This window comes from Argiope bruennichi, chromosome 6, assembly GCF_947563725.1.
Source record: "Argiope bruennichi chromosome 6, qqArgBrue1.1, whole genome shotgun sequence".
NCBI lineage: Eukaryota > Metazoa > Arthropoda > Arachnida > Araneae > Araneidae > Argiope > Argiope bruennichi.
The window spans coordinates 86,069,405-86,141,493 of record NC_079156.1 but is presented as its reverse complement, the minus strand read 5'-3'; the positions used below and the strand labels follow the sequence as shown (position 1 = coordinate 86,141,493).

The following is a 72,089-nucleotide window of genomic DNA, read 5'->3' as shown; positions in this document are numbered from 1 at the left end:
TGAAAATAATTAATAATTAGTCAACCTATTAAGACGTATTATTTCTTTCATTAATAAACTTCGAATGTTTAATCAAATTTGTTATGTGCATTTTCCACAAACTGCACATTTCATTAAGAGAAAAGGAATTCTATGGATTTACTAGTCTATTCCGTTATGGACCAGTTTAATTTACTTAGATTGGAAATATCCGTCGTTCTTTTGAATTTTTTTAACAATTTCAAAATCTAATTTGCTGACATCTTCCTTTAATATGCACAGCTTCAATATACATTGTTGCTATATCTATTAAAGCAGTTATAAAACATTATATTTTTTTGAACATAGTAATTTGATAAAAGTTAGTAAAATTAAAAATTTCAAGGATGTTGAGCTAATTACTCTTAACAACTTTACTCTTTGATAAACGTACTTTAAACAGGCGTATTACTGTCACGATTTTCAGATGCAAAATTTATTGAACAATTCTTCTCTATTAGTATTCTGCTCCTCACTCTAAGAAATGACCTTGATTAAGTAACATTTTTTCAGGGTCATCAGGATTTTTTTCAGACAGGTTTACACCCGATGTTTATCTTCATTTTTCACGAGGACTCAATTCTAACAGAGTTAATTCTGACAGAATTAATCAAAACGTAATAGGAATTATATAACATCATACGCGATCATATGCGTGGGTTTATCTGAAATGTAGGATTCAAATTTCGGCTGAATAAACGACGTGTCTCAAGACACTTTGCCGAAGGGGTTCCTTTAAGTAGTATCACGCCACCTAACACGTTCAATTCGTTTTATATAAAGATAATATTCTTTCTGTTAAGAGTATTTAAATGATTTTTGCTAAAATACGTATTGTTGTATCAGTAAACTGTTTTGAAAATTCTGTTGATGGAATCTGGTTTTATTTAAAATATATATTATAAGTGAAATTGTTCGTAATTTTTTTTGGAATTAAATAGGTAAAATTAAATTCACATTTCATTACAATATTATACAAAGTTCATTTTAGAGATTATATCATATGTGTAATCGAATCAAAAATTATCGTCTGTTGGATGTCTATAAAAATAATCGAAAACCATCATTGGAGTGAGTCGTCTGTCATGGAAATATTTTTTTCGTAGCTTAATTATATTTTCACATAGTGTTTTCAAACAACACTAGGTCTTTTTTCCTTACTAAAATTGTAATTTTGAGCCATGATCAGATAATAAAGACAACAACCGAATTGGCAGACTGTTTTCGAAACTTTCATGTGGCACAAAGTTGTATTACTCATATCAGATTTAATGTCTGCCAAGTTCTGATGCACTGCGGCTCTTTAATACAATCGAGTTTCGAACATTGATTTCTTACTCTAAAGCTAATGCTCCAGTTCTTGACCGTTGCGACCACCTGCAACAATTATGTGATATAAATAAATAATTAAGCATTTGTATATATAAAGCATATAAATAATAAAATGTATACAGTGAGAGTCAAGAAAAAAAAGTAAAAGTGAATGTTAATTTTTCATACGTCGAACATTTTACTACAGATATATTATTGATTTGTAGTACACAGCAACATTATATGACTAAACAATTGTCAATAAAGTATTTATTCTTTATAAATATTAATTAGAATTATTATAAAAGTAAATAATACATATAATCAAAAATATATCCATGTTTGCACAAAAAAGTAAACTCTAAAATCTTTTTTCAGTTTGGAAAATATCATTGTTTTTATCTTACCACGTCTTTAAAAAAAGTGAATTCTAAAGTTCAAAACTTTCTTGTATTAATATTTAGAATTATTTTGAGGAAAACATGAGAGAATTTGCCAGGAAAAACAAACGTACTGAGAAAAACGAGCAAAATGATAATAAATAGGAAGGGAAACGGAAAGATACGTCAAGAAGCAAGCGCAGATATTCAAAATCATTGTCACATACGCCAAATATAAACAGATGCAAAATTTTGAAATAACAGGAAGATCAGGGCAAATTTATTAATTTGGGAGTAAGAACTGTAGCACGAGAGAATCAAGCCAAATGCAGTGCAAAAATGGCACAGAAATATCACAAAACCTCTTGCAAACATCAGGGAAAACAGAAAAAGCAAGTTCAATATTCACAGTGGAGCTAACCCCGCTATACCTAGGCATCTGGGGATGAGGACAATAGAGACCTAAGAGCCCCGACTGAAACATATAGATTTATGTCTCTATCCAGCATTTTTAGTAAAATTGGTCTTGTCTTTGAAGTGTAGGTAACTTAACCCACAACATTACTATGTGTACAAGGAAGCAAGATCTTACTTACTTCTCCCGTAGTTCTCATCCATGCATTCACAGTTCCTCCTGTAAAAAATATATATTATAATGAAGGCTTTTAATAAATATGGGTTACGTAACATAACCCAGTGAAAAAAACATTTATATCGAAAGAAAATAAAGCAAACATCTACAATATACCAGAATATATAATCAGACAAAGTAAACAAACATATGAAAGTCTAAAAATGAATTTAAGAATATGCACACAGTTAAAACAATTAAACCATTCTATGGTTTAAAGTGGCTACAGGGATGACCATATTCCAGTCTGAGATTACATGGTGGTAGTACAGTGGATAAAAAAAGTATTGGCAATTGCCTATAAATGATCATATTTGCTAACAAAGTATGTTTATAAATTTTATTTTAACATAGCGATTACAGAAGGAGAAAAGACAAACAAATATAACGAAATTTTCATTTAAATATTTTTTTAGTCAAAATCTACGAGAAAATCCAAAATTTACATGATAAAAAAAAGTATTGGCAAAATTATGAAATTGACAAAATTATGAGCGAAAACAAAATCTGTATATGTTTAGTACTTTGTATGCATACCTTCTGCATCTATAACAGCTTGTAATCTATTTCTCATAGAGGAAACGAAGATCTTTGTTGTACTGTTGGGAATTTTGTGCCACTCTTGCAAGAGTAAACGTTTGAGGTCGCCTTTACTTGAAATTTTATGTTTCCTGATTTCTAGATCCAGCAAGTGCCATAAATTTTCAACTGGATTGTTGTCAGGCGATCGAGGTGGGGTTTTTAACTGGCGAGGAGCATTGTAGAGTAGCCATTCACGGGTGAGATTCGCTGTATACTTGGGGTCATTGTCTTGTTGAAAAACAAATGATGTTCCCAAGCCAAGATTTTGGGCACTGATTTTTAAGTTATGGCGCAAAATGTCAATGTATGTACGTGCTGTCATAATACCATCAATAAAATACAGGTTGCCAACTCCATTAGCTGCCATACAGCCCCAAACTAAGACGCTGCCTCCACTATGCTTAACAGTAGCAGTTAAATGTTGCTCTTCCAATTCAGTATTTGGCTTCCTCCACACATATCGTCGTCCATCACTGCCGAAAATGTTAAACTTTGATCCGTCGGAAAAAAATAACTGTGTTCCAAAACTCTTCGGATAAATCAACGTGGGATTTGGGGAAATCTAACCTCTTTCTCCTATTTATTTGCGAGATGAATGGTTTCTTTCTAGCTGCCCTTCCATAATAACGTCCCTCGTGTAAAACATTCCGTACAGTCTGTACGCTGAAAGTCTTTTGCGAAGTGAAAGCAACATCTCTAGCTATCTGGAGTACACTTATTTTAGGGTTTTTCTTAACCTTGTTAATAATGGTTAATGTTAATAATTCGAGGTCGTCCACTTCTAGTCTTATTTTCCGTTGATCCTGTTTCCTTGAACTTTTTTACAACACTTCTGACAGTAAATAAATTTATATTCAACTGCACTCCTATAGCACGATAAGTTAAACCTTCCATTCTGAACCTAATAATCATGTTTTTAACACTAACGTCGAACTCCTTCGATTTCGAAGTCATTTTACTGCAGTAATCGCAAAATAATGCATAGACACTTTTGGAGTAGTTTTGTGGACTTTATACTGGTAGAATTTCTTATCAGTCGAAACACGTGACTTCAATGTAACAAAATTTGCATAGCAGTTAAAACTTTGCCAATATTTTTTTGACATGCAAATTTTCGATTTTGAAAGAAAAAAATCATAGAAAATGCAAATTAAAATAAAAGTTTTACTATTTTTATATATCTAAGATGTCTTGTATTTAATTACGACAGCTAAAATTGCATAACATTTTATTTATTTGTCAATATGAATAAATTAAGGCAATTGCCAATACTTTTTTTACCCACTGTAGGTGTCGTAAATTTAGTATTTATCAAATCTACAGTGAACAAACTAGCCTAACATGCTGTCTTGAAAGAAAACATTGCACCTAATATTGGGAAACCGAGATTGGATTATCCAATAAAATAATGATCACTAACGCAAACTGAAAATTGTAAAAGTTATTATACAGGGCACCTACTACTTCTTGTCATTATGCAATATAAAACCTTCCAATTGTGCCCTATGCCTCATAATTCAGAGAATTTGTGATAAATTATTTAGAAAGGTGAATTATAATTTATATACAACAACAAGCGAAAATAATAATACTCAGCCTTTGCTCTAGAAGGCGATGTACATTTTGATGAATGCATATAATATAAGCAATACTCTTCTAGGAATATTGCTCATATATCGCACAAGTGATTTTTTCTATTTTTCTCGAGCTTCTTTCAGAAAGGAGCTGAAATTTCAAATTTTGTGATCCGCATTCATACATGAAATAAAGGGTTTCCCAAAATTAACTTAAGATTTAATTTGCCACCATTCGTGCAGTAAAGTGTTGGCAACCCTATAAAAAAATGAGAACTGATAGTATAGGGCTCTTAAAAACGGAGCGTTACATGATGGAACAACGTATTTTCATTGTTGAACAATTTTTCAAAAATAATGAAAGTCTGGCTACCGCAGTTTGAAAATTTGAGAATTGGCCATCTAGATCTTGTGATTTAACACCATTGAATTTCTTTTTATAGGTTTACGTGAAGTCAAAGGTCTATGCCTTTGGTCTATGTCAACAAGCCCACACGCATGTGTGCATTGAAGGAGGGAATTCAACTCTGCATCAACGAAATTAGACACAATTATGCAAAATAATTATAGAAAATTTCGACAGAAGTATGTGTATGTGCCAACAAAGCCTCGAGGCCATTTGCCTATGTGTTATTGTATGCATAACCTCTATCCTGTATACTTTGCGATTCAATAAAAATATAACAACTTAAAGAAAAAACTGTTTTTTATTTAACTCAAATCTTGAGTCCAGACGTTGTTCTACCATGTAAAGCTCCATTTTTGCTAAACCTAATCTATCAGCTGTCAAATATTTTTTAATAGGGTTGCCAACACTTTACTACAACACGAATGGTGGCAAATTCAAATCTTGGATTAAATTTGGGATACCTTTATATGAAGAGCCTTATACCTTTTTCTACTCATAACAGTTCAGTCATTGCTCTGAAAATTTGAATTTTAAGACAAAAGTCGAAAAGAAATAAATCGGGGGAAAAAGCTAAAATTCATCAGCGGATTAAAGAAGTTGAAACTTGCTCATAAAAATGTTATTACTTCTGGACTAGATACGTATCGTATAAGTTTCATTATTTAGTCATCATAAAAAACTTTATGTATAAACACAATAAAAATAGAGGAACTAAAATCGGGAAAATAAAATGCGAAACTGATAAAGCCGTGCAAAACTGGTATTCACCGAATTATATAACAAGAATGAATACCAACATATAGAAATAGACAAGCTATAAAATTCGATTTGATCATTTCGTAATTCAGAATCATAACGGTATTTATTCATAATCGTAAAACAATATTTTAATACTATAACTTCTAAGAAACATATGATAAAATAATGCAAAGTATAAAAAATAATATCACAGTATCTACGGTAACTGGTAAAAAGAAGAAAAAAATTGTATTATAAATACTGATAAATTTAAAAGAAATCTTAATTCTGTAATTAAAATAAAGAGGCAAAAGGAATTACCCACTTTTAAAAGTATGAATCTGAAATCGATTGAAAAAAAATATAACACAAAATGACTGAAATTGCTTTGTAAAAAGTATATATACTCCGAAATAAAAATGTAAATAAAAAATCTTACTTTTGACTTAACATCTAAAAAAAATCAATTATTTTTTATATTATATATTTATATTATTATTTTATATTATATATATATATATATATATATACTTATAATAAAGCTCAATGTGTGTGTGTGTGTGTGTGTTGGCGCTCTACAGGTCAGGTCATTTGACATACAGCTATCAAATTTGGTACATGTATACCTTAGAGGTCGGGAATGTGCACCTGGGGTCCCTTTTTTTGAAATTTTAATTAGAATTTTAATTATTAGTTAAAAACTAACTTTCCCGCCAAAAAAATCTTCCATTTTCCCCACCGCCAACTTTCAGTTATTTTTTTCTCCCAACAGAATTGAGGCTAGGGTTAACATTTTTCGGCGGATTATTTCAAACGATTCTGTTTATTTTCTTAATGTTTTATGCAAAAAAATTAAACATTGTTAATTAATCCATGTTTCACATTCATTCTGAAGTACTTTTGAATTAAAATAACACAGAATAAAGGAAATTAAAAATGTATAATCTGCATAGCGTTACCCCAACTGGCGTAGAAAAATTCACGCACTTGCGTTAACGTAACTGGCGAAGAAAATTCACGCATGCGCATTGTTTTCTGACTGTTGACATGGCAACCAACGGATGATTTAAATTATTTTTAGGTTAGTTGCATGCTTTTTTAAGTAAATTGTATTTATGTTAGTTATATATTTTTTGTATATGCTTATAGTTTTAAGTACATCGTTTTTTAAGTAGTTTTTTTTTTAACCTATTTTCAATGATTTAAATTATTTTTAGGTTAATTGGATGCTTTTGTAATTAAATTGTATTTATGTTAGTTATATACTTTTTTGTATATGCTTATACTTTGAAGTACATCGTTTTTTCAGTATTTTTTTAAACCTGTTTTCGACCGATTATTTTAAACGATGCATTTTATTTTTTTAGTGTTTGATGCATTTAAAATGAAACATTGTTAATGAATCGATCTGTTCATGATGAATCTGAGAAATTTTTGTTGACAAATTCTTGAGATATTACATAAATTAAGAAAGATATTCTTTAGTGCCCATAAAGTCTAAACGCTCAGTGACTCTATTATCAGTAATCATAGTATTAAAAAAATGCTTTGTTTCAGTAAAAAATATTATTATATTAATTGCAGATTAATCATTTACACTTTAATTTAAAGCATAATTTCTACGAGGGGTAACAGAAAATTAGAGAGATACATATCAGGCTATGACTGAAGGCCCTTATAATATTATGAGTGAATTATATGACTATCAAAATTTGAAGTTTTAAAATATTTTGCCGAAGAATCTATTAAAGTTGGAATTGCGTAAAATATTTAATGGTACGACCGGAGTTTAACCTCCTGCTTGGAGCAATTTTTAAAAATCGCCAACAACGACCTTGCAAAATGTTCAAAAGCAAAGGAGCAGATGTTCAATTATAGTGCATAATAAAGATTGCCAGCTTTGGAGCGTTATCGCAACTTGGCGAAGAAGGGGGTTAAACTCCGGTTCAACCTATTTAATTATTAAAATTTAAACGAACATTAAGATTGGCGAACCGGCTGGTCGCCAAAGGCGGCTAGTATATATATATATATATATATATATATATATATATATATATATATATATATATATATATATATATATATATATATATATATATATATATATATATATATATATATATATATATATATATACAGAGACGCAAAATCAGGCTGAACTTGTTAATCGCTGTTTGGCAATACTTCGACCTCGCCCGGGAACATCAACACTCGGTTTGACAAGATTTCAAGTTGCCGGCGTCCTTGCATAGGGGTAGCGCATCTTCCCCGTGATCCGGAGGTCCTGGGTTCGAGTCCCGGTTTGGGCATGGTTGATCTTCCGTTGTTCTATCTGTGAGATGTGTGAATGTACCCTCCTGTAAAAAGGGGTTGTGCAAGCGAATGAGTGATGCGTGAGTAGCAAAGTCGTACTCTTGGCCCTAGTTGGCGCCACTATAAAAAACAAGAGGCGCTCCCCCACCGGCTTAAAATCGCTGATAACAGCGGGCTTGTCCATGGCAAGTGCCATAAGAAACAAACAAAGAGATTTCAAGTTAGATATCTGTTACTAGACTAAAGTGGTTCAGTAATTGGCGAAAGAGCGAACCGATACGATAGGAACTACATTAGCAGTTCTTGGGGGTTGGCGAGCATAAGCGAGCAGGGGGAGGAGCCCCCTAGTGTAATTATAAATCGTGTACAAAATTCATTATAAAAAGGAACTTACAAAAATAGAATTGTTGTTATTAAAAAGCTGAATTTAAAATTTTAAGATGATGTAAAAATAAGTATTGTGAGATAATATTTTCGAAAAATAAAGAAGAAAAATGACACAAAAGTTTTCCTATTGTCTGAAATGAGCGTGTGCCAAATTTTATTAAAATTTGATAAAAATTGAGAATTTATACAAAGTACAAAGAGGTATTCATTTTTATGTATATCGATAACGTATTTAAAATAAAGCTATTTATAATTTTTGTGTTTCTGTTTTTAATATGACTGTAAGCACCTTTTGGCATGAGATTTAAGGTAAAGCTTAAAATATTTTTTTATATAATAGTATGTTACTTATACGTTTAGTACTTTATTGGTACCATTACGTAAAAAATCACTTTCCGAAATATTCAATACGAGGTGAATATTTATAAAGTATTTTACAATAATTTTTTGTGTAGAAACCAATATAGCTAGGAAGGAGTAGTTCATATATTAAAGAGGCCCTAATAAGCATATTAGAATATTTCTTATAGCAGTTGTCAATCGGTTGTAAACAGCCGCAAATTTAGGGATTGCAAGTGACTGCAGTCAATTTTTCATTTATGTAACTAGCTGGTGTTGTCTCTCTAAAATTTTCTAGTATACTCTCAAATAAACTAGCCATGACAAGGAATACCTTACATAGTATTGACGCACAATAATTAGAATATAGCATTTTTACTGAATCTATCGTGTCACCCTTGGCGAGTTATTTGGCGATTAATCCCTGGCATGCCCTTCTTAATATCCAAACCTCGAATTTGTGTTTTAAACATGCATTTCTAAACCGATTGAAACAAAATTTTGACACAAAACTGTAACTATAGTCACATATTCTCACACCAAATTTGAAGTCCCTGTGTTTTTTAATGATCGCGTTTACATGTTTCTGAAAGTACAGACCGGCAGACAGTCAACCATCGTTGAATTTGGCTCAAAATTTGACAGATGTTTACACTGTAGATGTTAAATCCAGACACCGAATTTTATCTGTATAGCTCTTTTCGGTTTGTAATTATCGTGTAAACTTATATTCAAAGAGCCGAACAGTCGAACTTCTGAACAAATTTTAGTCACAATTTAATAGAAATCTTCAAATTTGGTGTAAAGGCCGTATACCAAATTTCAACCGTCTAGCTCAAAGTTTTTTTTTTAGTTATCTTTGTCAAAGACAGACAGACAGATATTTTCCAAAAATGTGTTTTCCGAACTCAGGCAGTTCTAAAATGTGGCGATTCCTCAAAATCTCGAGTGCAATTTTTTTTTTTTTTGACGATTACTACACTTTTGCTGTTTTACGTATACGAAAAAGTAAAAATGTGTAAATGACTATTATTGTATAAATCTTGACGAATACGAATCGGAAAAGGTTTGCAACATTTAAGAGGCATTTACGGCATGAAACAATGGGTATACCAAATAGATATTGAGTAACATAATAAGTTTATGAATACGTAGGATTTATTGTTTACTATTTGGAATACTTTGTAAAACATTTCTACCAATTCAGTTTACTTACTTGATGGCTTATTACCATGCCTAAAAGGGGCTTAAAATTATCATTCGATACCTGTTAGAGGAATGTTTACATGACTTTTATTTTCTGGCAGGCTTATTGGAATGCGAATGCTTATAGAATATTTATTGCTTTAGGCTCTTTAATTGCAATCTTTTTGAGGGGTTTTGACAATCTATTTTAGAAATAAAAAAAAGGACATAGATTCGGAATAGGTGTGGATTTTTTTTTCTTGAGATGGTTATCATGATTCATCAAAGTTGAAGATTTTCTGATGAGGAGGTAGTTTTACTTTGTCTATCCAATGACCTATTTAGAGAGCTATTTCACAATAATTTTTCATAGATAACTTATCGAGCAATAGACTTTTAGATGCCAAGGTTGAATGGGGGTTTACCTTTTTACATACCATATTGATAATAAAGAAGCACATCTAACTTACAGGTGACCGAAAATCACTGAAGAGTGATGTACGTCCTGATAGATCAACAACATCCAAAATATGAAATCATCATTGACCAGAGAGGATCTTGTTTATGTAGAATCTTTGAATCATGATCAAAGGACTTATAGACGAAACGATCAGTGGCACTAGAGCCGTTCATTACAATTTAATAGAATGTTTCAATTCCAGAAAGATCTCTGCGAAATTTCTGTTATATCTACTTATGTCCAAATAGTGTAATTTCGTTTAGAAGTCTGACAGAGCATGTTAAAGTTTGTCAGCACTTATTCTAAGTCAATCAATGTTCTGCTCGCTGGCGTTGAACCCATAATAAATACGAGCTAGAAACCAAACTATTGTCGTTGAATGAAAACATCCAACAGCTAAGAGAGATTCCAAGGCAATAATATCAAAGTCATGTTCAACCATTTTATTTGATTCAATTGGCGTGCTTTATCATAAGCACGTACTTCTAGACACAATCATCACTATCAAAATATTTTGCATTGCTTTCGTGACGCTGTGAGATGAAAATAAACGGACATCTGAGAGGCAGACAATATATAAATCCAACAGAAAAACGCATCGATCAATTCTTCATATTCAATATCGAATTTCCTGTCCAAATACAACATGCATGTGTTTCATCAAGCTCTCTAATCTCGCAACATGGTTCCTTGTCATTTCTGGCTTTTTGCGAGCTAAAAATACTCACGAAGAAGAAAAAATTAGCCCAGCGCACATACCATTTAGAATTCGACTCACTAACTAAGCTCTATCTCTCAAGAAGAATTCTATGTTCGTGACGACGGTGGAGAATCATTGTTAACTGTGTTTCAATACAAGAGAATTATTTTGAAGTGAAATAATGTATGATCTGAGATTTCAATACGAGGACTTTTCATGAATAAAGATCGGATATCTTTTGAATTAACTTCATAAATCATTTTCGGCATTAGAGTTAAACTAACATGGCAACAACCTCATAAATAATTATTCAAAAAACAGGAGAAAATTACATCTCCCATTACATGACTTTTTTGTATACAAACAAAATGGATCAATCAATAAAACATATTTCGAGTTAAAAATCATTCATATATTTCATAAATGCTATTTGTCATATTTGATCAACCAGCAATTGTGCAGATTATTCTGTAAACTGATAATTGAACTGTTAATTTTTCCTTGATTTAAATTTCTTACTATGAGCCTTTTTTATGGCAGCTGAAATCCTTTTCAAAAAGAACGAATCTATCTTATCATAAAATACTGCGGAGTTAAAATGCGACTGCGTTGTATGTCTTTCGTCAAAATTGTAGTGCTGCAAATCCAGCTTTCATCTCATTGTTTCATAACTTACATAATCGTATAATATTTCATAGAAAATACATTAGTATCAGTTTTGATAATATTAAGTTAATGCTGAAAAATGAAAAAAATATTTAAGCTTCTAATCAGAAATATCTTAGCATGATAAACTTTTAAGTTTGAAACATGTGTCTTATCTATATTTGCTTGATTGCATCAGTCATAGTACTCCATGCGCAGCAATTTCGTTCATTCCGCAATTTATCGGAAGATTGCCAGTCTAAAACATAATTTCTCTGGAAAAATAGACGATGTTTTGGATGTTTTTAAATATATTAAAGAATTAATTAGAAGTGACCTGAAAAATCCAATTCTGATTATTGCTTGGCCATACATCAATAAGAAAAAAGTATTGTTACAAAATTGTGTTTAATAAGAATTTTTAAAAATTTATGGAAATAAAAAATAACAAAAATGACATTGTTATCACTAAAAAGCTAATTTTTAAAAAAATATTTTTAACTGAAATAAAAATTTTCTTGCACAAATATATGTTCCGATGTAAATAAGGAAAAAGTAAAATTTAGTTCCGATGTAAATAAGGAAAAAATAAATTTAATTAAATTAATTTTAAGGAATTTAACGAATGTTACAAGTTTTAAATTAATTAAGAAATTTTAATTCAATTAATTTAAATAATAAAAATAAATACATTTTTATTTAATTCATTTAAACAATTGAAATAAATATATTTTGATTTATTTAATTTTAATAATAAAAATAATTATTTTTTGATTTAATTAATTTAAATAATAAAAATAAATATATTTTAATTTAGCTAATTTTTAATGACTGAATCAAAATATTAGCTAAAAATTATTTAGAATTTTGAAAAAAAAATTAATGAGCAAATACTACCTAAGAAGTAAATATTTTTTAAAAAATTGGTAGTTATGTCGAATGGAATAAAAGTTGGAACGATTTTTACATCACGTTTATTTTATGGATCCTTACGTAGTTTACTGATATTTAATTTTAGTTTTGTACCTCGTTTCGAAATAATATGTTGGCTATACAATTTACAGATAATATACAGATCATAAACATTATCATGTTAAAGTTGTGTATCGTAAATGTGAACTGAGTTCCAGAATGGACAATAACATAAATTTTATTTCTAAATCTTAACTCTATTCATTTGTTTAATCCTAATATAATACCTCACTTCCACTATTACTCCATAATCTGGTAAATAAAATGTATACTTTGTGGATAATAAATTCTGTTTTCGAGGGAAAAATAGTTCAGTTTCATTCCTACTTTTTTTGTGCAAATAATATCTTTCTATCTTCATACTTTTGCAAACGATGGATTTTTAAAGTTACTCCGAATACTTGAATCATTATCTACATACACATTTTAAAAATGTATATGTAGATATTTTATATATTTTTTGCTTTTAATTCATTTATATATAGTTTATAACTTATATAAACTATATATTTGCTTCCAGAGATATCTACCAAAATTAGTTATTTTCTCACTGTAGAATGAGACTCATAAAAATGATTATTTGATTGTCTTCTGGAATGATTATTTGTAACAGAAAAGTTTCCCACATTACTATGAAAAGTTTTTATTTTCTTGGAAATTTAAGAACAGGTTTTCTTGAACCGGATATATCTTGTCGTGCTGAATATAAATTGTACAGTAAATATACTTTATCTATACATAGTATAAAATGAAGTTTTCTGAAAGCGTCTTTATGTTGAAACCCTAAAAACTCGAGAAATACTTAACTAATTTTGGAGATATTTGTACCATTTTGAAGGGCATTTATTGGGGAAGGTTTTAGAATATTGAAGTCATATAAAAATAAAAAAAGGAGTTTTATAATTGCGATTTTAATTATTTTTCTACTACGATTTGCGCAGGCGTAAAACAGCAGTATATGTGCTTTGCACTTATCCGCACGTGAGCGGAAATCTCAAACTTTGCATGTGCAAATAGCAAGAGCTGTGGTATTCATATGCGATACATTTCTCTGCTACGTCTGATTTTAAACAGCGATTCAAATCTCATTATCTACAAAAGAAGGAAATTCAACCTTGGCCGGAGCACATTAAATGACAAAACGCTTCGTTTGTTGCGCGATAATGAAAATGTAGAGGAAAGAAACGTTAGGTTAGCGAATATCAGAGAAAGAATGTCCACACTTTCTTCAAAGGAGAATCTTCTGCTGAGCAAAGTAACCGTCTCTCTTTAAATCGCACTACAATTGAATTACAGAGACATGAATCTCTCCTGTCTGCTGACCGAGAAAGACATTTAAATTTGAGACACAGGAGAAGAAGCGAAAGAACAAACTTTCCTGATATTTGGTCCGAAAAGGAGTACACCGCTCTAAATTTCGATCCATGTGTGGATTACAGAAATGATGCCTCGACTTCAATAGGAACAATGTCTATAGTCTGTCCATAGGTAAAAGTGAATTTTAGTATGCCCTTTGCTGCGCCAACAATGCCAAGTCGAAGTAATTACACCTTAATTGGGGGGTATACAAGAAAGTTTCGGGAAGACAATTTTCAAATGACGTTTCTTTGTCTATTCGTGTAAATGTGAATGGGGTAACACATGGATTTAATATATAGAAAAGCGTCAAATTTTAAATCAAATCAATGAAAAATTAACTAGTTCCTCAGTCAGTGTTTATGTCAGCAAGTTAATTATAAAACGTAACGAGCTGCATGGTTTCAACATCTGACTTTTGGATCAGTTTCAAATTTTGCATGAATGAAAATTGTCAGCATGTTTTAAAGATGCCTGTTGCCATTCACTTTGCATAAAAATTGTTACATGCTTTTTTTTATTTTTTTATTCTTAAACGAATTGCTATTCCGCCCAGTAAAAAAAAAAATTAATTTTGTGTATTTTTTTAGCTAGAGCGGAAATATAATTTTATTGACATTATGGAAACAAAGGTAGAAAAAGTCAAATGCTGAACAGATAATTTCAGAATTTAAAAAACGTTAAGTACAAATAATAGTTTTAGAAGTTTTATCCTTGAAATATCGATTTCTTTTTACTATTATAACGTTGGATAAGAATAACCATCACTTTCAACTTTATTAAGCTATTTTAATATTAGTAATTAGATCCAAATGGTTTCTAATTTCTATTAAGTGTTTAATGAAAATTATTATACAATGAAAATTCAAAATAATGCATACATTAAAATACTTCAGCATACCAAACGACAAAAAAAAAACACCGATAATTTTCATTCACTTTGAAGTAGGGATTGCAATACCGCGCCAAAATTTCAATACCGGTATTCGGTATTTTTTAAATCTTAATACCGGGATACCGGTTTTAATACCGGTATTAGAAATTTTAGAAAAGAAAAAAAAACACAGGTGTTTCTTTGTTTTATTTGCCAATTTTGTTAGAGAGTGTAAATATCACAAAAAATAATTTGTAACTTATAAATTATAACAGTATATAATCACAAAAAAGTAAAGGAACATCTTATTTATTTAAATCACAAAAAAAGTGTAAATATCACTATTCAGTCTGTGGTACTATTACATATTTTTGAAATGTGATCTTTAAAAACATAATACATCAATTGTACTGTCATTAAGCCTGAAAAGTAATTTTGTGTAACATTTACCAGCTGTCGAAAACGCTCTTTCGGCATCTACGCTAGTTGTTGGTACTGTTAGCAATACTTTTTCTAAGTATTTACCTCTAAATCCCTCATCTTCAAATAAATCGATTTCTCGTCGGATGGTTTTGGATATAGCTGATTTCTGTACTGTATTTCGATTCGTTGAAATTTTTTTATTCATCGCCAATTCTAATTTTTGTTCAAGAGAAATTCCTTTTCACTATCGACAGTAGTGACATCATAATCTTCAAAAATTGAACCGAATTCTTCTGAATGTGGATAAGTTTGTGGGTAAAAAATTTTAAGAAAATTTACTCTAAACATAATCAGATTTGAATTGTTTATTTTATTTTCTTCTTTTTCATTTTCATTTTTAAAATCATTATAATTATGTAAATACCATAAGATATTTTCTATTTCGGTATGCCTTTTTTCGGTGCGATTTTTCAATGTAATATATAATTCTTCAGATAGTGATGTGTGCTGCTCTTTCAGTGATTGCAACATGAAATTTATTGTTGCATTAGCTGTTAATGAATTAGAATCTCTCCGACATAATGCCTCAATAGTCAGTTTTATTAGAAGTAGACCTGATATAGTTCTGGATATTAAGTCGAATTCACTATCTGAAAAATTAATTTACAGGTTTAAATCGATTATTGCTTTTTGGATTGGATTTCTCAATTTCAAAAATCGTTCCATCATTAGGAGTAAACTGTTCCAACGTGTTTTAGAATCTAATATTAACATATGTGTATTCTGTTTTTTTTTCAGTTGGTATATATTTTAGTAATATATCCTTTTTAATAGGGGAACGTTTAAATATCTTAAAAAATTATAGGAAGCAATTCTTGGTAGATTAATATTTCATCCTCATTAGCAATATCTTCTTCGACAATTACATTGTCATTATCTTCATTGTCAATATCACTCTCACTCTTACTCTCTTCAAAGTTGGAATCCGAAGTTTCTGCATCCACAGTATTTGGATTCTTCTGTTCTTTATTTTTTTGGTATAATACATCTATTACTCCTAATTGAATTCCATGTGCATAGCACAACTGCTGATTTGCACCAATCAACTTTCCAACTTTTTTCATAATAGTTGCTCCATCAGTCTTTATGGATACAATATTTTCTTTCAGGGATAATCCATGTTTCACTAATTTATATTTAAGCAATTAATTAAGCCATTAATTAGCTATTTAATTTTGCCCGTTAGGGAGGCATAAAAACAAAAACGTATACTGTTTTGCTATGTTGGTGATAACTGAACATATAGTGGAGACAATTTAAAAAAAAATTCTAGTAAATACCGAAAAAACGGTATTAAAACTTGTTAATACCGGTATTACAAAATTGTACAAATGGCTCAAAATACCGGTATTGCAATCCCTATTTCAAAGCTTATTTTTGCACAAAATCCATTTTTACATCACTTTAAAAATATTCTTTTCAGTTATAATTCCGTGCAATTTTTTTCTTTAATTTCAAATAATTTTTTTGATTAGTTCTCAAATCCTTCATCCTTTTCATCAGTTTTCAATTAATTTTTATTAATTTAACAGTTGTTTAGTAAAATTATGAATAACTTCATGGTGACTTAAAGAAAGGAACTTCGAAGTACTTCTACATATAAATTTTTCACTAAATAATTGCAACTAAAAATCAAAACGGAAATTAATTTTTTAATAAGCAAATTATCCATTATTTAAATTTAACTAAAATATTTACACAATTTAATCGACAATAAAAGTGTGCAGTTTAAAATTATTAATCTCTGACTTGCATTCTTCGATTAATGAAAAACATTAAACTTATTTTAAACATTTTATTTTTTCATGACAAGAAAAAATTTCGAACTTGAACTTGAAAAGCCACAATTTGAACAAAGAAGTGATTCAACCATAAAAAAAAAACATTTTGTACCTTAACTTTCTGTTTAGAATCACTTTTATGTAACTATTGAAAAATTCAATTATTGATTTATTGACATAATAACTCACCTTTGCTCAATAAGCAAACAATGAGTAACATTAACACACCCACCAACAGTTGTTTCGTTTTACTGCTAATTTATTGCGTATTTTGATTTTTTTTCCCAATTCTCTTTAAATTGTTGATACATAAGATACACTCCGCGTATTGTACTTATTTTTTACGACACAAAAGACGTCAAATCTTGATACGTTTTACTTTAGATTAATTGCTCGTTAGGATGTCTATAAAAGCTTGCAAAAATGAATCTAGTCATTCTTTCTAGGCTCCTATCTTCATTTGTAAGCAGTGGAAATCTTTCCAGGCTTTTTATTAAACATTTCTGTTTCTTGAAATTGGAGCAGTGGAAAGATATCCATCATGCAAGGTATGTAACATTTTAAAATATATTGTTGTTTCTAAAAATTAAAGCTTAATTGCGAATAAGTATTTATTATAGTATATAATACCCCGTTAAAGTTCAGAATATAATCTCTGGTTCATACAGAATATTTATATAACGTTTTAAAATTATATTAGTGCCAAAACTAACCGAATTTAAAATTAATAACATGAAGAGTTGAGTAACAGCGACTCAATCTACAATTTTTACCAAACTGAGCTACTATTAAACTTAAAATGGGAAACTCTTTTTCAAAGTCCAAATGGAAGGATGCAGGTTTGAAGTTTTTTATAGCTTGATCTGTTTTGAAAGTCATTAGTAAGGGTTCTCTGTTATATTTATGAAACATGATGATTAGTTTTGCTTAGCGGAAATTGAGTCCCCGATTAGACTGTTTTCAATATCCCATACATCATTTTGGTTATGTTATTTATATATGAAATTATATTTTGAATTTATATTGAAGAAATGGAAGTAAACTTCCAGTGGCTTTGACTTCTGAAAGAATTCATTATACCAGTCAATGTTTCGCTTTTATTCGAGTATTTTACCCAAAAATAAAGATGAAATTTTACCTTTATTAAAGTTGGTATTTTATTTTATTAATGTCTGTACATAAATAACCCTTTTTAGATTTTGATTAATTAAAAAACGATAGCTGGATTTGTTAAAATTTCAGAACCGCGCAATTTAAGAAAATATATTTCTGCTGTATTAAAGTTGCGAGAAAAAGTTTAAAAATTAATTTCGTTTAATTTAAAGTTAAATAATTTTAAAAAATCAATTTCGCTATTGTGATTCATTTTAAAATGAAATGCTTTTCAAATACATATTTCAAAAATCAAATTGATTCCACTATCGTGATTTATTCCCAAATAGGTGCTTGTGAAATATATGCTAAAAATATCAATTTTTCATTCTTCAAGATGATATAAGCTGACATAACCACGATGCCAAATTGATGTCATTCAAACAGTAAACGATCTCATTGACTTGACCATTCATGCATGTGATCGGACTTAAGTCGGTAGCTAGAGTCAAAGAGTAGTATTATTTTGAAATTATTGATTCGTATCCAATTGGGGAGAATAAACTTTCTTCAAGTCATTGACTGATCCTTCATCAATGACATGCAGTACTTCCAGTGACTCTTCCGTTTCGTGAATTGATTCTATCTCTTAGATATGCCTCCATAATCTTATCTAAATCCAAGCTTTAGCGAAAAGTTGGATCTTTCGCTAATAAAATATTTGTCTTTATTTTCACGTATTTTTCTCTTCGGCTGACGGGGTGGTTAAAAGCATAAAAAATGTATTAAAAAACTGCACCCTATTACATAATCGTTTCCGAGTAATTTTTGCTAAAGTGACCTTGGTTCCCACGTTAGCGAGGACAGCTGAAAAATTTGGCTGATTGAACAGGTGTTCCAAATTCATTCCAAATTTGAATGAAATCTTTTGTATTATACATCATTTTACTTATAAGAAAGGGAGATAATATTAGAAAATATGAGCAAAATTAAATTCTCAAATATTCTTTTCCAAATTTTATAATCACTTTTCATTTTTGTACGAATAGCCTTTGAATAGTATATTTATCGCATTCATAATAAACACCAACAGGGTGTAAGCAAATACGTGTTTATTACATCAGTGGAGAAAATATGAGTGTTATAAATCTTTCTCGATTTTATAGAGTTTCAGATTTTGTTGGCAACCCTATCTGTTGAATCAGCCAAAAGAATTTCTTCTGCGTTGAATGTAAAATCTTTAATCGATCGATCATCTTTTTTGAGTAAAATTATTTTCTTTTAAATATCAGAAAATTTTAACGATAAATATGAAAAGTCAGTTAACATTTAAGTAACATTGTTTATGTTTTGAATGCATAAATGGAAATCACCTTTTTAAAGTAACAATCTTCTAAGTTCATCGTTTTTTCCTCCTATCATATTTTGTGATAGTTACTGATTGCTTCGGTTTGCTTTTTTTAAGCTTTTAATACCATGGATGTTAAGCACGGTTTACAATTAGGAAAAATTCGATATAAATATATTAAATTAGCCGTCTTCGGCAACAAACTTATTCACCAGTAATAATAATTTTGCTCAATTTTTATTAAATGATATATACAAATTTGATATTACTAATATCCAAAATGATGTAATTTTAAATTTCAAATGGGTATATACTTTTAACCCGTTATTTTAGTAGTCTTGCATATGTTTTGTATATTTTTTGTAAGAACATTTCTAGCAGAATTAAGTAATGATATCGGTAACAGAATTAACTATACTATGTCGGTTACAGGAGACGGGTTTATTTTCTTTTTCCTAATAGAAATATACATTTTATTTCGACATTATGACAGCATTGCATATTTTGCCACCATCAGGAGTTTCACTGAAATAATACGTGGTTTTAAAAAGAATTGATTTGATGATTTTCATTATTTACTTATTTATAATATCTAAGAACATTCTTTGGATAACAAAAACGATTATTATGCAAATTAAAGATTAATTATTTATTTATTTATAATATCTAAGAACATTATTCGGATAATGAAAATGATTATTATGTAAATGAAAGCATAATTATTTGCTTATTTATAATATCTAAGAACATTCTTTGGATTATGAAAACGATTATTATATAAATTAAAACATAATTATTTACTTATTTATAATATCTAAGAACATTCTTTGTATTATTAAAACTATTATTACAAAAATTAAAGCAAAATTATTCACTTATTTATTAATATATAAGAATATTAATTATTTATTTAGCTCATTATATTATATTCCTTTTCACAGATGTTGTAAAATAATAACTTTTAATATTATATTTATTTCAAATTTGTTATTTCCTTATCAGTTAATTAATGAATCTAAATGCATATAATTAATCTTTAATTTATTTTGAATTATGAAAAACATTATCATATAAATTAAAAAATAATTATTCACTTATTTATTAATTTATAAGAATATTAATTATTCATTTAGCTCATTATATTATATTCCTCTTCTTCTAAGTGTAAAATAATAACTTTCAATGTTATATTTATTTGAATTTTTTTATTTACTAAATTTTATTAATAAATCTAACTGTATATAATTCATCTTTAAATAAATTCATTGTAATAATTTAATATTGTACTTGTAAGTATAGAAATAAATATCTAATAGTTAAGGTTAAATGAAATTAAATCACGTGCATATTTACTGTTAGTAATATAAAAGATTTTTAAAAAAAAATAATCTTTGGATTAAGTTTTTTAATAAATATTTTGAAGTGTGGAACTAAGTCAGTTCGATATAAAAAAATGTCTCATGATATTCACTGATTGGAATAACAAAATGCTTAAATGCGCTACTTTGTATGCAAAAAATAACGATTAAAATTTACGATCGAACGGTAACCGCCCAAATGAAAATTTTGTTTGCATGCTAAATAATAAAATGGTTAAAAATAATTCTAAATAACTCATGCTCAATCTCGAAAATGTGTCGGTTCGCAAATCCTTTCTGTTGTCAATTTAATCACTGCATTTTACATTCCGATAAATATATACACAACTTCCTTCGATTTCGACTTCAGTGATTTTATCCTCGGATGAAGAATTTGTTTAAAGGACAACTTCACGATTATCAGGTTCCAAAAAATTGTAGCAGCGATCAAGGCATTGGAAATATGGTAGAATAACGTTTTTAATCCGCATTTACAAGTTTGTATAAATGTTTATTTGCATAGTTGCACTGGGCTAGTTATTTCGAAGAAAACACAAAATAAGCAGGTTTTGACTGTACTCATTTTTCTGAAATCAAATAAGATGCAGAGCAGTTATATTTGAGCATAATTAGATTTTTTAAATTCTTTTCGTTACTTTCTCATTTTTATATATTCCAACCACCATACATTTCAAAATGACATTACTCCCACAAATGTTGAAGAAGTATTTATGTATGTGTATTGGTGTTCTACAGATCAGACCGTTTGATCTAGAGTTGCTAAATCGGTACAAATATACTTAAAAGAGTGGGAATATGCAAATTAGGACTGCTTTTGAAATTTTAATTAGAATATGAATTGATTAAAAATTAATTCAAGTACTGTAGCTTTTCTTCAATAAATTCCAAAAATATTATCATAAAAAATAATTTTTACATTTTAAAATTTAAAAAAAAAATTATTTTTTAATGTTATCGATTTGTTTATGCTGTAATTTTTTTGAATTTTTATAATATTTTAATAGCTTCCCTTTTAATAATTACAGCTTCGCTTCCAAAAATACATCTTTTTCTTTTATTGCAAACAATTTTTTGTTTGTACATATAATAAAAGAATTTAAAAATAGAATTAAATCCAAGCGAATTACACAGGAATTTTATTTTATTCCATTAGATTCCATTAAAGTTTAGAAAAATTAACATTTCCTAGTATTATATTCCAAAGTATTATTTGCAGATTTAATAATTTTCAATTGATAAATTATTAAATATTTTAATGAATAATAACGTTATAACTTTATCGATCATTAGTTTTAAACCACGATTATGTATAAAAATTTTAAAAAAATTAAATGTGATATTAGTTTTTGACAAACTGTATAATGGTGTTATTCAATTTTTATTATTTCATTAATTTTGATCCTCCAATTATATAATTTTGCAAATAATTTTAAAGAAAATAAAAGGCTACAAAATTTTTTATTTAAATTATTTTTATTTTTTATTCATTTGAATTTTAATTTCATATGAAATTAATATATTCCTCAGAGGGAATAATAATATTTGTTAGAAAATAAAGATAATTAATATTAGGATTTTTACTTATCACATATAATGCTGTTATTGGATTTATATTTATCATGCAACAATCAAAAACCTTTTCATTAAATTCAAAATATTTTATGTCAAAATATGTCATTGGATATGCTAATGAGCTTCACGAAAAGAAATCTCGATCATTTTTTAAAATATCTATTAAATTCATATTTAAGATAATTATTCTTTAAGCTTTTACAAAATAATTCTTATTTAGTTTTTGTAGCTATTTTTAGTTACAGTTAAGCTTGTTCCTTCTTCCTACATAAATTAGTAAATGTTTTGATACTCAAATAAACACTTTTCTATAATCCAATTTAAAAAAATCAAACCGGATTTTAAAAATTGTTATTATCTCAAAGTTAAAAGGAAATATGTTTAAAAAATTTGCTTGCTGGAAATTAAAATAAACAAGAAGCAGAATTCGAATTTTAAAGCTTTTTATCACATTTAAATCAGAACTAAAGCATGGTTTGGCAACATTTATTTTGGCAAACGATTTTTCTGTCGAACATCTGTATAAATATATTTACAGCTTAAATGAATGTTTTCTTATCCAGTTTCATGATGATCACGAATCAGAATAAAATTATGGAGGTAAATTGCTTTACTTTTCTCAGTTTAACATATTATTTATTATTGTTATGAATACTTGAACGAGGATAGAGTATTTTTTTATTATCAAAATCATTTAAACAATCATGAAGGTTGGTTTTTGATTTATGTATAAAATAAGATTTATAGTTATGAAATATCGCTTCATTGCTTTATTAGTCTGGAATTATATTTTTTGATAAAATTGTAATTAAAATAATTTTTATTTTATGCTGAAAAATTTTTCTGAATCAATGAATGTCTAATGAATACAAATGATAATAATAATGGTATGCAAATTTTTTTAGCCTTAATTTAAAATATGATTATTTAATGAAATATATATTGTATTCCTGATTTAAAATAAATTAAACATTTCCAATTTAAAAAGATAAAAGGTAATTAAAGACAGATTTCAATAATGTTTTTAATGAAATTTTCAATATCAGTTTTTTAAAAGGTATGTATCAATTAGTTTTTTAAAAAGATAAGTTAGTTGTAAGAATTTAAGCAAAGAAAAAAAATCATTCAATTTGATATTTTAATAACGGTTGCTTGCAAGAGCATATTCACAAATAAAGCAGTTAAAAATCAAAAAAGTTAAAATAATAACAATTATAAATTATAATTAAATAAAAAAATAAAATGTTAAATCCGAGTATTACTAAACTAATTATAACTTTTGAGATTTCTTTTGAGATTTCAAATTATGAATTTGAAAGTTGGATTGAGATACTTTTTAAAATCCGATTCTTGTGGCTGACATTAGAGTTTGTTTCCAATTTGATTTAATTCACTAAAGTTCATAAACTTTCTAATAAATATTGATAGAAATCAGAGTACTAATTCTAGTGAGATAACTATCTTATCCCACATAAGAATTTAAACTACTCTTCGCAGCTTTTGGAGATGCAATGTTTTTTATGAACATGTGGTTTACAGTTCAACATCTTAAATCTGTCAATAACCCCATTGTCGCAACAGCTGTCAAACAATGACAACATGTTTATTTAACTGTACTTAAAAGATTAAATAAATCTGAAAATTTAAGTAAATAATTCCTTAATATACTGAAAGAAATGGCCATAACTTCTTAAACAAACCTGCGAGTATACTATCCTGAGGTGATAGGTTATTACTTTATCAATGAAAAAGTTGTCTGAAATATTTCTAAGCTTACACGACACTAATTCGTGCTTACATCTCTTCTGTTTTTAGCTCTTGTTTTCAAATATTTTAAAATAATTTAACGATTGATTAATTTAATAATTTATTGACTACTTTTGAAGAACGAAAAGATTTAATAAAATTTTCTGAACTATTATTTATTAATAATAAAATTTTATGAACTATTATTTATTAATAATGAAATTTTATGGATTATTATATATTAATTATAAAATGTATGGATAAAATTTTATTAATTTTTTAATTAACATAGCTTGCTTGATAAATTAAAATAATAAATTCATTAAAATAAATTTTTAATACGTATCATGTGTTTCTCAGTTTATTAATACTAATTCATATTCGTTGAAAAAAATTATAACTAAATAGTATATGTTAATTTCAACGCCGTTTTAACAGAGAGATTACTGAGTGTTAAATTCTGAAAGAAAAAAAAAATATTTATTCCATTATTGATTTTGGTAATATTTCAAAAGCAATATGGTTGGATGCTTTTAAATTGCGTCGTAATTGTGAAAAATTTTCGATACAAAGTAAATATGTCAATTAAATTTTCGGCAGAAAATTGTTTTTTGTTTGTTTGTTTTGTTTTGTTTCCAGATATATTTTAAATGGATTCATGTTGAGTCAAATCTTTATAACTCTATTCATTGGGTTAAGTACAAAGTGGTATCCAATGTATTTAGATATTTACTAAACTCCCGAAAAATTACAATAAATTAACTCAAAAGTTTGTGTTTTATTCGATGGCAAAAATTTTGAGTTAAATAGTAGAATAAACTTTCATCATTTCTGACATCATGAAAGTCAAATACCGATCTATATTTCAGTAACCAGTTTAATTAAACTACGTGTAGCTATATTTTTTTGTTTAAAATCAGTTCTTCACTCATATTTATACTCTAATTCTTCCTTTCATTGTCTTGATCTATTACTATTACAATTTTTGTAGCACTTTCCATATATAATTTTTTCGATTGAATCAAAATGAGAATATAATGTTCATGTTCATTAAATGGCAAAATTATTATTCGAATTCCTTGCAACATCAAGAAATTTCAACTGCAATTTTCTTTTCGCGTGTTCTACTTTATTAATTTCTTAAAGGATGCTTCTAAAGAAAAGAAGTTATTAATAGCTATTGAGTAAAAAAGCAAAATAAAAAAAAAGCTAACAATATTCCATATAATACTTGAAATGATAATTTTAATATCGTAATAAAAAAAATCCATTTAAAATTTAAATATAGAATTTGATCTAGGACTATATTTTTAAAGCTGAGATAAAAAAAAAAGGATTTTATGAGATTTTGGACTATAAAAAACTCTAATTCTTTATAAAAATAAATAAATTTTAAATTTTCAGAAAAACTGGAATCTCTCCTTTATAGTATATCCATCTACTTTTCTCAAAAATTAAATTTGATATTCAGATCTTGATTTAGATAATAATATAATCGGATTTAGCAAGAGAAAGACTTTAATAATCTGACGCCATGGTAAATTAAGCAGTTGTTATTATTAGGTGGTAAGATTAAAAAAAAGTTTAATAACAATACAAATTTTATTTTGCATAATATAATATACATGTATAATATAATGTATATAATTTTATTATAGCATAAAAATTATAAATTTAATCTTAAATATTAAAGTTTGAAACAGTTATACTTTAGGTATCGAAAAATAAATGTTTTATTAGAATTTAATAATATATAGAACAAATAAGAATATTAATATTTTGGTAAACTTGATACTTGTTTTTACGTAAAAATAATTGAACTACTTTTATTATATTTGTAAATTAATAGTCATTTAAGCTAGACTTTTCACAGACTTAATGAAAATCCTTAACGCAGATAGATAAGACTGACTTTTTAATATCATTTTGCAGACTTTAAATTTTAATATTATTTTAACTTTATCTACAAAATGAAGCATGAAATTTAAAAACCATACTCTGCTTAATCTTTGGGAAGTTTTACACAAGCCATGCTTCACATAAACAACTCATCAATGTTATACTCGTCAATATTTGATTCTTTAAGAATTATTCTTTTATCCTTACACCATTTACATTTCGCAGACCGAAGAAGATTCTTGAACCCATGCTGTCTTTGGGTATATCCGTTCATCCACGCTTTGCAACAACCGGCTACTTTTTTCTTACTGTTTGGCAACATGTTGCCCTGGAGTTTCCCACATAGTGTCATCACACTCTAGACTAAACTTCCATCATCAATCAGAAAACTCGATTGTTTTGCCCATGTTATTTTTATACCCAAAAATAGCACCGCCTGTGTAGTTAGCTTCCCTGCGGTCGATAGGCATTGCAGCGAAATCTGAGAAGTGTCACACCTGTTGTTGTAATCCCGAAAAATCCGTTCCACAAGTTCCTTTCCTACACCCTACCTGTTCCGCTGTCGTTTGATTCGCAAGAAGCAATCGAACCTTGAAAGCACTTTCCTGTGAAATAATACTGTCACGTCCGTGGAGAAACGTACGGAGGGCATGCGAAGGGGGAGGGGCAAAGGGTCGTAACACGTGTTGTTTGAGGTAATGTGTGGACTTATTATGTTTTTTGTTGTAACTTATATTACGGGATCGGTTTCGTCCAAGGGAGAATATACTGGCAGAGCTTGGAAGTCAAGGTGAGTTCAGTTTTACATACCACCTCTGAATAACGATACACACAGAGTGAAGCGGTACGGTTTATGTTGATTGTCAGATAATAATTGAATTTCAAGAGATAATTTGGAGTTTTAATCAGGTAAATAGAGATGAACATTTTAATTAGAAAATTGAATTAGAATATTAATAATACTCCAAATGAAGGAGCTGTAAAAATTCATTATTATTATAACTGTTTGATTTTGGATAATAGAATTTAGTAATTTCTGATTAATAGTGCGTTAATATTAATTAAGATAGATTATTTTTTGGCAACTTATTATGCACTCTGAAAGTTTTGCATAATACTATATATAAGTTTCTTATTTTCTTTTGTTACTTTTCTTGAACTTTTTTTTTGTAATATAGTATTTTGTATTATATTTACAATATTTCTACAATATTTTGTATTATATTTAAATATGCATATTTTGCTGTACCCTAACGAATGTTAAACTAAAGAAAATTAGCTAAGAAAGATTTCATCAAATGATATTTTACAATGTTTCAGTATAAAAATGCTGACAGTAAATCTTTCTTTTGATATTGATTTTAAAAAAATTATTTTATATTTCCAAATATTTTTACATATATTTCTGTTTTCAAAACATTCAAAATATATTTTAATGTTGGAATTATTAATTTAAAAATAAATACGATACAAAGTAACATCCATGTTTAATAATATATAATATTCTCTGATATGTTTTTGATCCATTAAATTATTAAACATCCATTAAATTTAATTGTATAAAAAATATGGCTAATTTTTTTCAATATATTTGCAATATTTTTAAGAAATATTTAGCCGCCGACTGTTACTTAACAACTTTCCATTTAACTATTATCGTAATGATCTTGAATATCGATATTAATCCAAAATTATAATTTAAATAAAATAAAAAATTCATTAAGAAATATTTATAGAAAAAATTTGAAACTAAGAAAAAGAATTCATCCGCGAGCTTTTTCATTATTCTAAAATTTCTGATTTGAAAATTTTATATAATTTATAATAATAAAAATACTCTTCTACTAAAAATTATCACAGATTATTACTTTTGCTTGCAATTCCATCAGCTATATAATGAAAAATATGATTTTTCTGTATTTTTTTACTGATAAACCTTTATTATGTTATCTTTAATCTGCTCATGATCGAGTGATTGACCTACTCCACGCTCTTAATTACAGTTTCTGAATATTAAGTGATTTTTTTATTTGACCTTTGAATGCTCCATGCAGTCATTTAAGTTGTTCGCCTTTTCAAATATTCTGATTGATTTGAAATAGTTTTTCTTATCTTGCGATTATTTTGCATCTCAACAAAATACAATAACTTTCAACAGTTTTTACCATTTTCGAAGATGAATTTTATATTGCCTGTTTTTTCCCATTCGCATTTAAAATGCCTTTAATATTCTATGCTTAAAAATAAAAACAGACGATGCGAAATGATTTAATTCTTATTATTTCCGTTCACTAAGTCGAGATTTAAATCATTTCGTTCTCAACCGAATCATATCTCTTTATTTGTAAACAAATCTAAATTTGTAAACAAACAAAGTTTATTCCAACTCATTTATCTGATTTCTTTAATCTCCAGCAATCATTTCAATACTCAAAACCATTCTGGCGTATAAATTATAGTAAACGGTGTTGAAAAAACTCGTTTTCTCTTTAAACATCTAATGATGATCTTAGGATTGCTTTTAGTTTAATATAATTGCCTCGAAAACTGCTTTTGTTCATAATAGGATGAAAGTTGCAAGTTGCCATGTATTCTATTTTTAAACAGAAACTTAAAAATATATATATAAATCTAGAAGGATAGTAATTTTTCATTGATCAAATCTTTGTGTTAGACTGATGAAATATTTTTTCTTTATAATTAGTAAAAGAATGTCAGATAATTAGAATATTTAAGAATGTCAGCCATAAAATGGTCATAATATTATATTTTAATAAGTCAAAAATATATATTCCTATTTTTAAATCGCTGTCCAATTTTTTCGCATTAACATTTCTGAAAAAACATAAAATTAAAAAATATATTCACTGCAATTTCAATTAATTACGTTAAAAATGCTTGACAAACTTTGATAACTTATAGATTCACATTAAAATGAAATCTCCGATGAAATTATTACTATTATTTGAACCGCTCTATCTCTTCTTCTTTAACGTTAGAACATTACCATTAACATTAGAAAATTTTCATAATCCTTATTTTGATATTATATTACATTTTTGATATTATATTTTAATTTTGATATTTTTTAAAATTTTTGGATTAAATTTTAAAACTTTTGCATAATTAACATAAAAATGCACAAAGAGAAAATCTAGAGTTGTATTATTGCGTTTAAAATTTCTAGTTTTGTATTAATAAGTACAAAATGATATAAATAAAATAGAGTTTTTCCCTAGAACAAAAGATTTTAAGATTTAGTCATTCTTTTTGAAGAAAAAATCATACTATGTAACTATAAATATTTTATAATCTTAAATTACAATAACTATATTAATAAATTTAAAAACAAAATTTCAGACTGTTTTATTTTAATTTTTTTTTATATATCAAATGTCTTTGGCGGTCCGCTGCTTCGACAGAAACATTGGTTATATTTTTGTTAAATTGCACAGATGTAAATACATGCGATGATTCCATTAAATTGTAAACATGAAATCCGTATTATTTTAACAGTTTTGCATATGTTCTATTAATTGTGTGCATGAACTTTCCTACCGGTGACTAATCCCATTACATCAGAGCATTATTAAAAACACAAATGTCCGATTCATCTTTCTTCTGATTTTTCACTCTAGTAATGCAAATTCATTTTTAACATGTGAACTACATAATTACTAAACAGAATTCTTCCACCTTCACTTTTAACTAATGAAAAAAAAAAACCTTAATCAAATATTTATTGAAACAATGAAAATGGTTTAAATTTTAGATCAACAATGTAATTAATCTAGTGTTAATCTAATATTTATCGCAAAAATATTCTTAAAACATAGTCAAAAATCAGAAAAAAATGTTACGCGATTATTAAATTGATATCACCAAATTCTAAAAATGTTTAGCCGATTTACTCTTAATGTAATGGCGCTTTAGTTATGTTCATATTCATAAATCAGTTATAAATTGTTTATAATCTCCTAACAAAGCTGAAATCTGAAACGGATACTAAGTATTACTGAAGTGAAAGGAATGCTAATGAACATCTTTGTTTGGTTTTGATTAAGTTTATACAGATGTCGGCCATTTAGCTCAAACATCGTAGTGAAACGAATTGTCAATCAAAGAAAAGAATCATTTTAATTGTTCAGAAATGCTATCATTGTAAACATCAAAAGAATGATTCATTTATTTCATGAATAACAACTTAAGATTTATGACTTGTTTTATATGCTATTAATTATATTTCTGAATTAGCATACTTTTACAAATAGATATTAAATAATTTTATATATAAATATCATAATAACCTATTGGAAATATCAAAAAAGTCCTTACAGTTATTTCATTTGTCCTTACTTGATTCGTAAGATTACGGAGAATTACAATAATCTGAATATCATGGTGCCGTCCTTCATCAAATTTATTCAAAAACGGAGAGAAAATTCTTAAAATGAGATTTCAAGAATTCACAATCTAAATCCTTCCTTTAAATTTATTTTTAAAGCTTTTTCAGGAATAGTTAAATTTTTACGGTTAAGTCATTTATTTTTTAATGTATAACACTTGAGAGATTTAATTTAGTTAAAAATAAAAAATAAAAAGAATTATTTCCTTTACACTTTTTTTTCAGAAAATCATTATTATATCATTTAAGCAATTAATGATTTTTATTTACGAGTTTATGTGTTTAAAGCTTTCTCTTTTCTTCTTTTTTCTTTTTACAGAATTTACAGAAAAAATACTATTTTGATTTAAATGCCGAAGAGCTTTTTTCTAATATTATTAACTATACTTTAACTGCTACAAAATATTTTTTTTGACAAAGTAATTTTTACAATCTAAAAACTTATTTTTAAAGAATTTCGCACTTAATTTTGAATTAGACAAAAATAGTACGATTAACTGTTTTGTCTAAAAACACCGGTTTACTTAAATATTTGAATAAGAAAATTGAGACTCTTTTCATTCCGTTAAAAATTATCAGTCATTCAATATTTCACAAAATTATTTAGGATTTCACAAAAACTTTCTTTTCATTTAATGCTTCAAAATTAATACACTAATGAAGAGCATTTGTATAAATTCTTTTGCTAATGTTTGTAATTCATACTAATAATCAGTTAGTCTACAAGAGGAATCTTCTGTAAGATAAAGGTATAAATAAAAAAAATAATTGTCTGAATGCAGTAGAATACTGGTCTTTAATCTTCCATTTTAGAGAGTAAGTTTATTAATCGCTTCCGTGCATTTTTTTCATATCTTTATTATGGTAAATGTGTTGATTCTTTTTATTTGTATTATCTAAATTAATGTTATTATCGTCCTAATAGGCTGTTAATTCCTTACTTAGAGAAAAGTAATATCTAATGAATTCACAACCCGTTTTGAAGACAATCCGATACTCATAGAGCTTAAGAACTTTCAATGCTTTACGTATTTGTCCTTGGCGTCTCATCCTTAAATGATGAGTATCGTCGAAGCAGGTTATGTTATATAATTGAATGAAAACATTGACCTCGAATTTCTCTTTTCTAACTCTCTCCTCCCATTCTTCATTTTCTGACCAGCTTTAGAGATTGTGTAACAGAATTTAGGTGAAGTTCAAGTGTTTGAATTGAAAGAGGAATATGTGTAGAGGAAAAGTGTAGAGTTTTATATATTTAAACATACTTTTATGGCTTTTTTTTTTCAAAAAAGAATGGAATGAAAATGAATACAAAAAATAAAACAATTGATACTAAAATCATAAAATGTAAAAAAAAAAAAAATCTAGAGAAAAGGTTTTATTTTTTTTCTAATAATTTGTATAATGATTCAAACGAAAAACATTAGTTGAGTTTTAGCAAAAAAAAAAAAAAAAAAAAAAAAAACACACACCTGTATTCTGTTAGTTATAAATAAACAATAAAGTCCTTATTATGTAACAAATGAAATTTAAATCATGTAAAAAGACAAAAATAACCATTAGTTTTCAATATTAAAAAACAAAATTTACTATGAAAAAAGTGTTCTAACATCATAACATATACAATTGACTAATAAACACCAAACAAATAATAGAATGAAGCGAATAATAGCTTTATAAATGATACATCATTGTGGTGTAAAGAAATAACATTTGCAAATCGTTTATTAATTTTCTAGTTTTTGATAAATATTTACAGGTTTTGCATCGCATTGTGTTACATTTTTTGCAACACTGCATTATCAGTAGTCACTGATCACTGCATTATCAGTAATCAGCATCACTGCATTATCAGTAAAATAATAATTTTATTTTAAAAATTTACTGTAATTATGATTTCTTTTTCTGAACAATTTTATCGTTTTACTTAATTTAAAAATAATTTTAACACCTTATGTTGCTTACATGAAGCAGGTATTTTGCGTTATGATAGATTCCTTTATTTCTCTCTCTGATTGATTCTTGACAATGAGGATTTCTAAACAATGAAAATATAAACCTTAACTTTGATAATCATCAAATAGTTATTTGGTTCAGGAAACGGTCGTTTCAATCATTTATATGCCTGTTGTTTGCTGAATACCTGAAATATTATTATATATCCCCGAAAAAAAGTAGATAAAGCACTTCAGGATTAAAGTTTAAAAAAAAGGAATGAAAAAAAATATCTTGTACGCTATCCATCCTATGATTTGTGGAATTTTAAAAAAATATGTTTTAGTGTAAGAAAATATAGAATCATTATTAAACATTACAGGCTAATTGTAAGCAGTATTAAATATTTTTATTTCTTAAGAAAAGATCTAATTGTGTTAAAAAATATCTTTACCAACCAGGAAAAAAAATAATAAAGGTCATCATTAAAATTCTATTATTGCTGAGTGTTGTTTCCTTAAATAATTTTAAATCTGAAAAAACGGCATTTTCAATCATTGATATGCTTGTTGTTTGCTTTTCATTTGGAATCAAATTCCCTCTGTCCCATAAGGTCACACCTATCAGTCTTATTTTATTTATTTCTTTTCTAGAAAAACTCCTTAAAAAATGAAAGTGGGCAAGAAAAATAAGTAAACAGCCATTCAAGCGAAAACGTGAGACAACTACAGATTTATTATCAATCCAACAGTCCCAAAAATGTTTATTATATAAGATTTTTTTTATTGATTTGACTTTCTTTAGAGAAAAAATATATTACCATGTCGTTGCTTGAACGAGTACTTTATTACCTCCAAATATTTGCCCTTATTAATAAAAAAAAATTGAATGCGGTGCTACTGTAGTATTGAGATGCTATTGTAGATTTGCTGCTACTGTTACAATTGAAAAATATTTGTTAAATAATAAATATTTTTTCCTAAACTGTTGGAAGTGGTCTCCTAAAGCCTTTCTCACCTAATCTCTAATGAAGATATTGTTCCTATTCCCTTGCATAAAATTGTGGAGCTAGAGCTATGAAAGCCGCGATATTTATTTTTAAATTTGAGAATTCTATTTTTCAAAGCATAATAATTCAAATTCAAATCAGCACTTGTGCATTATCTGCATATCCTTAAAGAAAAATTATTATGAAAGATCTATCTATGGCATGTATGTATCGTTTTTACGAAATCTGATATACGATCATTGACGACTAGTCGCTGACACAGATACTAGAAAATTTAGTATATATTTTACATTCGTTTTTTCCCAACCGATTAAAATTATAATGTGACTTAGAACTAATATACTAAGATTGTAGCCACAGGATCACATACAAAATTTCACTTTTCTAAGCCATTGCCTTTTTGAGTTATCTCGCTTACGTACATGAGATAGTACAAATCAACAACCAGTAAACCCTAGAAAGATTTGATTCCAAATTTGATGTGGATCTACACTTTAAATGATAAATATGTGTACCAAATTTCATCCATCGAGATCTCTTCGTTTTGTACTTGGATAGCCGGACAAACAGAATTACCTCTAAATCTATTTCTTTGAAAATTTGATAGAAATCTATAAATGTGGTATTAAGACGAAGTACCAAAATTCATCTATTTAGCTAAAAGCAGTTTGAATTATACTGTTCTTCTACAGCTAGAAAGACAGACATAATTTCAAAAATGTGTTTGTCAGACTTAGGAAGGTTTGAAACGCTGAAATTCGTTAAAATTTCGAATTCCAATTTTTTTTTAAAGATTACAATATTTTTCTTTATATTTTTCGCATATGAGGAAGTAAAAATCTAACACTACCTTTTAAAGAGAAATAATTCTCACCTAGTCATTATTTTAGTTTAATTATATAACTATCGTGCGTTTTCCCCTTACTTTTATTAAAAATAATGAAATATTATTTTCTAGCAATGAATGAATGAAATTAAAACATACTTTGGAGTAGCAAACAATAACAGTTGATTAGTCATAATCGTTAGATATATTCATTACACTTGACTCATCAACTGTGAAGAGTCAAATATGAAACTCTAAACTTTATAGAAGCTGAATTGCAATTGTGAATCATATGGTTTCGATTTAGTGACCTGAGAGGTTCGAAACATGTTTTTACTAAAGACCCTCTTAATGAATCCATATCTGTGTAAGAAGAATCTACCGTCGGGAAATAAACTTCACCCTATGGTTGTAGCACGAAAATTTAGAAAGGGTAAGAGAGACTGGTCAGTTGTCTTTTTTATTATAAAATCACGTGTCAAAATTATAGAGTCTCCACAAAATAGCCCTGCTATTGCGTCAAACAAGGATGCTAATATATCTAAACTTAACGTTGTATAAATCACAAATAAAAATAAAATTCACTGAACTTTTTATGAGAAAATTTTATAAATATTATTCAGTAAGATCACAAAGAAAACTCTCATATATCTTCAAAATTTTGTCACTGTTTGTCGATACTTATTTGAATGAATAATTAAAAACATTAAATATCTCTGAAGTTATATATCTTAGACGATTCATATATTGATGAATTTTGAAAAAAATGAATCGGACATTTATCCGGGTTCATTTTAGAAAGCGATCATCACAGAACGAAATTTCTCGCGAAATTTTATTGACAATAAATGTGACAGATACGAGTGTCATGTACAAACCATAAATTTTATCGTTGTTCAAGTTCAGTTTATGAACTGCCGTTTCTAAGATGAGCTACTTTTTTTTCGGCTGATATTATTTTATCCCTTCATTAAATCTGGTCATATGATTTTGGCATAAACCTTAATTCTGGCCAATCTTTCAATTTCTAGTCAATGTAAATTCTAAAATCTTTCTTTTTATTTTAATATTTTACTAAGAATACCTTGGAGATACAGTCCACCCCTCTCCGCCGTGGAACTAAGATGATTGGGCATTTGGAAAATAGACCTACAAAATGATAATTATTGTTGTTTATACAATTTTAAGAAAACTACTTCGTTAGCTGTAAATTAATGGCATAATTTCTTTGCTAATTTTAGATCCAAATAGAATATTTAAATTCCAGCAAAATATCTTCAAATTTTTTGGTGAAGTCTAAACCAGACGGTTAGATTTTAAAATAATTCCTCTGATAATTTTTCATAAAAATTGCAACTGATTTTAGTTTATGTTTATATATATTTAGAAAATTGAATTCGCTCGTTTGTACATGAAGAATATACTGCTTATGCTGATAAAATCTAAACAAGCTATGTGCAATTTCAAAGAAGTTTAAAATTATTTGAAAACAAATGTATCTGGTGTATATTCAAACATGGTTACATTGCTTCAATTCCATATTAAATTAAGTTCACTTATGCTTAAAAGAGTACTGTAGGTGTTTCTAAATTAGAAATGTTTTCTACTTTCTCCTGCCACGCCTTAAATTGTGAATTAGAGGAATATTTTGTATCCATAGATGAGTCACATTGACGTCAGCAGTGACATTGAAAATACAGAAACACCTGGTAATTAAGAACGATTAAGAGAAAATAAGTACCCATTTAAAATAAATCATATTTTAAGTGCGTAATGCATGCTTTTAGGCTTTTGTTTCCAAATTCAAGTAATTAAATTTAACTGTTTTCATATGATTGCACTCAAGGTAGAGAATAGTATTAAAAATAACAAAATATTTCTTTTTGTTAAATAATTTTTTTTCAATAGTCTGTGGTTTAATATGAAATCTTAATGATCTATCAATAATTATTAAATAACTTCTTTGTATAGGATTCGGTCCTCCTCCAACAAGAACATATTTATGCGAGGGTATTGCTTTTTAAGTTCATAAACCATAAAATTTTTGATTTAAGATATCTATGCGGCATTTCAACTTGTTTTTCTTTGTGCACAAAATATAATATATCCATCTATCATTTCTAAATTAGCAGTGAATTTTAATAAAATTGAGTTTATGTGATTATTTTTGTTTTGCGATTTACTTAACTGTAATTGAATTTATTAACTGTAGCCAAATATAAATATGTCGTTTATTTTTTAAGCAATGTTTTAATACAATATGTTATAGATAAAAAGTAAAACTGTATTTATTAACTGTAGACAAATATAAATATGTTGCATATTTTTTTAAGCACTGCTTTAATGCAATATATTATATATAAAAAGTAAAACTGCTCATTTCTTTCAGTTAATTTTTTAAGAATGATTGATTATCACATGCTTGTTGGAAATACAAATATATTTTAAGTGGCTGCAAAACACTTACAGTCTTGAAGTTCCAAAAATGTCTGTCCAAGTTTTCTTATTACATTAAAAGAATCAAAGAATCTACTAGACTTATGTAGCAAACGAAATATTTAATGAGGAATTCCTTAAGCATATCTGTCAAAAAACATTTATTTAGTACACTTTCAGATAAAATCAGCAAGCGGAGATTCAAGATTTGAATTAAATGGAAGATAAATTGGATTGTATAGTAAAATTTTAAATGCTCATATTGACCTCCAAATACAAACATAGAAGTTTTCCTATATGAGGCTTTCTTATACTATTAAATAATCTCATTAGCAGCACATCAGAAATAGGTAAGAAGGATATAGTATAGCAGTTTGTTCTCACCTACCTAATCGGTATAACGATAGTTCAGGGCTTGATACTTCCACTTCAATGACGGGACCATGCGTGAGTAACGGACGCATGCGCCTCGTCGTAATGAAGGGTATTGTGTGTTCACCTCAGTGATATTTTAATTTTTGAAACGACTCTATTATTCAAATTTAATGCGAACGCTAAAGCAGGGTAGAAGGTATGGTTGTTATTATTAGTTGTACATCATGAAATTAAAATTATGAAAACTGAGAAATTATTCTTTCTACTTAGAAATTATTCTTGCAATTTTATAGCAGCAGAAAGCGCGTTTTTCATAGATTACCCCAAAACAGTCCTGAGCTTAAAATCAAGAATTTTTTGCGAAATTCTCACTAATAACTCGTTGGTATACGGCACGATCAATAAAAAAAAAATCTTTGTCTTGAGTAATATTTCTAGAGCATTGGTCTGCTTTCCCGCATTTCATCCTATTCCTATCAACAGGCAGAATGTAAGTACATAATTAACTTCTGTTTGGCATATCAGACAGCTGTATCATCTTATTTCTTTACATGCCGTATTTATCCATATTACATATTTTTCATATTACTGCATCTCGTTTATATTACGCATACTGTTGAGTTTATATCATTGTTTGTAATGAAGAAAACAATTGTAATGAAGAAATCTGATGGAAGATGCACTCCTGAAGATAAAAACAGTAGTTATTATATGTTTATCTGTTAATAAGTTAGTTTATACCTAGACCTTGAGTGAGTAGCTAAGACCTTGGCCCTAGTTGGCTCTACTGAAGAAACAAGACATGCTCACTCGGCTTCAAATTGCTGACTTTGTCAGCGAGAATGTCTATGGCAAGTGCCATCAGAAACAAGAACAACGTAATGCAATACATTTCTTCTAGGTCAAAATAAAACATCGTATTTAAATATCAGAACACCACCTTCCTTTTTTAAAATAAAAAAAAAGAAAATTAATAATATAAATTTATTTGCATATTTAATATATAAAGTCCTGAAAATGCAAAAATAAGATATCATTTAAGAATATTTTTATCAGAAATCTATAATAAAACCTAATATTTTTAATGTTAAAATGAATTGTTAAACCATTCTAATTTTAAGACGTATGATTCCTTTATTATGAATTCTCAGCATAAAACAAAACAATTTTTTGTTCAGAATTCATTAGAATTATATTTTCCAACAACTACAGATATAAATATCATAAATTCTCATACTATGATAAACTGTCAGATAAAAGATATCGAGCCTATTTATAAAAGATGTAGAGGCTATTTATAAAGTAGATTTCCCTTTAAATCCAGAATATTTTTAGAACCTAATTATAAGTTTCCAGAAGCAACTCTCTTAATCTTTTATAAAAAGTCTCTGAAAACTGTCTAAGAAAACAGTTGTAGCTTTATGTATAGGAAAAATAAATTCGAGTCACTCTCCGCTATTAAAATTAATCTGTCTCTCTCTTTTTTGCCTTTCGGTTTTTCTGATAAACCGAAGCCCACGAATAAACGTGTTAAGGATTCAAAACTGGTTGGTTGTAGAAATGGGGAAGTTTCAATGGAACACAATATTTTTACTAACCCTAAAACCACACCTCCTAAGCTTGCGACCTTCAATAATACCTATGGGTGCATTTATCAAATCTATTGACGTCATATATATCATAAGAAGTTGCTAATTATTGGTGATGCTAGAAAAATTGAAAAGAATTTGTGCCAAGTGGTTGAAATTCGACCTTCGTGAGATTTATTAAAAGACTATTTTTATTTTGGAAAATAAATGACAATTTCCATCCTGAATACCATATGAGGGTTCACGTTTTGCGACATGCTGTATAAAAGAATTTTTCAGTATTTTAGTGAATCTAAGCTCTCGGTAATACTAAAAGTAATTCATTCACAACGAACCCTTCCTAATGGGTCATAATTAATCATTAATTAAGTAAATTCCGTTAATCGTAGAAAGAAGCATTAAAACTATTCCTACTTTTTCGACAAATCGATCTCTGAATATGATCAGTTAGTTGGAACTGCTAAAGAATGCCTTTTTTAATTCGAAGTCTAAACATAGACACCAATATCATGTGCTTCCAAGCTTATTGTCGTCGATGACTTCAATAATGATTTTTGGAAGGCATGAACTTCGTATATCTTTTATCTACTTTTATTGTTTCTGTACTATATATTATATTTTCTATTATTATTATTATTATTTTGCAAAACGTAAGTATTAAAAATAAATGCCTCATCCCTTTACCGTGGCAGAATTAGAATATTCGTTTAAAGTGCATTTTGAATATTAGAAAATAATTATTTGAATATTAGTCTTGGCTTGGAAGCCGGAGGGTTCCAGGTTCGAGACTCAATTCCATCGAAGAACCGTCGTGTAAGTGGATCTGGTGCTCGTTAATTCCGTTGGAGCCAAACGTTCTCCCGCTGGTGTGGTGTGAAAGCTGGGAGAAGGGTGCCAACTCAGGTGTCATCCTCGTCATCTAACCGCGGTTCAAAATTTCGAGGTCTGTCCCAAATTAGCCGTAGTGTTGATTTAAAATGGTATGCTAATATATTAAATTAAACAACGTAAAAGTAAACTAAAACGGTGTGAAAAATGATGATTAAAATATATTGTATTATATTAGGTGTCCACAGTAAACTGCCCAAACTGGCTACTTTCTAAACCTGTAGTAATAGATATATACTTCCAGGAGCAAAATTGCCCAAAAATGGTATAAATAATTATATCTTATATTGATCGAGTCAACAAATTTACTGTTAAAAAGATTCCGAAAACTAAATTTTTATATTTATTAAAAATGTTAATCATATTTATTAAAAATTCCTCCACATATTGATAATTTTTAAAAATTCATCTTTTCTGTATCCAAAGCTCACTGAATTATGAGCAAGGTAGGACAGGTACCCTGGGCACTATTTCATGAGAGCGTAAAATTGTGAAATAAATCAGATACATTTAAAAAAATACTTTTCTTCAACTTTATTCTCCAAAATTTAAATGAGACTTCTTAAAAAACAAATATAGTTTTTTTTTCTCTATTTAATGTTTCGGTGTATTGAATCTTCTGAATAATTCCCAAATTTAAATTGTTATTAGAGTTTTAGTACGTATATATTTTACCTGACATTGACGTTTGAGTCATAAATATTTGAAAATGGTTTTTGATTAATCAGCAAATACTTTAGTATTTCATATAAGTATTCATAACAGTAAGAATAGTATTTCATAAAATTCTGACGATGTGAAATCGGACTCTATATAAATATGTTCAGATCATATTTCTATTCATCGAATATTTCTATTAATCAGCAAAAACCCCGAATAACGTTTTGAAATAGCTAATAATTCGTTTAGAATTGCTATACATTAAACTGAATGAGACACACCACTTTATACAATTTTAATCGCAGAAATGTGGATGTTTAAGAATAATGATCTATAAAAAATTGATGTGTCAAAAATATTTTAATATATCTAATTACAACCGAGAGTTGTATAATGATTTATAGTTACTAATTTTTAGCATGATATGTATTAATAAAAAGATTATATAAAACAATTTTATATCATTCATAGTAGTTTCTATAATGGTTCAGTGTATTCTTGTTTCTAAAGATTTAGAAATGAGCTGTCGTGTTACGATTATATTGGACACTTAGGACATGTTGGAAATGAGCCTTTTATCCCCCATAATACTGTTGGATACAGATTGCATAGAAACAAGGGAGAAAGGAGAAAAAAAAGGCGAGAAAAAAAGAAAATAATCGTCTGGCATTTTTCCGTAATATCTCCTGACTTCATAACCTTGAATTTTCATTGGATGAGAAAGAGGCGGTTCCGCTTACATTGCCCGAATTTTAATTTTGAAATAAAATTGCGTATTATCTAATTATTGTGAATTTCGATTATTTGAGACTTAACAAGAATAGCCTTATATAATATAAGTTTTCTATAAACTAGGCATTAGATATAATATACACAAGAGAATTTCTAGTGAATAACAGAAAATAATTATCAAAAAATAAGATTTCTCCCCTAAGTGATTCTGTTTATAAATGAACTTATAAGTTCTAAACTATAGGATTTTTGTGTCTTAAATCAAAAAATAAATTATTTATCTAAATGTAATTTTATATATAAAATATTAATAAATTTCTTACTTCTTTCATTTTCATCATTAATTTCATGAAGTCTTAATTTCACAAATTTTTATATTTTATTATTAACTTTACTAAACTTTGAGGAAATGTAGTAAAAATACAACACATTAGACTAACATGCATTTTGTAAAGTTAGGCTATCGTGGGTTAATGTAAATCTCAATTTCCAAATTAAAAGATAACGAATTCGAATTCTATATAAATATTAAATAATACTTGGGTCAAGCTTTCTTAAGTTTGAATAACTTAGAAATCGAATTATCGGAATTTTGACACACCATATGGCCACTTATCAGATTAATAGCAACTAATTGCATTAACCTTCAAGTAGATACAAAATGGGATTTTATTTAGATAAAAGTGAATATTAATCTGATATAATTCTAATTAATAAAGCCTTAAGTGTTATTTATTGCTTTATAATTTCTATTTTAAATTATTGCTATATATTTCTATATTGCTATTATTTCTATTATTGTCATATATTTCTATAAATAAATCAATTGCTTTATAATTACTCTACTTATTATTCCATATAAAATCAAATTAAAATAGAAATATCGTATATATACGTATTGCTCACGATTGTTAATGTAAACATGGAAAATATGAATGCCAGTTTCTCGAAGGAAAAGACATTGTATAATCTTCTTTATAATCTATGTTACAAGTACATTCACTCCCACCGGTAGAGCATCCAAAATATAGGGATGAAAAATTTCTGTTATATTGGTTGATTCTCACTTCCCTGATGAGCATAGTAATATTATGGGGTAAAATTACCTCCTCTCCAATGACGGGTCATATCTCCTGCGACATAGGTGGTATTGTGGATAGTCATAACTATAAAAATCTCCTTTTAAGTTCTCGACACCATACTTTCGAGAAGACAATCATTCAGTTTAATCTTGATTCTACCATTCTACCACCAAAACCGACAAATTCTAATGTGGTTACAAGTATATTCATTTATTGTGGGTTACATTACTGAAAGCATTGATTAGGTGGTGTTCTTAACATAATAAATATTGAGAAAATTGATAGATTGAACATACAACTTAAAACAATTTTCTTGTACGGCGTTGGATAGATAGCATGAAGATGTCTGAAATTGCGTTCCAAAATTTCTGAATTTGCTTTAATAAAAAATAAAATATGTGTTTTTCATGCAATTTTAATACTTTTTGGATAATATCAATAAAGGGAATAAGCCGTAAGTTTCTGTATATATCAGATTTAAAAAAATTTGAAATGATAAAATTAAAAAAAGTGGCAGGAAATCATCACCCCCTCTCAATAATTTTCAATGTGATTTATTGTGATGCTATCTTTTTGTTAAATTTTAATTCCTTTAGTAACAGTTTATCTTCAGGATATGTAAAACAAGTGATTGTAAATTACTTTAATTTGTGGAACTCCTCATGAATTAACTTTTCACCATAAATCCATAGCTCAGCAAATTTTTAGACATTTTCACTCCGTTAGTTTCACAGCTAACTTAATAAAAAAAAAAAGACCAAGAATTTATGGTAGCATACACTTGCCAACATGCCAAACATGGCTAGGGCGCCAAGACAGTTCGCAAGTGTCTAAAAAAATGAAAGCCGTACAAAATATTACTTAAGGCATCAAATAAGATAAGATGACAACTCATCAGTAAAACTTGTCGCTAATCTCTTAGAGATAAATTATGTAAAGTTTCAAATTTGTCTAACACAAGGAGTTAACCAAATATTATGTTGATAACACTATCAGATAACAAATGTTGTAACGGTTAACATTAACTTGGATTTGCTACAATCCGAAACCCAAACCTCTGATAAATCCATTGGGATTTCATTGTTTTAAGACTACACAATTGTTTTCAACTTTCTTAGATTTTTTTTTATCTCAAAGTTTATTTCCAACGTTTATTTTATTAATATAAATATTCCAGTGAATGGCTACGCTTAGTAACTGAAGCAAATTAAAAAAATTATTATCCATAACATAAATTTTTACCTTCATTTGACTTTATCAGCGATGTAAATATGACGTTTCTTGTTGAAACAGGAAGAAATGATAAATAAATATGTTTATCTCCTTTGAGAGCTTTGAGAGCTTTTTGCAAGGTTGATATGTTCCATACTAAGTATGATTTTGTAATTCAGTCAGCAAAATAAGTTTATTTATTGGATAAGATTTATAAGAAGCAAAGTCAACGAGATCGTTCAGCAAAAAGTGCAGGTGCACTTTTGCATTGAAACCCAAGGTCAAAATAAAGCAATATTTATCAATGAATAATCTATTCAAAACATCCCTTCATTGAAAATCACTGAATCGTAAATAATGAAGTGACCACTTAGTAAGTAAATAGCTTGCTAAGTGGTTTGAACACTTTTATTTTCATTTAAAGACTACAAAAACTATTCTAATGACTTGCTTAAATACCTGTAGCTTTTATTTGTTGCTGCTAGTATTCCTAAGATATGTGCTGCTTTATTAGAATTTTATTGATCTTGATATAAATTCAAGCACATATTTAAAAGGCAAATAGGCGATTTTTAATATTTATTTTAAAGTATCATCATAAGATCGTTTATCGTCAATTTAAGAATATAAGATTTAATGATATTTCAATATTATTTTAACCTGCAGTGATACGGTAACATTGTTCTGGCTTTGTGAACAAAGAACAGATACGTTTCTATCCGAATTCCATTAAAGATGGCGGTGTTTCCGGAACTGATCCGTGATAAACCCTTTGAGCTTTGACTCGCTTTAAAACGTCTCCTCCGACAAATCCCTGACTCGGGCTTTTTCGGGCACACAACTACAAACTAAAGTTGAAAAGTGATACGCTATCAGGCGATCATATGAAAGAGGATTACATTCTGTTTATTCCGTGCACAAAAAATTACCTTGGAGTTTGAGGCATCAAGATTCTCACACTAACCGAGCTCATAGCATCAATGAAGCATCCTGTTTAGTTAAGAAAAGAAAATTTGAAGCTGGATCAATACATTTCTATGGCATGAAATTGATATAGCAGAAAGGATGAACACAGTTATATATATTGCTACACATCCAAGCGCTATTTAAAAAAAGGCTAAAATTTAGCGATTAGTTCTTTAATAATTTATATTCGTCACGATTTTAACGAAATTGTTCAATTTTTTTAGCTTTTATCAGGATTTCTTTGTCTCTGCTATGAGAAGCGCCTTACAGGGAGGGACTAGATAAACAATAAGCACGAAGAAGAGAACACGAGAAAGTATTTTGAACTAGTATAGTTTCAGAAAGAAATCTTCCGACACATCGTTTTGGTTCGACACATGTCTAAGAATCACTATTGGGAAATAAAAGCCCACCTAATTCAGAAGTTATTGTAAGCCGGACGGCAAGTGATTAAGAAACTATTTTTTAAACATAGAAAATTAGAAGTTATTACTTATATAAATAATCTTAAATTATTGTATTTAGTTTCCAAGCCCTGGGAACACGGGTTCCTGTATCATTCCTAATCATACTATTAAAACTACAAAACTCGGGAATCTTCAAGATAAATAAAAAAATATTGGCATGTTAGTCACTTCTTTTAAGTCTAACTGTAGAGATTCCTGTAAGTATAGATATAACAAATGAGAAATTTTATTTATTTTTATGGTTTTTATGAATTTAATTTTTTTAAGTTGAGGTCTGTTGATTTTAAGAAATTGAAATGAAGTCCGAAGACCGAAATATTAAATTTTCAATAAAATAAATTTATACAGTGTTTGTTTTTTGCGGAATAATTTATATTCTGAAAAAAAATTAATATGAATATAATTTAGCGCTTTCAAGATTCTTTTTTGAAATATCTTAATCCGAGTAGTTTAATTTAAAATCTTTGTATGAAATAATTTGAAAATAAAATACTATTAGTATCTGTTGATAAAATAAATTTATTTTGAATATTGTATTTTCTGCAATATTTAATAAAATTTCGACAATAGCTTTATTAAAATTAAGTTATTCCCTTTAATTACACATTAATGTGACCTCATAGAATTAACAGAATACATTATGAAACCCTTAAACTCAGCATCGGCTCCTAAGCCAAATTTTTAAGTTGGAATATGTAGAAATATATCTAATTTTGATCGTGGTCAAAAATTGCAAAATTCTTTCCAACTTAATTTTTATCTAGTTTAAAAAATAAAATTTTCTTGAAATGCACCAGTCATTCATTTCATTTTTATACAGAGAAAGGAGTATATTCAAAATTTCTCCATGGTTCACCCATAGACTTTGTCTTATTTAAAAACAAAAGAAAAAAATGCACTCTTTGCATAAAACTATTTCATTTTTTTTTGGTTTATTTTGACACTACGAGTCAATTAGTAATAAAAATTCGCAAAATCATTTCCTGTGCAGTCACATTTTATGGCATTATTTTTTTTATGTTTGTTAGTAATCCAGCTTTTTATATTCTAAGTTATAGTATAAAAAGTTAAATGATATAAATGGTAATAATCTAACCTTTTATACTATTTAATATTTTAATTATATAATGTACAGAGTTGCAACGTTTGTTTCAAGCAAAGTTTGGCTTCTACATATTTACCTATCATAGAAATTAATGTATATACAAATAATGAGTATGGGTTTTTGAAAAGTCACTGTTCCTGAAAGTATTCTTTAATAAAACCTGTATTTACTTTACATCATGAGCCGCATAAATTATTGAAACATGTATTCTATATCATTCTTAAAACAGTCACATTTTGTTATTAACAATTTTAGTTCTATCTCTACTCATAAAAGAGCCCTGTTCTACCCATGAAAAGAGCTATTAAAATGTAATTTTGAAATCCAAAATTTGCACTGTGTAGGACGAAAATAATTATGATCTCACAATGAAAGTAAGACTACTTGCAATTAGATATAAATCGCTGTTACGCTTATCATTTAACAGTAACATCACGTAAAATGACTCTATGAGTGAATATAGGGTGAAATATTGGGTCAAAAAGATGAAATTGTGTTAGCTAGCATGATAATGCTGCAATATATTTTATTGTATACACATTTGCATGCATATACATTTGGATAGTAACGGCGAAAGTTCTCAGATCATAATTATAACGCTAATTTATAATAAAATTGAAATCTCTGAATTCAAATATTAGCCAGCTGACTGTATATGTATGTAAAAATATATCTCGTCACATTTTAACCCATTTAGTACAATCCCGCATCATTTTGCAATGTACTGTATCAGTATTTCTGCGATCACGTTTTAAATCAATATTTTTTACGTTATTTTGAATCCACCATCCGTGCGTTTTAATGAAAGCAGGGACGTAATTCATCCCATCTTTCACTTAGTCACGTTTCATGGAAATATTTTCTGGCATCCCCCGTGCTGCGTTTCGATAGTGCAGAACATTCCGTTACTTTCACACTTCACTACATCAAAACGCAAGTCATTGGCTCATCATAAATCTTGTAGTGTCAGCTGAATTAGAAAAATGAGTGCTACCCCCATCCCACCTGTTCACCTGAGAGTGACGTCGAGGAAACTTCACATCCAAATCTTATCTTCCATCGTTCTCCAGAGTGGCGTGACAACAGGTATTCCAGAAAAAAAGGAAACAGGTCCAAAAATCAAAACGGGATATCCTCCATAATCTTTACGACCCTTGTGAAGAAACTTTGACTACCCCTGAGTAGCGATTTCAACAGAAAATTTTATCTCGATTCTTGTCCAGGATTTTGAACTGGACAACGGCGGCGTGGTGGTGGTAGAGGATTTTCTATTATCCATTATGTTTAGGTGTTTATACATCTTGCTCTTACGTCATGTTGGGAGACATTTTTATTTTCCTTTTATTGGAACCTACATAGATTACGAAAATGGATAAATTGTAGGATTCCTCCTTGGAGCAGCATCATAGTGTCGAGGACTACTCACCAAATAGTGCATTCTACAGCAATTTCTGCTAGATTTTGCTGGCAGTTTGCTTGCTTCTTGAACGCTGCTAAAGTTTTGCTTGGATTTGAACATGTCTGTCAATTTGAATGAGACCACATGTAAGTTTTTCTTTTAGGTATTTTAAAGCTGCTGTTGTTCTTGATGCAGTGAATTCTAGCATGTCAGTTATGCTTTCCAGTAAGGAATTCCTTGTACTGAAAAGTTTTAATTGTTCCTTCTAAAAGATATCAAGTTTTGCAAACTATTTGAAATGACATTTTTTGAAAAAAATTATTGAAATTCGTGATGTTAGCAAATCATTATGATTATGGTGAAGGATGGTAGAGATTAACATTTACAATCAGAAGCCCAACCGAACTTCTGATTTTGAAAATTTCACCATGCCGAAATACGAAACTTTTTCTAGTTTAAATCACACAAATTCAAGTATATAATGGATTTAGTTGTAACAAAGCTTCTGTATCATATTTGTAAAAGCAATATTTGAATCCGTAATTCTCTAAAAAGACTTTTCAAACCTATTACGATGACTTTATAGAAAATATAACTTCAATATTTTAGGCATCATCCGATTAGATTCATGGAGATCATTTCAGTCTCCGTTGTTAAGTTGAGACTGTTTTCAATAATATTCAGTTTAAAATAGTTTGAATTCATTTTAAGCAAATTTTAGAAATATTAGATATTTCAATGGACTGATCATTTTGATTTTTCTGTTCAATTCAACAGCATTTTATACATAAAAATTTCTCCTTCATTCTCATTTTTTAACAATTCTTAATCTCAATTCTTGAGTGACTTTAATATCATGGTTCAATATCATTTTTTATCAATTTGTAACAACTTCTATGGCTGCTGTTTTGTTCTAAAAATAGTATATTATTATTACTGATTTTATTAAGTTTGCTTTAGATGTTTATATATTAGAAAGTCTGTCTGGAAACAAGATAATTTTAAATTTTGAGTTCTATCATTGCATTTAATATAATGCATCAAAAATATCTGGTATTAAATATTCAAGTACAAAAAAAATCTGTTTTCTATATTTATTCTCTGCATTTCTGTCAATTATTTAGTTAACATTTTTGTCGTAAACTTTAAAATTATGCTTATAGATTATCTTAAAGGATGTTTACCTTTCTTTCTATAAACAAATAATCTGAAATGTATTATTTTCATGTTCATAATATGACACTGACCTATTAATACTTTGAAGACGGATTTGTCCAGTGGTCGAAATACCGCATTAGGCTAAAAAAAGGTTAAATAACTGTTCTTATATTTTCAAGAATCGAAAAGATCCAGAAATAACACAATTATCAATAAAATATCCAACTTAAGTCTCGAGAGAGGTCATCCGAAACGTTTTAACGCGAAGGTTCTTCACTTCAGCTGTCAATCGCGGTTTCAGATCCATGTTTATTTCACGCTTCGGGTAGCATTTGACATTGCAGTTTCAAGTTCATTGTGTGCTTCTATCTAAAAAATGAGTTTGTTTTCATTTCTTGAGCTTGAAAATGCTCTCTTCTTACTCTTATTTAATATTTGGCAGATAAATCAGCATTTATTTCGCGTTAAATTGTTCAAACACGGCTTTTCTAAATCTTTTATCGCACATCAATTCTTATCTTTACGACTTTTTTGCTGGCTGATAATACGTCAGCGGCTTCGTTTGCGGATTGTTATCAATATCGCGAAGATCAGCAGCGTAAATGAGTCATTGAAACAGCTTTAAGACTCTGTCAACACTGGTATAGGTCGTTGAGATTCAGCTCGTCATTGCATTTTAAAAATAAATAAAAAATAAAACTTTTTTTTTCTTATGTCATGCGCTAGAATTTTACCAAACATTTTTTATGCAATAAACATATTTTTTATAAAAATTAGGTTCTTATGATTTCATTTAAAAGTGCTCACTATTTTTATTTAGTCCAAGATAAAAATTAAATGGTAATAAGTTACACAAATGTTTATTAATTGCTGCATTTTAACATGAAAACATTTGAAAAATATTGAGTTCACGGCATATATTCTTTGACAAGCATGCCTTTCCAAGATATAACCGCAACCAAATTCTTTTCAGAACAAAACAAAAACAATTATTTGAGGAAATTCTGCTACTATAAATTTAAACTAAAGGATAAAAAGAATTCCTTTAGATTAAATTTATCTAAAGGAATTTTAAAATCTAATCTAAAGGATAAGTGTATAAATTTATAATCGGCCATACTCATAATGACAGAATTAGCATAAATATCTTAAGATTATATATTTTCATACTTATTAATTCCAATGTTTATTATGTAAAAGGAAATGACCCTGCTTTAATATAGTTATTTATTGTAAAATATTTATTTCTTAAATTCAAAAATCTCATGTAATTTTTTTCTTTCCATTTGCAAATTAGCATACCAGTTAATATATTTCCATGCATATCGCTTTTAATATACTCGAAAAATTGTGATAATTTTTAAAAATTTCAAAAGTAAAAATCAATATCTCAAATTTACCAAAATCTAAACCTGTGGGAAGTTCCTAATTTGGATATAAATATCAGCTTAATTCGCCTCAAAAATATTTCAATTTATTCGAAAAATTGGATTGACATGAAAATAAATGCGACTTTATACAGTAAGAGAAAAAAACTATTCATGCCTTAAGGGCACGAAAAACCTCATGTAGTTCTTTAATAATTATTTCTTATCAGAAATTATTCATTAAAATAATTTATCATGAAAGAAAAAACAGCTCTTTGAACTTATTACTAATCATTAAATCACTGCATTATTATTGTTTGTTTTATATTGATAGACAATTTTAAATTTTTTTTCAGGGCACCCAAGAAGAGAAAGGAAAATGTCCGAAGCCAGAAATCAAGCAATAGTCGACGTCATTAAAAACTGCATTGTCAAGAAAGTAAGTTTAAATTCCTTCAATAGTTGTTCCATTTTCGCATTTTGATAAACGAATTCGCAATTTTGTAGTTTATCATTACAAAATATAATACACATTTTTAAATGGCAAATTATATAAAAAAAATCAGACATTTTCCATTTAATAACATAAAAAGAAAGAAATTTCGATATCGCTCTCAAATGCTTGTAGATTAGTATTTTCAAACACAATCCAAAATAAAATGAAAATTATTCATGGTTTTTTTTGAGCTTTCGTTTGTTACATAATTATCAAATATTTTTAAATTCTACAATCATAAGTTAATTGTACTCAGAAAGTTTATTATTTTTTAAATAGTAAATGTCAATTTTAAATGAAAAGTTACAACGGAAATATAACATCAAATTGCTTATAATGAAGAATTTTATTAAATTTTTCGTTTGAGCTGTAATGAAGTCTTATTTTTGAAGTGTTGTATAGCTTAAAATCTTCATAAAATGTATATAGACATTTACATTAAAAAAATCAACATTTAATGCATCTTAAGTATTTAAATTACGTCTGTCTTTTAAAATAGCATGAGTTATTTACAAAATTTTGCCATTCAACATTCATTTCGTTTTTCAGAACAATGACATTCCTTTCTATGTTGCTGATTTTTCTGATGTTTTGTATAAATGCCGTTACTGGAAAACCAAGTTGCCTAGAGTAGAGCCTTTCTACGGTAAGTTAATGAAAGAAAAGACATAAACATAATTATAAATATAATTATAAATATAATTTGCAAATTTATTGTTCGATGATACGATACAAATTGTAAGTGTTAGTAAATGGGAACTATTTTTTCCTCCTTAATTGTAACAAGATTTAAAAAAAAATATTTCTAATAAAATTTAGAATGATAAGGTTATCTTGATAATTAAATCCATTCTGTATTATAAGAGTGTTTTTAGAAAAACATTTTTAACTAAAATTTTATTATAGAAATGCAAATTTATAATATTCTTAATTAAGCTGATTAAAATTTTTTATCTCAAATTTCTGCTGAATTTTTTTGTAATTATAATTTTGAAAATAATTTCTGGTGACAAAATAATCCTGCAAATGACGAAAAATAATTTAATATAACACAATTTTATTCAATGAATATTTGTTTTTCATAACTTTGCTGCACAAAACTAAAACATGACGACATTTTCCTTTTTATTCCATTTCCACAACTTCAAATTAAATATTTTTTTTTGTTGTAATGAATGCTGCTTCGATGCTATACTAAAGCATACATTTTCTCACATTCAATTTCTTCTGTTGATTGCAGCCGTGAAATGCAACCCAGATCCTATGCTTTTGAGTCTATTGGTATCTTTAGGAATTCGTTTCGATTGTGCCAGCAAAGTAAGTTTGACTTTTTACAAAAATATTGCACTAATAACATTTGGAGATATTTCATATTTACAAAAATTTCGTACATACATTTATTTTGCATATTTATATTTTGAGATATTCCCCATTTTAAAAAGATTTTTAGTCAATTTTAACTCTAAGCATTTAGACTGTATTTTGGTTTCAGTAGCTGATTCGATTTTTTTTTAACATTTCTAAATTGTATCACAAAGTTACTAACTTCCGCTATTTTCGCTTGTAATGTCTTTAAAAAAATTATATTTTGTGAATGTATTAAGATTTTTGAAAACCTTGGTGAATCGAGAAGATTTAAATTGCTTTTATCCTTCAATTTTGAACAACAAAATCAAATGCAATCGGACAAAAAATGTATTTGAAATTTAATTTTATTTTTTCCTTAAAATGCAATTTTAGATATTAAAAATACAAAAAAAAGAAAAGCTTAGGAAATATATTTAACTATTTCAATCTCTTTAATCTCTAAGAATTTCGCTTGGCCCGAGAAATATGGGCCATAAATATTAAATTAAAAAAAATCATAAAAATTAAAAAATCATAAATAGCTGAACATTAAGACAATAAAAAGAATTTCTAGTCAATTTTCATTAAGCTAAGTAAGATGACATTATTTACCAAGATAACAAAACAATTACTTCATTTTAACTATGTATAATAAATGGCATGAATTTCTTTTTCTCAGGGAGAAATCGATGCTGTGTTGGCAGCTGGAGCCGAATCCTCAGACATTATATATGCGCACCCATTCAAGTCCAACACTTTCCTTCGGTACGCAGCTTCGGTCAATGTCGATCTCATGACATTCGACTGCGAACAAGAGCTTTACAAGATCAAAAAAATCTTCCCGCAGGCAAGGTAAGAGATGACACTCGATATGTAGGTCATTCTGCTTATGAGAACATGTATTAGCTTCAAATGAAACATATTATCTAAGAGTTTACTTCTGTTAGATATTCTAAAAGGAGATTTTTATTTAGAAGCTCGAATGTTTGCAATTTTAATTAAAAATTTCTTTTCCGTGTAAAATTAAAGTAAAAGAAAGTGAGAAAAGTGACCATTTCATAAAATAATTATCATGATTTTTATATGGCTTCATTTAAATGATTTTTGTTTATTTTTTCTAATTCATAGATGTAGCAAATTTTTAAATCTTATATTTACGAATCAATGAACTAAAAAATTTTCAAATATGCATCAAAAGATATATAAAATCCTTTCATTAAAAATAAGGTATTTTTCTTATGAAATAAAAAAAAAAATTCCCATTGCATCGGTGATTTTTAGTCAATATATTCGTCATCTTCAATGTTATAGATATTCTTATCAGATTTTAAACAGAGGAAGAACCAAATATATGAATCATGGACTTTCCAATTGATAATAAAATAGCTTTTATATTAGTTCATTTCAAAATTACAATTTTCACGAATTATATGTTTGTTCTCATATATGTGCGCAAGAACTAACTAGCTTATGATACAATAGTGTGATAAAAAAAATTCTATTTTTTTTTCGGTATGTTACTTGTCACTGAGTTAGTATTACATCTGTATTGGCACGGCTTCGTATAAAGAATGCAATATTGAAGAATTATGTTTTCTTTCAGGTTGGTTCTCCGCATCAGTATTCCTAATGTGCCTGCTGCTTTCCCACTTAGCAATAAATTCGGGTGCACTGTGAAAGAAGCCCAGAAGTTGCTGGTGGTGGCTCAGAATCTAGATTTAAATGTTGTCGGAGTTAGGTAAGACAATGAATACCTTCTAACAAGATGCAATCTTTAAATACAGGGTAATTCGACAGAGTTTTAAGTATATACGAAAGCTAAGTCTAAAGGCTACTTTAAGCATTTGAATTATATTACATCTAGATTAATCAGCCTGTATGTTGTGTAAGAAGTTATTTAACTAAACAGAATCATCTTTAATCTGTCAGATATATATTCTTTCTATCAAATATATATACGTTCGCGTTCTTTGTATGGAAAAATTAATGAGAAAGGGATAAGAGAGGTGTGACCATAAAAGATTTTTTTTTTCATGAACTGTTTTCATAGATATATTGAAAGATTATTTGAAATTGTATCTTTCAAATTAAGCCCTTACTCTAATCAAATATTCATGTGTTTTAAACACACTCTGTTAACATTAAATACAAGCTGTTTAAAATGTCTTACTTACCTTGTTTTTCAATGTATGTAGTCTTTTATTTTTTATTCGTATATCACTCTAGAGCAAGCATGACGCTTTCACTTATAAATTTCTTTAAGAAATATTTGGTTTAGTAGACTGACTTATCTTTAGCGTTTTGAATATATAATAATAACGTATTCAAATATTATATACTATATTATTATATAATATTAAAATATGTTACATAATAATTCACAAACATTTTTTTAAAATTTTTTATGGACTATTACTTAACAGCACAGTTAAATAGAAATTAGATTCCAGATATTAAATTGGAATTTTTTTTCAAACAAGTGAAATTTTAACTGTAAATTAACTTAAATACATATAAAACAAGTTCAGTTTTTTGTTTCTTTTACTAATTTAAAAAAAATCATTCTATAACGATATCGACATTACAGATACTATAAATACTTAAAAGGTTCGTACAAAATGTTAAAAGAATAAATTAATAAATAAAAATAATTAACAATTCCGAAATTATCTAACGTATAATAAATTCTTCCCCCAGCTTTCATGTGGGCAGCTTGTGTGAACAGCCTTTCGCATATGCCAAAGCAGTTAAAATGGCAAGAGAAGTGTTTGATATGGCTGAAGATATAGGATATCATTTCACTCTGTTGGATCTCGGAGGTGGTTTTCCTGGATCCACTGGATCAATGGATATATTCGATAAGGTACGAAAACCATTCGTTTCTGTGTTTTTTCAAACTACAATGTATGACTTTTCTTATCAATCATGAGGAAGTGGTATATAATTAACATGCATATCCATAGCTTTAAGAACAGTTTAAAAAATGTAAACCAGTGAATAAATTTTAAATTTTAACATTCCATTCAAAGAAAATGTATCTAAGTAATCTTTTAAAAGAATTTAATTAAATTAGTAAAATGTAAGTAAATCTTTTTAAAATGCATAAACACAAATATGAAATCGCCATTGTAAAAGATATTATGTTTTTTTTAGTTCTTATTTTTAAAGTTGGTTCCAAATGGGTTAGAGTATTCATATAATTTGTTGCATATCTGAAGTTTTCAAAATTTTTTAATTTTCTTATTTTTTCTCACATTAGATGTGCTACTACATCACTGAAGCATTAGACCAACATTTCCCAGAAGGTTGCGGCATTCGAGTGATTGCGGAACCGGGGTGCTACATTGCGTGCTCTGCCTACACTTTATGTTGTAAAGTGATTGGAAAGAAAACTGCTGACATGAATCCTGAAGATGAAGGTACATTCTATTTTCCATAGCAATCAAGAAATCCTTTTTTGAACAAATAAAAAAGTTGAAATTTAACAATCTAAATTATTTTCATCATGAAATCCAAAAATAATTATTTACATGATGGCAATAGAGAGGACAATACTAAATTTTAATCTTCACATTGAAGACTCTTATACTCTTTCTTAAAAGTAAAGAAGCCTTTAAACTGTAATTTAGCTATTATTCAGTTCAATTAACGCTTTGTTGAATCACTAATTCATTTGGTTACTATTATTATTGGTTTCCCTGTTAAAATATGTATTATGAATTTTATATCATCTTTATATTTAAATATACTGTTTAAGAAAGATCATAGACATGTAGCTAGACGGATTGGGTTGGATTTCTAAAATAATAATTTTACTAATACTTATAAGCTTCTTTTATCATTAACTATAAAGAAAATAAGCATGGGAGACCGAACTGAAATGAAACTCAATTCATATTCTTCTCAAACCACCCAATTTTAGAAAGGGAAAGGAATTTTAAGATGAAACTAAAAAGGGTGGAAATCAATTCTAAATTTTAGTATTTAAATAACTAACAGAGAAACTGAATTTATGCTTCCATCTGTATTATAATCAAATAGCTAAATCTAACACTATTAAATACAATAGTTCCCTATATGCGAAAAAGTACTTTGAAATCGTATTCTTTTTAACGTAATAATTTAAAGATAAAAATTTTTATCTTCATATTTTTTGATAACAAATATATGTATTTTTTTTTCTAGGGAGTTACAAGCAACAGGTCTTTTATTACTTAAACGATGGCGCTTACGGTTCCTTTGGTTACGGATTTGAAAAATATGGATTCCGTATTAAACCTTTGCTGGTAAGTAGTTTAAATACATTGTTCTTTAATATTTACCCTATTTATGTAAATATTATGTTTAGAATTATAAAAATACTCTGAAATTCTCAATTCATCATTCAAAATCTCTCATTAATACGCATATGAATCTGGAAATCCATGCGCATTTTTTGATTATGATTGTATTTTTACACTAACAGATTAAAATACAATATTGTTTTCACTGATATAGGATCAATTAAAATAAGGAAATATAGGGATAATTTTAATTTGTTAACATGTAAATGAATATTTTTCTATCAACTTGAATTATAACATAGATGAAATAAAGAAATACGATTTTTTATAGATAGAATATTCTAGACTTTTTTTAACTAGTGCGAAATTAAAGTGTTTAAAAATAGAATCTTTTTAATTTATTTGAACAACTTTTTGAATTAATTTTTTTTAGTATTAAATCTCAGTGTTAAAATTGCTATTTTTAATTCCAATAAGCACATTTAATAAAACGAAATGCATGTTCTTACAGAGCAAATCTCAACATGCCAGTCGGCCAATTTTGAGAAGCAAGCTTTGGGGTGCTACCTGTTGCAGCTCCGACTGCATTGTGGAGGACTGCCTTTTGCCCGAAATGGAAGTCGGAGAATATATAATCTTCGACAATATGGGTGCCTACACGCGATCTCTCGTCACTGGATTCAACGGCTTTCCGATGCCGATGACTCACTACGTTTTCCCACCACAGTCAGTGTAAGTGAAAATACTTCTCCTACAAGAAAAAATAATGAAATAATAAAATAAGGCGTCGATATCCTCTAAGAGAATAACAAATTGGCCATTTAATTTTAAAATCATTCATACGAAGATATTTATTAAATGGTCATCTTTATACAATTCCATAGTATTGTCTTTTGCTGGACAATACTATGGAATTTTCAAATGAATCCTTACAGAACTATATTCTAGGTTTAACTAGAATACGATAGAATCGATTTCCCATTTCAAAACTCGATTTTCTAGAAGAACCGCCATGCATGTATGTTTGCTGTACATAGAATTCTTTGAGAATCAAATATTCTTCCGGTAATACAATGGAAAATTTGGTGTAAAGGGTGCTCATGCGTCTTCCTCGTCATTTGACAACAGTTCGAAATCATCAGACTCGTCCCAAAATAACTCTTGAGTATTACACAGTAATCAAACTAATATAAACTCATAATAGCCTGCTTTCATTGCACAAAATAAAAGACAAATTCAAACCTTTCCAGACATTTACGAAGACTGCTTTAATATTTACTAATCTAAATTAATTAAACCATTTAGTCTTGGTCTTGAATTGTATTTAAGATTGTTGGGAAATTATTTGGGCCTATTGTGAAAACTTAGATAAAGATATTGTGAGCTTAGATAAAGGTCGAATTCTAAACAACAAAATTTCATTTCTATAACTCTTTACTCAATTTGTATGATTAAAGTAAAAGCATATTAAGTCATTAATCATAAAATCAACGAGGATATTGATTGGGAAAAATAAATGATTTCTATATAAGAACACATTTTAATTCCTTCATGGTAAAAATTACCAACAAAAACTCCTCATGCTAAAAAATTTCTTTAAAATTATTAGCACTTGCGAGAAGTACACTCTCTTTCCTAAAACATTAATATTCATTTATTACTGAGATTTATTGGAGCTGTTCTTATAACAAGTTATTAAAAATAGAATCGAATTAGATTTTATATAAAATTTTTATTTCACCAATTAATTATGCGAAAAAGGCATGAAAGAATTAATAGATAGTATAAGTTTAATTAATTTAGTTATATTAACGTCCCATTTAAAAGTGACAGTAGGACTATTTTGGGACGAACTTCGTAATCTTGAATTGCGGTCAAATAACGAGAATGATACCTGAGCTACCCCCCCCCTCTCTCCAAATTTCTGCACCACAACAGCGGGAGGACGTTTCGATCCGAATGACTTAGCATGCTAGCATGCACCAGACCCACTTATACAGCGGCTCTTCGGTGAAGCCAGGTCTCAAACATGGAACCAGCCTGTTCTGAAGCCAAGGCCTTACCACCAGATCACCACGGCCCTATTCATAGCGTAAGAAAAATCTAATAAGATTTCATCGAAACTATTGTCACATCAAATATAAATCAGTAAATATAATAAATAGAATAGAGTTAACAAAGGATATTAAGTGCTTATGAAGATGAGCAATTAGGATCAATCATAAAATATTTTATATTTTGTATACGTCGATATTGATATATCATTAATTTGATCATTCTCATTTTCACAGGCACAAGACTGATTTACTTCCACCTTTCGAAGACTACTGTAAAGAATTGGGAACGAACAAAATGAAGGCCTTCGTGAAAATCCAAGACTACATCATGCACGACGACTCCAACGACGACCTCTTCCGCAAGGGATGAAGGAATACCTTCCTCTTTCGAACAATTCTTTGTGTTTCTCATTGCTTTTATATAAAATCCGCGGTGGCGAGAACAGTTGCACTTGTAGAAAATATGCATTAGGCCAGTTTGAAAAAGAAGAGAGTGCGGTGTGGAGATGATGTCGTGTGTGCCAGCTGGAAGTAGCGAAATCATAAAATGTGTTCATTCTTCAGGTTCTTTTTAGGTGTATCTCTATTTTATACATGTTTTTATTGAAATAAATGTTCTATTTTGCACAGAAGCATTCTTCTCTTTTTTTTAACAATGCATTAAAATGCCATGTATAATAAGTAATAAAATTGCTGCAACTTCAGTTTGAGCCAGATTTTCTGAATTTCTTTAAAACGCTCTGGAACAAAACCCCGGCGCAGTCCTGCTGCAGACGTCCTCGGGCAATACGAGCTTTGGATACCCTCCCCCCTTTCTCGTTTCCAAACTTTCAACACCAGATTTTTTTTTATTGATTTTAATCTCTACATAAGAAGTCATTAAGAAACAAATATGACAAAAATAAAAATAATAAAAATAATAAAATTTTTAAATAGTGGATCACCTTGAACAGAGTTAGTTCCAATATCTTAAGCTTAAAAAAATCAAAATTTAAAATTAAAAGTAGTTTTAAACAAAACAAAAAAATTGTAGAACTCTCTTAATACTACTAACTACTCTAATTCCAAGATTGTCAGAGTTGTTGATTTATGAGTCAGACAGCTAGTTGCGAAAAAACTGGACCGCACTGATCTGCAACAAAATTTTAAAAAATTGAAAATATTATTCTAATTTTGGTCGTAAGTTCATTTTAATTTGAATTAATTCTGTTATAATTTTGATACTTCTAGTTTAAATAAAAGTGCAAAATTAAATTTCCTTGAAAATATCGGAAAATAATCTTCAGACAATCCCCTAACAAAGTATTCTTGAAAGCTGTTGCAAGCATTAGCTCCCCACCCCCGCTTCCCAAATATGTGAATAATTAAATAAAATATAAATTCAGAAATAATAAAACTTTCAATTGTTGAAAAAGTTATTAAGAACAAGAATGAGAATACAAAGACTATTCTTCACGTTTTATTTATTCACATAACGTTTTATTTATTCTCATAATTATATTGGTCTTCAGGCTGACTTATTTAAATAATAAGGACTATTGTTGATAAGAACAATTGGGAACAAAAATAATGGGATATTGAATTTGAACGTTTTTTCGACAAGTCAATTACCTTTACTATTTCATTCATTGTTTCTAACACTTAGATCATATTTGTTATACGTACAGTCATCTGTTATTTCTCTCTACCAGTCTTGTGGAAACATCTTCATATTAACACACCACATAATAATACAATTCCCAAAATTTGAATCACGGCATATGCAAAATTTCGAATCTAATATCACCGGTTTCTCTAATTGAAAGATCATTACTCAGCAGCTTAAAAGCAGAATTGCATTTCCGGGTGTAACATAACTTTTTGTTCGCTAAGCCAAGAGAGAAAACATTTGATAGTTTGCAAATCATGTCATTAATATATTGCATTCACGTAAAAAAAGTTCTGGATACGATTCAAATTATTACAGACAATCACGTATGTATTCATGAAATAAATTTATATACCTTCGAATTAAAAGGGTAAATGAAGCAGATTTTATTTGAAATGATTTTGATTACTGATTAATAGAAGCTTGATATGATTGTTTGTTTTTATAAAGCTGGTCATACTTATTTGGTATACTGACTGATATAACTCTTAAAAATATTGCACTATAAATACCTCCAAGTTTTATATGTTTCTATTAGAGTGTCCTTATTTCATGTTTGCGGTCTATTTCTGTTGTAAATCGGACAATATTTCTCTTTAAAGTGCAACAAGCGCACAAATACTTTGCAACTATGCCATCTACTTTCCGAAGACGTGGATTTGAAGCATTTATAGCTTCCCTACCACTCATTTCTATACCAGTGCTCATATACGGTATTTACTTTTTTAAACCGCTTAGTCATGACTACCTTATTAGAATAAATGTTGCTCGATGAATTGATTGCAGGTGTATCGGCATAGTTTCATTGGCACAGAAAAATCAATGATTTGAGATCTGCCTTGTACATGCCTTGTACATACAATCCACCAAGATTCTGCCTTGTACATACAATCCATCAAGGTTTTGCCTTGTGCATACAATCCACCAAGATTCTGTCTTGTGCATGCCTTGTATATACAATCCACCAAGATTCTATCTTGTACATACAATCCACCAAGATTCTATCTTGTACATACAATCCACCAAGATTCTATCTTGTACATACAATCCACCAAGATTTTATCTTGTACATACAATCCACCAAGATTCTATCTTGTACATACAATCCACCAAGATTCTGCCTTGTACATGCATTCTTGTACATTTAAACCTGAGAAATAGCGATGATTCATATGGGGATTTGAGGAAGTATTCTTGTAGATGCCAAGTCAGATATTTATCTCGCCATCTGGTCACAATTCAGAATTGCGAGAACAATTCACGTACAGTCCAATTGGAAAATATACCGCTAATTAATCCCTCAATTAAGTTAAAGCTGTTCCATGCAGTCACTATTTTCTCATTTTGCATTTTAATCTACAACAAAATTACCATTACTTATCTTTACTGATATTAAAATGGAATGTGTGTTTGCATGTGTCTTTTGTCATTCTACAGGCTAGACAGTCTCACCTACATCTATCTGGTATAAATACAATTTAGAAAGTGAGGATATACTTCTCCAAGCGATTTTTAAAAAAATTTAAATCAAAGTTTTGTTTTTGTAATGTGCAGCGATATTTAAGCATTTTTTCACCGAGAGGTTCTGAAAATATTATCGTACAAAATTGAAATGAACGTCATATTAAAATTGTAAAAATTATCCATTTAACTATGTCACTTTAGTTGTCATGCCTTTCTTTCTGAATTTTCACATTTTTTTTTAATCTTTTGAATGATTTTCGAATGTGATATTATGCGACATCACTTTATTAGGACGATTCACTCACAATTACTATCTATAAAAGTAGTAAGGAGAAAGTGCGCGTTGGCACTTTACAAGACAGATATTCGACACAAAAATTTAACGGATACATACTTTGGAGAATGAATTTAGTTATATTAATGTCCCATTTTTTAACAACACTATTCCTATTAAGGGACGGACTTCTTCATATTAAACCATGGTCAGATAATGAGAATGACACCTGAATGGACACCCAATTCTTCAAACATTCCCATCACACCAGCGAGAGAACGTTTGGCCCAAGCGAATTTAACGTGCATTCGACTTGATTACACAGCGGATTTTCGATGGAATGGTGCCTCGGAACGATTTTTTTTTTGGAAATTGTAATTAAAATTTTAATTAATTGAAAATTATGTGAAATTTTAATGTTTACTCCTATAATTTCTGAAAATATTGCGGCTCAAAAATAATTCTACATCATCTTAAATTTTAGTATATCTTTTCAAAGATTTAAATTTTTTTGCCGTATTATTTTTTTTTCTTCTTTTAATCAATTTTTAAAACATATTTTGCATCAATATATTTCATTGCTGAAATGAAATTTAAATTATTTTCATTTTTGCTACAATCATCTAATTTTGAAGATTAAGAATATTTTCTATGTTGAGTATATTTCAGGATAATGCTTGGTTTTAATATTTTTTTTTTAATATTTTTGTACTTGTAATTGAGATTTAAATTCAGGATCAATCCATGGTTGAAAGTTTTGGAAGTACGACCATTTTTAAATACTGCTTCTCTTTCTTTAGGCATAAGTAACTGCTTAAAGATATAAACTAGAATTTGAAAAATGCATAACACTATGGACAGAATGGCGTAAAACTTTGACCATAATATAAGATATGTGTCTATCAAAATTTGAAGTTTCAGTAGATTCCTTATATTTTAAAACCATATTACATAAAATATTTGCTTAAAATTATAGAACCATTAATCTCAATAAAGAATCTGGTCTCCGAAGTCGATTAGAGAAAATAAACAGAAAATGTGCAATGTTATTAAAATAATGCGGGATAAATGTCTATCACGATTTGATGTTTACAAATGTTTTATTGAAGGAATAATCAACATCAAGTTATACATCAGAGATTTAATTAAAATTAAAGGGAATCAAGATTTTAGGAGTACTAGCTGGTCACTGTAAATGGTAAGTAATATAATATATAATGAATATATATGATATTTATACAGAATTATATTATATAAATAACTAATTTTCTGATACAATTATAACATTTATTCACTAAGGTCAACAGTTGTCAAAAATGTGACGCCCTATTCATTATGGAATTATTACCGCGTCTTTTAGAGCAAAGAAGTAACTCAGATCAATTTCAATACAATTTGAAGTTAGATGTTAGAATGCCGAATTAAGATTCTTATAATATAATTATGATATAATATTGTGATATGACGAATATAATTGTGATATGGTGGGAATATATCTGAATTAAGATTCTTGAAAGTAACAAAAAATGATAGATAATTAAATTTTACCTAATACTAAAATACAAAATGGTTTTTAATTATGCATTTAACGTCTAAAGCAGCTACCATATAAAATATAAAATAATATATAAAAAAATATATTATATCCGTCAATTAATTTAATTTGATGCTATTTTATCATTAAATAAAGCTTAAAGATTCAATATATACATGTTTACAGTACTCGATTAACACAAATCGAGTACTGAAACCGCGCTATTAGAATCAAAATGTCTCCTTGTAAACTAATTGAAGAATTCAGCATTAGCAGAATTCAGTAATTTTGTATTTAGTTTCATATTATAGCGAAGACCATCAAATGTGCATCTGAAATCTTGTTCTTGATTTGACTGGTCGGATATTAAATAAAGGTCTATAGTTTTAGTGTCAAGAACACACATCAAATCTCACCTATCTAGCTTGTTGTGTTTTTGAGTTACCAAAGTCAAATATATACAAAAAAAAATAGGCTGACAATCAACTATTTACTGGACTTGCTACAAAATTTGTAATATATACTTACAATTATGGTGATAAAAACCACTATTCCATTTTTGCCGTACTGTTTTCAAGTTTCAGTGCTCACTTCAGAGATATTTCTTATCTCTAAAGTGATTCTTGGAGGAAAAAAAAATTAGAATTTGAAATCTGAAACATAGATATTCGTCAAGATTTTGAGATCGAATTCTATAAATGAGTACAATAACTTATCTCTGTATGCATTGTATATAAAAAAAATAAAAATTAAAAAATTAAAAAGTTCAAATCTAAAAAATATTCATAAGGAAATGCATACACATGTTTCAAAAATGAATTATTGGATAAGATAAATCCAATAAGTTGGATAAGATTAGTCCGTGTAAATATAATTCAATCATCTTTATATAAACATTATGTAAAAATCCATAATCAAATTAATTACGAATTAATCAATTACACACGATATGATATTAAATTTGTCACAACATATAATATGATATTAAATTTATCGCAAACATCTAGATGGCAATTTATAAAACATATGTGAAAAAATAACATAAAGAATTTTACAGAATAAAAACAATCATAATTTTTGCAAGATATTTCATTTGTTTTATTATTTTGCCATTTTTTTTTTCTTCCACGGCTTTTATATTTTGATAATTTTGAATGTTATTTACTGAAGCGTTTACCTAATTACGTTCTGTAATCTCAAAATATTCCGAAATCAATTGAAACACTGTTCTAAATAAATTTAAATTCATTAAAAAAAAGCATTTTTATTCTTATTTTTGCCTAATTTTGTAAAATCTGAACTCTAAGGCTGTCTATTTTACAGCATGATTAGTAAGTTAAAGTCTCAATTTAAAAGCATATATTAGGATACATAATTATTTGATTTCATTCATTCAGTTAAAATAATTAATTATTGTATTCCTACATTTGCAAATTTTGTTTGATAATTTCGTAATCTAATAACATTTGTAACGATAGCATAGTTGCACATTCATGTTCATGACGTATTTGTGGAGTAATAACTATTTTGTCCTCAAGCCCCTTCTTGTTCGGTGAGTTTCCCACAAGCAATGCAATGAGGGGGCTAGGGGAGTCAAGTTGAAGTGATAGGAAGGGGCCAGTGTTGGGAAATACAGGTCTGAGGGGAGCTAAATGTGGGGAGGGGCATATTTCTCAGCTAATCTTATCCAGCGAATTCTCGGGAAAAAAATGTCACAATAGATTACATGCCTGGCTGGCAAATGTTCTAAAATATATATAAAAGAAGAAATCTGCAAGCGCTTCATTCTTTTCTACTCTGGCGAGTACAAACATTCGATTTTTAGAGTTTTGTCTTCAGGCTCCAGCGATTGAAAAATGAATATTGTAAGTAGATTTTTTTCATCTTTTTGTTTATCGCTTGTTATTAAATGCTAAATTATTTAAAGTTAAATCGTAATTATATTTTATCGTTGATCGGAATAGATAGCTTTATTATATGATTTTTAGAAGAATGAGTTCGAGAAATATATATATGGAAATCTGAAAGAGCAGGAAAGCATTTTATTAAGTTAAAATTGAAATTTTTTTATACTTGTACTTGATTATAAGTTCAGCAGAAAGTTCAATGATTATTGCAAATAATAAATATCTCCTAGATAAGAAATATCTTTTAAATTAGCATATATTGAAATCTATAACAAATGTCTCGTGTTTTTCTTTTTTTTTTTTACAAAATCCAGTTATTTTTCCAAAATATTATTGATTGAACACAAATTAAATCTTTTCACTGTCGTATTTTTAATCCTTACCTCTTTTTCAATTGCACCAAAATTCAGAGCAATTTAGATTCAAAGCTGTTTTATATTCATTATATCGAAGTACTTGAGATTAAAATCAGAGTTAGGCAATTTAGCTTAAATTAAGCATTGCATTTTTTTCTTTTTTTGGAATTTCTGCCCTACATCGAATTGGCTTTTTAAAATTTAAAATCTTCATAGACACAATTAATTGATAGGCGCAAAAAATATGTACTTGTAGCTTAATTACTTGTAGCATCTTGTAATTTTTATCTGAAACATTAACATGTTCAGACTGCAGAATGTATCGCTTAGTTAAAATTTTTGACGGAGCCATTTATGCCTTGTAAAATGCCTTAGCCGTTGCAAGTCTTCCCCACCACCATTCTTTTTTTCGCACCAGCATCCAAAATCAAATAAATCGGAAAGTTTTTTTAGATTTTATGTTAATATCCCTATAAAGGAGTTTTACGAATCAAGTTTTGAAAAATTGAAATTAAAAAAAATCAATGCCCTGTTACTTTCAAGAGTTTGTTGTTTTTTCGATTTCAAAATCTTTAGTATTAAAAAAAAAATTTAATATTTTTAAATGTTATAATAAAAAAAAATTACAAAAAATTATTTTGATGAAATTGAAATATTATCTTATAATAGGATCGGACACTTTGTTAAATAATAGAGCATTATACTTTTAAAGAATAGTAAAAATAACATTAAACTTTAAAAAAATAATTAGAAATGTTGCTAGAACTATGTTCCAATATCTAAACATTTGATTTTAATTTGTAGGAGGTCCTTCTAAACTGTTTGTTAGTATAAAAATTAAATTATTATGAAAATACTTTTCCTCGGGGCCCTTAGGGGCCCTGCAAACTTACAGAGTCCCTAGGAAATTACTTGCTTTGTCTACCTCATAATATGGCCTTGACTATAAAGAACAAGATGCGATTGCTTTGAATTACTAATATAATCATGGAAAGGAATTTTTTTCAGAACTTCGACAAAAAAAAAAAAAATTGTGTTATTCACTTTTCTAAGATTTCTAGATCAAAGTCATAAGAATTTATAACGCAGTAGAATAATAAAATGCTACTACGTTTTAAACATTTTTGGCTTAATCGTTTAAGCAGAATATCAGTCAGTGTGACTGCTAAATCGATCAGGCTTCGTCAGTCAAGCATCAAACTTCGAGACTAAAATGCTGCTCTAAGATTGATCGAATTAATCATCGGTCAAGCATCAACGATCAAACATCATTTGAGATTTCAGTTTCAATTATGCATGATATTTTCAACTTACCAAGTTCAAAGAAATAATTTTAAATGTCGATGCGTGTAGCAGAAAATAGCACAAGTTGCTTATCGAATTTAAATAATAAAATATGATGGGTTCAAATTCAGCTATCAAATGAAAATTTATGAACGGTATAGTTAATTTATGATGACAAAGAATGCTTTACACAACTGGAATCTGGCCTCACTCATTACGTTAAACGAATATGTGAAAATTTGGACTTTAATCATCACAAACTTTTATTATGATGTTGTCAATTTTTTTTTTTTATTTAACCCAAATCTAAAACTTTAAACAGATATTCGTTATTATATATATCGCACGCTTTACTAGAATTTTAACATTTCAATAAATTTTTTTAAAGAATTTAAATATATTTTAAATTTTTTTATCACTTTGTAAAATTTTCAAATTCGATGGCTCAATTTTTAGTAATATTGTGGTATTCTTTGGATGAGATTCCAAACTAATTAAATCAATAAAACTGCTGCTATGTATTCTCGCCACATTTAGATACTTGTCTTGGCAATTCGACTCTTCTGTCAACAAATGTGATTGGGTTTTTTTCTTATACATGGGTTGGAAAATGGCAAGAAAATTTGTACTATATGTTTATTAGCTTAGTTCTGCATTTCAACCATCTTCTTTTATATCAGCAATTTGATGAATAAGTGAATATGTTTAAAACGTTGTGATCACTACATATACAAACATACATCGAAACCACGTTAATCTTGCAACTTTTTATCTCAAAATTATATGAATTTTTTAAAAATTACTTTAGCTACTTTTCTAATGATAGTTTAAATTATATTGAAATGAATTGATCTTTAGAATATTGGATTTATTAGTCAAAATGGCACAATCGTGCAATGCATCTCCAAAGCCCAATGGTTCTAATTCAAAATTTTTAGCATTTCAGTTTAATATTTAATAGCGTTCTCTTTCAAAAATTTTTGACATTATTATCAAAAGATTTTTTGCGTAACTTATATGTACTATTTTTTTTAAATTTATTTAGATATATAATAATCTAACGCAATAGTATTTACCTTCAGAATTGATTTTATAAATTTTTCGAATTTCATGTCAATGCTTTAATTATTATCTTGTAATTACATGATAAAATCACTAAAATGTGGCAATGGTACAAAGGTCTAGAGATGATAACATAGCTTGTCTTTTGTTCGAGAACTCCTCAAAAGTGTGATATGTCAGTTGACTGCTGAACGGGTCCTTGATGCGAACTTTATACCAAGTATATTATAGAAAAGCACAAACTCCAGTGACCAAACGGAGATAAGATGCCGTTCGATTGAATCAAGATCATATTATGACTTTATAACTAGTGATATATATATATAGTGTTTATTTTCAACATTTGCCCCTAAATGGCACTTTGAGATGGAGTATTTGTATATTCCCATGATGCCTTTCAATTAGTAATAGAAACATCACTACTCTATGATAGTTCACTACCCAGCTTGAAGCTATGTGATATTTTATTCTTCCATTTTAAGTATGTGTGCGTAATTTGATGTTTTGTGTGTCTTGTGATGTGGAATCTAGAAGAAGTCTTAAATAAAACATGATTCCCAAAAGCCGTTGTTTTCATCTGCACAGCACCATGAGTCTCTCTTCACTACAACTTACCTTTAGAAGAGGGAAACTAACCTTAATGTTAATGATTGTAAATTATAAATGCAACAGCCAGAATAAACTTTTGTGTAAGAATAGGAAGTTTTAAGTGAAAACCTCTGGCAGCTCCCCCTCCCCCTCCCAAAAAAAAGGTGTTTGGATATCGCAAAAAAAAAAAAATCACACTAATTGCAGAAATATTTACAGCGATTACAAAAAGCGATATCTTTCCATAGTTTCAGAAAGACTTGCAGAATTACAAGCACTTTTCACATTTACCACATTACTAAACATTCTTCATTTAACACTTCAGCGTAAAAAAACCAACCAATCCACATTTTACTTTCAATCATGAAGATTAATTTATAAAATAAATATAGATTGGGATTTTTCATTTCAAAGAGAAGCGAATATAATACATTATTCTAATCGTGCTGTTTGTAATTACTTTACAATATAATTAATGAAATATTCTTTTCCAGATTTTTCCTACCATCTTTGCTGTAATTCTAGCTTTAGCTCATGCAGCTCCTACAACTGATCTAAAACCAGAGATCCAAAAACGGCACGGCCTAGGAGTACTTGGTCTTGGAGTGGGAGTTGGTGGTCACATCGGAGTCGGTGGTCACATCGGATTAGGAGTTGGAAGCTATGGCCATTCAGGAATTCAACAAGCTGGATATGGACACGGCAGGTATGGCCATGGTTACGCTAGTCATTCTTCAGGGAGTTACAACCGAGGTAGCTATGAAAGAGGAGTTTACAATCAAGGCTCTTACCAGCAAGGTCATAGAGGGCACATATCCCGTGGTCATGGTGGATATGGGCATGGTGGTCGTTATGGAGCTTTTTATAAATAAACAGCTTCAATATTCCCTGGCATGTGTTCATTAAATATGTTTCTATTCAATGTCACTTAGATTAAAGAGAACAAGTTTATGTCAATTTTTGAATTTTAACATTAATAATATTGGTCTTTAATTTATTTTTGCTTTTCAATAAAAGTATTTTTAATGGATTTTTTGCTGATATTTATTAACTTACATTTTTTAAAATACTTTTTTTACATTGAAGAAGAAGAAGAAGTATAACAAACAAATAAGTAATTGAGATGTATAACAAGTAGTATAAGTAAGCAAGATGTATAACAAGTAAATAAGTAACTTAGTAACTCGAGATTTTATTACTCCATCTTTAAAAAATGAGCTTAGATGGTTAAGGATGCAGGATAGAGGTTAATAAAAATCTACAAACTGATTTATAGAGTTTAAATTTTCTTTCCAAAATCTTGCGATTAATGAAGGTTTATCACTACTTGTTCCCCAGAAAATAAAAATTATCGCTCTGAAATTCGCGATAATTCTTGAGATAGAATGGCTTTTGCAAGCTGAAAGTTCTGTCTGGATTGAGCCATATAATTTGTTTTAAGAATTGTGCATCGAATATATTTAAGCCTATTGAACGTACAAAATACGATGAAATAGTTTTCGAAGAAAATCATTTAAAGGAAATTTAATATTATTAATCAAATATGATTGACATTTATATTTAATATGTGCATTTATTTTTCAAATTGTAAATGTTACTCATTCCAGTCTTTGCTATCATACCCTTAAAAAATAACACCAATGAATTATTTTTGCGAATAAAATGCATTGATTCTGTCTTTCTGAAAAAGAATTAGCTCTTTTAATGAGAACTGAATACTGGAATTTGAAGAACTTTTCCAATGAATTTACCATGCTTTATTTATAGGAAGAAAAAGTATTATTTTCAGGTTTATTAATTGCATTGCTTATTAAAAATATAATGATGAATTGTTTTTAATAATAAAGATATTACACATCTTTCTTTCGCCACAGAATATCCCCGAACTTGGAATCTCTAGGATTCCCTGTCGGTTGAAAGGATATACGTGGAAGTATTTATTAAGATAAAAAATGCACAAAAAAAGACATAAAATATCAATATAAAGACATAAAATATCATCAATACACATAAAAAGACATAAAATATCATCAATACACATAAAAAGACATAAAATATCATCAATACACTTAAAAAGTAACTATATACAATATTATAATGATGAAGGAGGTGTTCGGTGGGGAGTATGAATAGATGAAATCTATTGAAGTTAATATATTCCGGAGAAGAGCTTGGTTGAGAAATGAATCGAAAATTTATACTGGGGTTGGGAAAGGAGAAATCAATTCCTCGTTCTCTTGTAGAAACCGCACAATATTTCTGATTTTAACCTTGGACATCTTGTTTCTCATAACGTTGGTCCACCAGATATTTTCTAGGTCGGGGATGGGTTTTTTGAGATGAAAAGATGTGGTGAGAGGGCAGCTAGTGGCATAATGAAGGGAATCGCCTACTTCGCCGCAGCCACATTGATCAGATCCTTTAATATGGAATCTCTTGAAATATGAAGGGAAAGGGCCATGGCCAGTTGCAAAGGTAATGTCAAGCCTATTCCAAGATGATGGGTTAAAGGACACTTTCGAGATGATTTGATGGATGTTTCTGCCGGTTGAGCCATTGCCCCATTCTTCTTGCCATTGCTGTAGGCTCAATTTATTTAGAATACTTTTCAGGTGGCTTCTAGGAGCTGGGTATTGAAAGGGCGTACCTGCAGAAATGGCTTGTTTGGCTAGGGAATCTGCAACCTCGTTTCCGTTGTGTCCCACATGAGATATTACACATCGAAGTTCTGTTTAAAAATCCATAATATTTTAATGTCTTCACTGGTATGAATTTTATTATTACAATCTGTAGATATTTATAGCTAGTCGCATTTCGTGTCCAGCTATTTTTCCTTGAAAGTAATCATATTCAATTTTAAAATATCATTTATGTATAAATTTCATGTCCATGATTCCAGCAAACTGCCAAACATTAAAGCCTTTTTAATTTAATTGACTTACATAGTTCTATCCAGTGTACACATGAATCTTTCTAATGGAGACCAGTTCATAACATCACAGAGCTATTAAAAACGTAATTATGCGATTCAATCTGTCTTCGAAATTTCGCTGTATTATAGCTTTACTTTTTATTCATTATGTAAATTACATGGATATTTATAATAAAACCTTTTTAGCTTTTTGCAATGGAAGAAAATAGCGTAATTAATTATTTGATGAAACAATGAAAACGGTTTGAATTTCACAGCAACAACGTAATTTATTGTTACAAATCAGGCAAAAAAAAAATTAGAAGCAATGAAAACGGTTTGAATTTCACAGCAACAATGTAATTTATTGTTAGCAATCAGGCCAAAAAAAAATTAGAAGCAATGAAAATGGTTTGAATTTCACAGCAACAACGTAATCTATTGTTACCAGTTAGGCAAAAAAATTTTTAGAAACAGTGAAAAGGGTTTGAATTTCATAACAACAATGTAATATATTGTTACAAATCAGGCAAAGAAAATTAGAAGCAATGAAAACGGTTTGAATTTCATAGCAACAACGTAATTTATTGTTACAAATCAGGCAAAAAAAAATTTAAAAAATTGCCAAAATTCAGGAAATTATTAAATTATTTACATGACTATTAAATTAGCATCACTGAAAAGTTAATTTTTTTGAATTTTCAAAGGATGTGCAAATCATTTTGGGCTATTATATTTTTTGGAAATTATAGCAAATAAGTTCCGAAATTCAGTTTAAATTTTAATTAATTAAAATTTTAAAAAATTTCTCGAAAGTTATTATTTCCACCCTATTGGTAATATGGGTCAAATTCGGTCATTATAGGTAACTGGCTAGTAGACCGCCAACACACAAACATTAATATGTAACATTCATATTTATTATTTAAATTTTATTTATTAAAGATAAAGATAATTATATTTTAAATTGCAGAAATAAAGGTCAATTTCAAAAATTTAATTGACATTATCTGGTTGAAGGAACCAGATAATGACAGATTGACATATCCTTTTATTTTTTCATATCCAAAAATAATGGATTGAAACATGA

General features: G+C 28.3%; 2 protein-coding genes across 5 annotated transcripts; both read left to right on the top strand.

Annotated features, from left to right (window-relative positions):
- The first annotated feature begins 17,567 nt into the window (after positions 1 to 17,567).
- LOC129971484 (ornithine decarboxylase-like) lies at positions 17,568 to 58,603 on the top strand. Of its 4 annotated transcripts, none has more exons than XM_056085298.1 (11): positions 17,568 to 17,689; positions 50,145 to 50,227; positions 50,834 to 50,930; positions 51,525 to 51,601; positions 52,311 to 52,483; positions 53,235 to 53,369; positions 54,329 to 54,494; positions 54,891 to 55,050; positions 55,817 to 55,917; positions 56,426 to 56,646; positions 58,206 to 58,603. In XM_056085298.1, the coding sequence occupies exons 1-11, from the start codon at positions 17,683 to 17,685 to the stop codon at positions 58,339 to 58,341; spliced, it is 1,356 nt and encodes a 451-aa protein (XP_055941273.1). In that variant the 5' UTR covers positions 17,568 to 17,682; the 3' UTR covers positions 58,342 to 58,603. The 4 variants fall into 4 exon arrangements, with proteins under 4 accessions (XP_055941273.1, XP_055941276.1, XP_055941275.1 ...); XM_056085301.1 differs by lacking the exon at positions 17,568 to 17,689 and adding an exon at positions 26,900 to 26,967; XM_056085300.1 differs by lacking the exon at positions 17,568 to 17,689 and adding an exon at positions 26,926 to 27,086.
- A 6,044-nt stretch (positions 58,604 to 64,647) lies between these two features.
- On the top strand, positions 64,648 to 69,118 carry LOC129971067 (keratin, type II cytoskeletal 1-like). Its single transcript, XM_056084538.1, has 2 exons — positions 64,648 to 64,756; positions 68,583 to 69,118. The coding sequence occupies exons 1-2, from the start codon at positions 64,748 to 64,750 to the stop codon at positions 68,958 to 68,960; spliced, it is 387 nt and encodes a 128-aa protein (XP_055940513.1). The 5' UTR covers positions 64,648 to 64,747; the 3' UTR covers positions 68,961 to 69,118.
- The last annotated feature ends 2,971 nt before the right edge of the window (positions 69,119 to 72,089 follow it).

Bases quoted from the DNA above. Each gene is read 5' to 3' on its own strand.
- LOC129971484 (XM_056085297.1), top strand. From the start codon at position 47,382: ATGTCTGTCAATTTGAATGAGACCACAT. The intron at 50,228-50,833 runs GTAAGTTTAAAT...TTCGTTTTTCAG, and splicing joins AAAACTGCATTGTCAAGAAA to AACAATGACATTCCTTTCTA. The intron at 52,484-53,234 runs GTAAGAGATGAC...GTTTTCTTTCAG, and splicing joins AAAATCTTCCCGCAGGCAAG to GTTGGTTCTCCGCATCAGTA.